A 72,089-nucleotide genomic window follows, 5' to 3' on the forward strand; every position below is an offset into this window, starting at 1 on the left:
TGCAAAAAATAAGTACCATAAGATGCCACCAGCACCAATATTAAAGACAAAATCAGTGTCACAGAAAGACTGTATCTGTGGCTGGCAGTGGCAGGGTGACAGTTGCAGTGAGTGGAGGATGATGGATCCACACTCTGACAGATCCCAGGCTGGAATTACCTAGGCAATGGGGGGAGATAAAACGCTGTGACAGCAGGCAGCTGAACTGAGCAATTCTGTTCAGTGACAGATCTGACACAACACACCAACATTAACACAGATCAGCAGGCACTAGAAGAGCAGGCTGTGGGATCATAATGATGTCATCACTCACAAACACATTGCACATGTGATGGATGTCTGGATGACCAGTTCACACTCACACAGACACGAGACATCAGAGTCAGCCGTCCTCCGCAGCTGCAGTTCTGCCTCAGCTGATGAATGGGAAGAGATGGGCAGCAACTCCACCGTGATGAGCAGCCACCAGCTGGCTTGCAGTAAGTGACTGAGTCTGAGAGGAACACTGGAAGGAGCGGCAGATCAGCTGCTACACTAGCCCCAGACACCCGGCATCTTCCTCTGTCCTTTCCTCCTCCCCTCTGCTGCCCCTTCTCTCAGCTGAAGGATCATTCATGATGTTGTGGCATCCCACACAGAAAGAGTGCCAGCCTGTGCTGCACCCAGGTGCCCCTAGGTGGCATTGGGCCATAGGCGACCACCTAGTTTGCCTAGTGGAAGCACCGACACTGGATGTTCCTTGATTTCCTCCTGCTCACCAATCCTGACATCAGTAATTGTGGGCTCCTAGGAGGTGTGGAAAAGCCTGGGACTGACAGAGGGAAAGGTCTGGCAGGGACATCCTGTGAGGCACGCAAAAGTGATCAGGGGGCTCTATTAATTCATTTTAAACAATCACTGATGTCACATGGGGTGGGGTCACAAGCGTGATGTTGGCCCCACCCAGTACATAGTCAAACCACCGGAGCAGGCAGAGGGCTGGAAGCCATTGTCGGGAACGGAATCTTTTGTTTTTGTTTTTTTTTCGGGTCGGCGTTGGCAGGCATCGTGATTGACATTGGATCTCCTGCGGGGGACATGTTTTTAGTTTTCCTTTTAATAAAGGATTTGACAAAGACCGTGTCCTGTCTTTTCTCACACTACACTTTTTGTTTTTTGTGAACCAGTAGCAGTACCACGTACCCTATACTCCTTCACATGGGGGGGCCGGGATCTGGGGGCCCCCTTGTTAAAGGGAGCTTCCAGATTCCGATAAGCCCCCTGCCCGCAGACAACCACCGGCCAGGGTTGTGGGGAAGAGGACCTCGTCTTCATCAATATGGGGACAAAGTGCTTTTGGGGGGGAGCCCCCCTGCCCCAAGACGCACCCCCATGTTGAGGGCATGTGGCCTGGTATGGTTCAGGAGAGGGGGCCACTTGCTTGTCCCTCCCCTTTCCTGACCTGATGGGCTGCATGCTCGGATAAGGGTCTGGTATGGATTTTGGGGGGAACCCCCACGCCATTTTGTTTTACATTTTGGTGTGGGAGTTCCCCTCAAAATCCATATCTGACCCGAAGTGCTTGGTATGGATAGGAGGGGGGACCCCACACCGTTTTTTATTATGGTGCTGGTTTTTAAATGTAATTACCACTTTTTTTTTCTTTACTTTAGCTCAGAGATTCAGCTGTCACTTTCCCCCCAGCTAAAAGACAGAAAGTTTTATTTTAGTTTATTTCCCCAAGTTTTATTTTAGTTAATTTCCTGTAACTCTGGGGCAAGTGACAGCTAATCTTGTGAGCTATAGTGAAGAAAAAAAAAAGCCGGTAATTGAATTTAAAAATCAGCACCGACATACACTTCATATTGTGAAAAAAATTTGTCAACCGAGGCATTATTTTCAATGGATTTTCATTCGTAAACCAAAAATTACGTTAACCGAGGCATACGTAAACTGAGATACCAATGTACTTTCTTCTGCCACAGCTGCTGAGCTTATAGACAACAAGAGTGAGTACACATTGCACATGTGTGGCCTGAAAAACAGGACAGCAGAGTAAAATCACCAAAAATGGTCCTAGTGTTCAGTTCTTCTACACTTTATACACCCCGCTATGTTTTTCTAATTCATTTTTTCACATATGATATCACTAAATGGAGGTGTATGCTGTACCTGTATCCAGCTTTGTATTGCCCTTCTGCGTAGTCTTCTGTATATGGAGCACCTCATCGCAGACGTTGGAGATCTTATGGATGATGGAGATTCTGTCAAATCAAGGTAAGAGGAGACACTAAAAATGTGTTCAAAAGATGCATTTTTGCTATAGGTTATAGAGGAAAAGATTAAAGTAGCAATAAAGCCAACAATTCCCCTTCTCTTAGTGTTCTGGGGACTGCTGTAAAAGTTTGGATTTCCTGTCACTTTCCTGTCCTGGTGTTGAAGCCACAATACAGTGGGTGAAACTCTATTCTGACCCCTGTCAGAGTTGTCTGCCTGTCCTTGTCCCTCTTACAGATTTATCCTCACTTCCTGTCTGGGGAAAACATTGTCACAGCGACATTAAGGACATAGACCAGTGGTTGGAAACTGGAAAAGAACTGTAAAAGTTGCATTTTTTAAGCCCTGTGTGCCTGAGGCCTATGCGTTCAACTGCTCTTAGTTATAATTTCTGTTTGAATTTTAGTTTGCTGTGTGGAGATCGCAGGTTTGTATATAGTTCTAGTACATGAAATGCATGCATTTAATCCTGCGACTGCCAAACAAATCACCTTGGAGAACAGGCTTCAGGAGACTGGTCACACAGATGGAGTCTGGCAAAAAGAGGAATAAGGGAAGCATTACACCTTATAGCTGTACCCCGAGACAGTGGTGTATTTTGGTGTTGTGCTGCCCTAGGCAAGAATAAAATCAGGCACCCCCCCCCGCATCTAAATTTGTCCCACATTTTCATATGCAAACTCCACCCCTTCCTCTTTAGGCTCCACCTCTTCATATTAGAGCTCCGCATACTGACAACGATGGGGTGCTATTCCTCCCACTGACACCAATGATGGGGCACTATTCCTCCCATTGACACCAGTGAAGGTGCCCCATCATTACTGTCAGTGTGTGAGGAATAGCGCCCCATCATTGTTTTCAGTGTGAGGAATAGTGCCCCATCATTGGTGTCAGTGGGAGGAATAGTGTCCCATCATTGGTATCAGTGGAAGGAATAGTGCCCCATCATTGGTATCAGTGGGAGGAAGTGCCCCATCATTAGTGTCAGTAGGAGGAATAGTGCCCCATCGTTGGTGTCAGTAGGAGGAATAGTGTCCCATCATTGGTATCAGTGGGAGGAAGTGCCCCATCATTAGTGTCAGTAGGAGGAATAGTGCCCCATCGTTGGTGTCAGTAGGAGGAATAGTGTCCCATCATTGGTATCAGTGGGAGGAATAGTGCCCTGTCATTGGTATCAGTGGGAGGAAGTGCCCCATCATTAGTGTCAGTAGGAGGAATAGTGCCCCATCATTGGTGTCAGTGGGAGGAATAGTGCCCCATCTTTGGTATCAGTGGGAGGAAGTGCCCCATCATTGGTATCAGTGGTGTATCTGGGCAGCGGGACAGGAGGAGCGCAAAGGGACAGGTGAGGGGCAGTAGGACAGGAGGAGCGCAGAGGGACAGGTGAGGGGCAGTGGGATAGGAGGAGCGCAGAGGGACAGGTGAGGGGCAGTGGGATAGGAGGAGCGCAGAGGGACAGGTGAGGGGCAGTGGGACAGGAGAAGCATAGAGGGACAAGTGGGGGGCAGCATGACAGGGGGCATGGGACAGGATCGGGGCAACTGAACAGGAGGAGCACAGTGGGACAGGTGAGGGGCAGTGGGACAGCAGGAGCGCATTGGAACAGGTGAGGGGCAGTGGGACAGAAGAAGGAGCACAGAGGGACAGGAGGAGCTCAGAGGGATAGGTGAGGGGCAGTGGGACAGGAGGAGCGCAGAGGGACAGGTAGGGGGCAGCGGGATGGGGAGCATGGGACAGGATCGGGGCAGCGGGACAGGAGAAGCGCAGTGGGACAGGAGAAGCGCAGGATAGGTGAGGGGCAGTGGGACAGGAGGAGCACAGAGGGACAGGTGGGGGGCAGCGTGACAGGGGGCATGGGACAGGTGAGGGGCAGCGGGACAGGAGGAGCGCAAAGGGACAGGTGAGGGGCAGTGGGACAGGAGGAGTGCAAAGGGACAGGTGAGGGGCAGTGGGACAGGAGGAGTGCAGAGGGACAGGTAGGGGGCAGCGTGACAGGGGGGCATGGGACAGGATCGGGGCAGCGGGACAGGAGAAGCGCAGTGGGAAAGGAGAAGCGCAGAAGAATAGGTGAGGGGCAGTGGGACAGGAGGAGCACAGAGGGACAGGTGGGGGGCAGCGTGACAGGGGGCATGGGACAGGATCGGGGCAGTGGGACAGGAGGAGCGCAAAGGAACAGAATCGGGGCAGTGGGACAGGAGAAGCGCAAAGGGACAGGTGAGGGGTAGTGGGACAGGAGGAGCACAGAGGGAGAGGATCGGGGCAGTGGGACAGGAGGAGCACAGAGGGACAGGTGAGGGGCAGTGGGACAGGAGGCGCATAGAGGGACAGATGGGGGGCAGCGTGACGGGGGGGGCATGGGACAGGATCGGGGCAGTGGGACAGGAGAAGCGCAGTGGGACAGGTGAGGGGCAGTGGGACAGGAGGGGGGCAGTGGGAAAGGTTAAGGAGCACAGAGGGACAGGTGAAGAAGCACAGAGGGAAAGGTGAGGGTTAGTGGGACAGGAGGGGGGCAGTGGGACAGGTGAGGGAGCACAGAGGGACAGGTGAAGAAGCACAGAGGGAAAGGTGAGGGGCAGTGGGACAGGAAGAGCGCAGAGGGATAGGTGGGGTGCAGCGTGACAAGGGGCATGGGACAGGATCAGGGCAGCTGGACAGGAGTAGTGCAGAGGGACAGGTGAGGGGCAGCTGGACAGGAGGAGTGCAGAGGGACAGCTGAGGGGCAGTGGGGACAGATGGGGGGTAGTGGGACAATGCGGGGGACAGGAGGGGGGAAGTGGAACAGGTGGGGGGCAGTGTAGCGGGGGACAGTGAGACAGGAGTGGGGAAGAACCAGTCCTCCAACCACTTTCCTGTCCAGCAGCAGCTCTTCCAGATGGCGTCAGCATCACTCCAGGACGGCTGCCTGTGTCCCTTCTCCCCCAGGATCTCCGGCGGCAAAAGAGGGGGCAGGCTCCTCCACCCTGACCTTGTCCTCTTCTGCTTCCTCCTTCACTGGCACCTTCCTGCACACTGACAGTGGGCCCCACCCCTCACACGATCCAAGCGCTCACCACTGATCCGCCCACCACTTTGCTCTCCTCTGCAGCCGGTTCCTTGGTGACCCTCCTTGCTGTACCCTCAGCCATGGCGGCCCTGTCCCTTTCCCATGGAAGTCTCGCTTCCCTGGGAAAGGGGGGGGTGGCACTGGCGCCGTGCCGCCCCCCTGAAAAGTGCTGCCCTAGGCAAATGCCTTGTTTGCCTCACGGCAAATACGCCCCTGTACCCTGAGACATAATGAGCATTTAATCCTTGCGGTGTTGGGACCCACTTTACAGGTAAACATCTTCCTACCTGGGGGTTGGCGCTCACAGGGACACCCCTAAACTACCTATAATACATTTTTAAGAAGCGTTTTTGAATCTCTTACAACGCCTCATTTAATTTTGTTTTGGGGGGGGGGGGGTATGAAATTAACCTTGCTGTAGAGCTCCACAATTGCACACAAAATGCCATCAAAAAGCTATTGCAGGGTCCCTATATTCACATGGATATAGGAATTTTCCAAGCTTTGCAAGTTGTCAACACCAGCCCAACATTGCCTGCAGGATAGAAATAAAACCATCGCAAATAAGCTCCCTGTCATACACTCAGCAGCATTCATCTTCCACTTCAACCAGAAATCCGGAACACAGAGCTATAAGAGGTGATGATAATTTGTCCCCGGCCTCCATTCCACTCCTGCCCTTCATTTGAGGTGGTCACCCTCTGGCTCTAATGTACCATATGAAGAATTGTGATGGGGAACAAAGAGATGATCTCTCCCTCTCACTTCAGGCCAGCTCTGGATCTCCTCATAAAAAATCCTTATATATGTTCTGTACATCCCCCTCTACACACAGGTGCTGCTATGACCCCCATCTCTGAGCCTCAATATGGTACCTGTACTATACACCCCTGAACTCCCAGAGTTCTCCCCTCACACAGGAATCTCTGAACTCTAATGGGGTCACACCCCTGTACCCCCAGATCTCTGAGCCCTAACAGGGTCACTTTACTGTATACCCCTGTACCCCCAGAGTTCATCACTCATACCCCAATCTCTGAGCCCTGACATGGTCACTGTACTTTACACCCCTGTACCCCTAAAGTTATGCCCCCACACCCTGATCTTTGAGCCCTGACAGGTCACTGTACCTCAGAGCCCTCCCCTCATACCCTAATCTCTGAGCCCTGACAGGTCACTGTACTGTACACCCCTGTACCCCAGAGCTCTCCCCTCATACCCTAATCTCTGAGCCCCGACAGGTCACTGTACTGTAAACCCCTGTACCCCTATAGTTCTGCCCCCACACCCTGATCTCTGAGCCATGACAGGTCACTGTACTGTACACCCCTGTACCCCAGATCTCTCCCCTCATACCCTAATCTCTGAGCCCCAACAGGTCACTGTACTGTACACCCCTGTACCCCTATAGTTCTGCCCCCACACCCTGATCTCTGAGCCCTGACAGGTCACTGTACTGTACACCCCTGTACCCCAGATCTCTTCCCTCATTCCCTAATCTCTGAGCCCCGACAGGTCACTGCACTGTACACCCCTGTACCCCTATAGTTCTGCCCCCACACCCTGATCTCTGAGCCCTGACAGGTCACTGTACTGTACACCCCTGTACCCCAGAGCTCTCCCCTCATACCCTAATCTCTGAGCCCTGACAGATCACTGTACTGTACACCCCTGTATCCCAGATCTCTCCCCTCATACCCAAATCTCTGAGCCCGACAGGTCACTGTACTGTACACCCCTGTACCCCTATAGTTCTGCCCCCACACCCTGATCTCTGAGCCCTGACAGGTCACTGTACTGTACACCCCTGTACCCCAGATCTCTCCCCTCATACCCTAATCTCTGAGCCCTGACATGGTCACTGTACTTTACACTCCTGTACCCCTATAGTTCTGCCCCCACACCCTGATCTCTGAGCCCTGACAGGTCACTGTACTGTACACCCCTTTACCCCCAAGCCCCCCTCTTATACACAGATCTCAGGCTACATCTGTTGCTAGGTTACTGGCCACCATTCCCTCACAGGCCCACTGCTTTCAAAATACATCCCCTAAGACCCCAATATGATAACTATATACATATGTACAGAGTGAAATCTATCATTGTATACATACTGTGACAGGAAGCCAGGAAGAACTGTGTCCAGGATAAAAGGTATATTTGTCCCAGATTCATGCTGTACACTGACGGTTTTTCTTTTTGTGCTGTGTAGTGAGCCTGCCTGGCTCACTGAGGGGTTAATGAGCTCAGCTGTAGCAGGTTAACCTCCCTAGTGGTCTGATTATGTCCATATTTCTGTGCTGAAAGCGGTAAATTTTTTTGTATGGAAATATGTATTTTTTTTATTGTAGGCCTGTAATTTTTAGGAATAACTCACTGAAATCTGTCCGAACAAGAGTCTAGTAAACATTCCGGGTAGGATAAAACTTGAAACACAAAATCATAAATTATAATTTAATAAATAATCATAAAAATAATAATATAATAATAATAAATTTAATTCAATAATATAATCAAACCAAAAACACTGAAATTTGAAATACAGAGCCAAGTTCGCACATTGCTGAGCAAAGTCGCAAAATCGTTTTCAGTGTCTGATGATGAATTTCCCCCACGAATCATTATCACTCAATTCTGCAAGTGGTTCTTATTTACTATCGCTGTTCTCTAGCTGGTCTAAAACCGCTTTTGACCTAAAGGGACGCTTTTTGGACGCCATGGACTTTTCTAAGTTTCCAGGCAGAAAGAACAGTCAAAATGCAGGCAGGGCACAGGACAAAGCAGTAGGGACAAAATGTATGTGAAATGCTTTGATACAGTAATGTAATACTATCTCCTAAATTGTAAGCTCAAAAGAGCAGGGCCCTCGTACCCCTCGTGTATTGTATTGTTTCTGTCTTGTCTCATGTTCTGTCCCCCTTGCTATTGTACAGCACTGAGCAAACCCTTTGGCGCTATATAAATACTGTATAATAATAATAATAATGTCAAATTCATTTATTAGAAAATGACAGTTCCTAAAAAATTTTAAATTTGGCGCCAGTTCCGGCCCCCGTACGTCCCGACGCTCGCAGGGACCGGAACACAGAAGCCGGATGCCGGTATCGACTGGAGGAGATGGCCGGGGAAGCTGCAGGGGACACATCGTGGGAGCGAAGGACAAGGTAAGCGCTGCAGGGAATCCCGGAGCAACGCCGCATGGTGAGCCCGAGTGTAGCTCATGGTTACCGCTTGTGGTACTGAAACTTTACCCTGAGCTACACTAGGGAATACCGCCAGGGAGGTTAAGGGCTCCGGACTCTATAAAACTCCCAGGCTGCTTAGTGAGAATCCTGGAACCAGCTTTCTGTGCAGGACAGACTGGGGAGCAACCATTTACTACTATGGTGAGATTATGTCTGTGAGGCTATGGACTTTGAAAAACTCTGTATAATTGCAAAGTGTAAACAAACAAGTAGTTAGGATCCTGTGTTTGCAGTTAGATGCCCAACATGGCAAGGCTTTAGTTTCTGTTTGTGTTTATTTTTCTTGGGGGGGTTTGCTGTTTTGGATATGTGGACTTTGTGATCACTAACCTTGTAAATAAAGCACAACTTGTTTCGCCAAGATCCTGCTGTCATGCTGTGCCTCTTTCACCATCTTTCTGACTCTTCCAGGGGATCAAACACAACCCACTAATGAGCTAATTCCTCACAATACATTAGAAGAATGTCACATAAATAATAAAGGGACAGGCTGATTACATTACACAGACATCTGGACAGTCTATGGTAAGCATGCCACACTCAGATAAAATAGTGGGCCCCAATAAGACAACATCTTCAAGGGGGTTACATTATGTCCGAAGGGGTTAGCTCAATAAAAAACAGTCAAGGGGCCCCAATAGTCAGAGCTGAAAAGTTTTTTTTTATCTACAGACACCCCTTTTCTGCATAGGTAGTTTTTTGATAAAGGTGAATTATGCCTTTATCCTCAAGGTTATACATCAAACCAGGATGTATAAGGTCCCTTTCACACGGGTTTTCCTTTTTTTTTTTTAATCAGTTCAGTCATGTTTTTTCCAAGAAAAAACGGATCACTTCACGTCAGGTTTTTCATTAGTTTACATCTGGTTTTTGTTTGTTTACATCCATTTCCGTTCATTAACATTTGTTTTATTGAACAGATGTAAACGGATGAAACATTTATGTAAACGGATGTGGACATTAATGAATGTAAATGGATGATCATCCGTTTACATCCACTAGTCCATAGAAATACACGGGTGTCCAATTTTCGGACATACGGAACGCCCGTGTAAAAGGGGCCTAACACAAGCCACTGCAAATACAAGCAATAAAGTGAATGTGAACTGACCGTCATAATGTCTCTTAAATCTACGTATGAAGGCTAAACAAAGACCCCCACTTAACCAAATGTCCTCTAAACCCTAACCTGGGTACTCTTACCGACCTTTATTCCCTCAGCTTCTTTTTACTGCATATAATGCAGGGCCCCTGAGTGAATTCTGTACTTCCTTCATAACATGCACTATCAGGGATCATTGTATACTAGAAAATACTGTAAACCATGGGGCTCATTCACATAGGCACTCAGCCCCATGTAAACTGAAGTAAAGTTTGTATATTTTTTCAACTAATGCTGAGCTATGTGCAAGCAGTCCATATAAAGGGAATGGACATGTGTTTGCTGTACGGACTTACCCGCACAGCCATGTTTGACAGGTGAAGAGACGCGGACGCACAGACTCTGCACCTGTCCCCTGGGCCCATTCACTTATATGGGGTGCCTGTAGACAGCTCTGCACTAGGCCAGAAAGATAAACAAATGGTTCTTCATGCTGTATGGGGCTGAGTGCCCATGTGAATGAGCCCATAAAGTAGAACTAATGACAAAACTTAATTTTTTTCACTCTGGATAGAGTAAGGGAAAGTTAGAACACCTGTCAGTTTTTTTGTGCCATTTGTGTCCCATGGCGGAGATTTCCCTTCACTTTCTGTCCCATAGCCAATACCAGAATTGAGAGTAAATCTCTCAAAGTAAGGGAATCCCAGGGTGTCACTAGACCTAGTGCCCCATGGGAAGATTTCTCCTCTCTTCCTGCTTTGGAGTCAACCCAAAATGTGGGATTTTCTTTAACTTTCAATGATAACGGTTAAAAATGACAGTTAGTAGAGGATGAATCTCCCTAATGGGGAAATCTTTTTCTACTCCACTCAAACCAAAAAAAATTGTATTTAGTTATAATTTAAGGCCACATTCACACCTGTGCTGAGCATATTTCAAGTGATTTGCCACTGTTTTTCCTGTGTGTTTTGTTGTGCATATACATGAGTTTTTGAAGCATTTTTCATGTGTTTTACAAGTGTTTTGTTAGGTTCCGGCGGAGGAGGAACCTAGTTGTTGGCCAGTGAAATGCTTGAAAAACGCACATATAACCGCGAATAAATGCTTGTGTTGCAAGTATTAAAATGCACCCACTGAATTCGATGAGGCTAAATATGCAGAAATCTACTTAAAAAGAAGCTCCTATATTTCATCCATCAACAGGTAACACACTAAAAGCGATAGTGTACTAATGTGAACAGGTGCAATTTAACCCCTTCCCGCCAGTGCCTCCCGGCCCTTTAAGAGTTTCAGACGCCGGGAGGCGGGGCGGGTGGGGCGTGGTTTAGGGATTATGTGACCGCCGTGACGCGTCGTCACAGCGGTCACATGATCAGGAAAGGTCCCAATCGAAAGAGCAGACCGGGACCTTTCCGTGAGTACCAGACATGTGTGCTGGGAGCGCGCACTCTCAGCACATGTTTTTTCTTACATGAACGCAAATGTGCGGCCGCTCGGCGTCTAGACCCGGACGCCGGAAGACCACACATTTGTGTGCGGCCGGCGTAAAGGGGTTAAATAAATAGATTTCTACTTGTTGAGAAATGTTGTGTGCAGGTATAAGCGTGACAAAATGCTCAGATATGAATGGAGTGTTAACAGAATACTTAAAAAAGAAAACAAACTATTTGTTGTTTAGACTCCTTGCTTAACATCTTCACGCCGGCCCCATGCAAGTGTGTGGCCTCCCGGTGTCTGCGCCTAGACGCTGAGCGGCCGCATTTTTGTGTGCAATTAAGAAAAAAATATGTGCTGAAAGCGCGCGCCCTGCACACATGTCCAGTACTCATGGAAAGGTCCCAATCTCCTTTTTCGATTGGGACCTTTCCCGATCATGTGACCGCCGTGACAGCGAATCACGGTGGTCACATGACCCTAAAACCCCACCCCGCCTCCTGACTTCTGAAACCCTTAAAGGGCTGGGAGGCTCCGGCGCTAAGGGGTTAAAGGATAACTTTAGAACAACCTCACTAATTGCACTTAACCTGGTAAATTTCCTTTATCCCAACTTCCATGATCCTCACTGATGGCCCTGAATGACTCTACACAGCCTTTGCAAGGAAAATGTCTCAGCCAGCTTTCTCATGTGCATGTACCCAGGGACCCTATTCATTACTACAGAGGATTCCTACTCCACTGGATGGCTGGCAGCCATAGGAGTGATTGGAGTTGTGACGTGTGTGCTCAGTTGGTAGAGAACTCAGGCAGGAGCTTTTCCTTGTGAACGTTATTAGTGACATTATGGCTAAAATAAAAAATGTTATATATGACACAGTCTGTCACTAGAACCAACGCAGGCGTTATGGGTTTTCAGAGTCCCCCATTCTTGCCTGTTGATCCTGCCAATAGATCATTTATTTTTCTACTTTCTATAAAGTGTCAAATCTGCAGTGAAATCATGCAGAAAAGTTTTCATCCTGTGGGACAGGATAGCCTGCAATGGACATGTAGTTCTGAACTGAATTAATGGGGCCCATTTACACCTCTGCTGTCAATACACATTAATACAAGTGCATAGGTTTATCACTGATTACACTTTGCCCTTCTCATCAACTCGTTACAAAGGACCAGCCAATCTTACACCGTGCTGTCACTTGCGTAACAATGCCACTCTCAGTTGCATCCTGCACAAAGAGGTTTTGAATATCTTTTATGAATATCACTGTTAAAAACAATCATTTTTACTAAATGAAACAGATTTAGTGTGTATTGTTGTGATTGGCCACAGCTAATTACATGGTACAGATGGGCTGTGATGGGCCCTGTCAGTATCAGGTGATCACTGAGACCAATCACAGCGAGCAAAACAATAGTACGCAATGAATGGAAGCCATCCATTGTGTACAATTGTCAGATGATCAGCTGTGATTGGTCACAGCAATCACATGGTACCGGCGGTGGCCCTGTAGTGACCCACCATCGGCTGTGTCAGGTGTATACAACAGGTAACAGATCGTGGCACAGCACTGCTCATGGGGCCCGTGCAAGATACATTCTGGGGAGGATATCATATGACCTCCACCTGGAACCGTGCATATCCTGCCCAGCCATCATTTGTCTATAGGCCAGACGGGAAAATAATTGCTAAGAGAATTCCTGGAAAAAGTCGCTTTCAAGTGACGGTCCATGCAATCGCCAAGGGTCGGATACAACTGAATGGATAGATACAGTCAGGTCCATAAATATTGGGACATCGACACAATTCTAACATTTTTGGCTCTATACATCACCACAATGGATTTGAAATGAAACAAACAAGATGTGCTTTAACTGCAGACTGTCAGCTTTAATTTGAGGGTATTTACATCCAAATCAGGTGAACGGTGTAGGAATTACAACAGTTTGCATATGTGCCTCCCACTTGTTAAGGGACCAAAAGTAATGGGACAGAATAATAATCATAAATCAAACTTTCACTTTTTAATACTTGGTTGCAAATCCTTTGCAGTCAATTACAGCCTGAAGTCTGGAACGCATAGACATCACCAGACGCTGGGTTTCATCCCTGGTGATGCTCTGCCAGGCCTCTACTGCAACTGTCTTCAGTTCCTGCTTGTTCTTGGGGCATTTTCCCTTCAGTTTTGTCTTCATCAAGTGAAATGCATGCTCCATCGGATTCAGGTCAGGTGATTGACTTGGCCATTGCATAACATTCCACTTCTTTCCCTTAAAAAACTCTTTGGTTGCTTTTGCAGTATGCTTTGGGTCATTGTCCATCTGCACTGTGAAGCGGCGTCCAATGAGTTCTGAAGCATTTGGCTGAATATGAGCAGATAATATTGCCCGAAACACTTCAGAATTCATCCTGCTGCTTTTGTCAGCAGTCACATCATCAATAAATACAAGGGAACCAGTTCCATTGGCAGCCATACATGCCCACTCCATGACACTACCACCACCATGCTTCACTGTTGAGGTGGTATGCTTAGGATCATGAGCAGCTCCTTTCCTTCTCCATACTCTTCTCTTCCCATCACTCTGGTACAAGTTGATCTTGGTCTCATCTGTCCATAGGATGTTGTTCCAGAACTGTGAAGGCTTTTTTAGATGTCGTTTGGCAAACTCTAATCTGGCCTTCCTGTTTTTGAGGCTCACCAATGGTTTACATCTTGTGGTGAACCCTCTGTATTCACTCTGGTGAAGTCTTCTCTTGATTGTTGACTTTGTCACACATACACCTACCTCCTGGAGAGTGTTCTTGATCTGGCCAACTGTTGTGAAGGGTGTTTTCTTCACCAGGGAAAGAATTCTTCGGTCATCCACCACAGTTGTTTTCCGTGGTCTTCCGGGTCTTTTGGTGTTGCTGAGCTCACCGGTGCGTTCCTTCTTTTTAAGAATGTTCCAAACAGTTGTTTTGGCAACACCTAATGTTTTTGCTGTCTCTCTGATGGGTTTTTGTTTTTTCAGCCTAATGATGGCTTGCTTCACTGATAGTGACAGCTCTTTGGATCTCATCTTGAGAGTTGACAGCAACAGATTCCAAATGCAAATAGCACACTTGAAATGAACTCTGGACCTTTTATCTGCTCTTAGTAATTGGGATAATGAGGGAATAACACACACCTGCCCATGGAACAGCTGAGAAGCCAATTGTCCCATTACTTTTGGTCCCTTAACAAGTGGGAGGCACATATGCAAACTGTTGTAATTCCTACACCGTTCATCTGATTTGGATGTAAATACCCTCAAATTAAAGCTTACAGTCTGCAGTTAAAGCACATGTTGTTCATTTCATTTCAAATCCATTGTGGTGGTGTATAGAGCCAAAAATGTTAGAATTGTGTCGATGTCCCAATATGTATGGACCGGACTGTAGATAGATGTGTCCATGCACACTACTTTAGGCTATTAACATTTTTTTAGTTTCAGAGTCTAGGAGCAGAAAAAAAAATGTTTTTATAGAGTTTTTTTGAGCGTTTTTCCTGCAGAAAAAGACACTAAAAGCTCCTAAGGCTTGGTTCAAGTCTCTGCAGGTGGTACTACTGCGGGACCCGCACAAATACCTGCAGCCACTTCACCTACACAGAGGAATGCAGGACCCATGGGCGGGTGCCATTAATTCTAATAGCATGCTGCCCGTACTGGAAATCATAACCGTACTGGGAGCCTCGGTTCCCGTGAGAGCTGCGATTCCCAATGAAGTGCAAGGACTTTTTCCCTGCATATCCCGGAGCACGGGAGTCTATTCAAATGAATGGGCTCTTGTGCCCACACAAATCGTGGCCCAGATGTGAACCTTGCCTAAATGCTGCTAATGCAGGCCATAGATGGGGAGAAAACCGGACGGTTTTTTAACAAAAAAATGAAAAATCGGTCGTTCAATAGGCGACGTTACCACCAACAGTGAAAAAAATCGGCCGATTTTCTTCCCGTCTACGGCCGGCATTTAATTACTTCTGTCCCTGCAGAGAGCCCCACTATTATATTTGACATTAAGAAGTATTGCGGTTGCAATATTGTATCTATTTGTATCCATTTCGGATACAGATGTTTTTCCGGATACAAATAGATACATTGTTGCAACCGCAATACTTTTTAATGTCAAATATAATAGCAGACTGGAATTCTTCTTCTTTCTCCTCTTCTTCTTTCTCTTCTTCTACATCTTTCTCTTCTTCTTCTTTCTCTTCCTCCTCTTTCTCTTCCTCTTCTTCTTCTTGCAGGTCACGGCTCAGGCGCAGATTTTTTATCGGTAAAAAGATTGGCCGATTTGCCCATCATAGCCGTGAAAATCGCCCGATCGGCAAAATCAACCGATTGTTTTCCAACTTTACTGATCAAAAAAATCTGACAAAATCCAGAAAAATGGCCGACCAATTAACCCATTAACGGTGCGAAAATCGGCCGATTTTTTTTTTCGGACGAAAAATTGGCCAATTTTCGACCCATCTATGGCCTGCACAAAACGCTCCCAACAGCTTTTTTCTTGATTTTTTTCCCTTTACATATACTATAACACTAACACTAACGCTCCTAAACGCTTCTGAACACTACTATACACGCTATACGGCTCCATGCACACTAGCGTGTTTTAAGCTCCAGAAGCTTCTATCAGCATGTTTTCTGCTCCTAGAAGCTAAATAATGTCTCCGCCACCCCCCGCTGCCAATCCCTCCACTGGCTTCCGATTGCCCAACGGATAAAATTCAAAACGCTAACATTGACGTACAAAGCTGTTCATAACACTGCCCCAAACTGCATCACCGACCTGATATCCAAATACCACCCAAAACGTACTCTCCACTCCTCACAAGACCTCCTACTCTCTAGTTCCCTGGTCTCCTCCTCCCATGCCCGTCTCCAGGACTTCTCCAGGGCTTCCCCCATCCTCTGGAACTCCCTACCCCAATCCATCAGACTATCACCTACTCTCCTCTCCTTTAGGCGCACCCTGAAAACCCAGCTCTTCAGGGAAGCCTACCCCACCCCCTGCTAATTGCCGATCTCCTCCACTCCTCCTACCACTCCATCCCCCACAGCTATCTCCTCCTGTACCACTCTCCCCTCCCTCCTAGATTGTAGGCTCCAAGGAGCAGGGCCCTCGATCCCCTCGTGTATTGAATTGTATTGTTATTGTACTGTCTCCCATTGTAATGTACAGTGCTGAACAAGCTGTTGGCGCTATAGAAATACTGTATAGTAATAATAATGTCCTCCTATGTGTCCATGCACACTACTTTAGGCTATTAGCATTTTTTGAGCTTCAGCGTCTAAGAGCAGAAAAAATATTGTTTTTGTAGAGTTTTTTTTTTGTAGTGTTTTCCCAGCAGCTCCTAAACGCCGTTATCACCGCTGGTGTGCACAGAGCATGACGAACATAAACACATAAGATCCATCTGTAATCCTTCCTATAACCTGCACAGTACAGCCCACACAGGAGCTCTCCTCCCATACACTGCTCTACAATCACACCACAGCATGCCGACAGGCAGCGGAACTGATGTTTTGCAGCAGTGACGGGATAAAGTGTCTGACCCGCCCTTCCCCCAAATACCCCGCCCCCATCAGCTGTGGCCGCCATTTTTCCGGAGTCCAGAGCTGTCTGTAGAATGGCGCTGTCCTATCTGCCCCGTGTGGAGCAGTTATCCTCTCGGGTGATCCGAGTGTTGGGGTGTAACCCGGGCTCCATGACCCTGCAGGGCACCAACACCTACCTGGTTGGCACTGGACAGAGGTAAACTGAGATGTGTGATGGAGAGCGCCCCTAGCGGACACATTGTGCAATACATGACTCAGTATAGGACAGGCAGCTGTGTGTGGGAATACAAGTCCCAGCATGGCTGGAGGAGAGGTCCTTGTAGCTGGAATGTGCATCCAAAATGTGAGAGCCAATGTAAGATCAGGGTATGTATATTGGCTCCACCACTGAGCTTGTTGTAAGAGGGTGTACATAAGGGGAGAGAGAAGTGTACTGTAGTTGTACAGGGCGGTGCATTCTACAAGAGTGTGCACTGTAGTGTATACAGGGGAAGTAGTGTATAGGAGGGAAGTAATGTACAGGGGGGTGCAGTGTATGGGGGGAGGGTACAAGAGAGTGCAGTGTACAGAGGGGCAGTAGGTTGGGGGGGGGGGTCTGCTGTGTATAGGAGAGTGCTGTGCATGGGGGGAGTAGTTTACAGGGAGGGAGGGGTGCAGTGTATAGGGGATAAGTAGTTTACAGGAGGGGGGGGGGGGTAGTGGTTAGGTGTGAAGTCTATAAGGGGAAGTAGTTTTGGGGGGGTGCAGTGTATAGGAGGGAAGTCATGTTCAGGGGGGAGGTAGTGTTCAGGGGGATGCAGTGTATAGGGGGGAAGTAGTATTTAGGGGTGTAGTTTAAGGGGGGAAGTAGTGTACAGGGGGTGCAGTGTATAGGGTGGAAGTAATGAACAGGGGGTGCAGTGTATAGGGTGGAAATAATGTATAGGGTGGAAGTAGTGTACAGGAGGGTGCAGTGTATAGGGGGGAAGTAATGTATAGGGTGGAAGTAGTGTACAGGAGGGTGCAGTGTATAGGGGGGAAGTAATGTATAGGGTGGAAGTAGTGTACAGGAGGGTGCAGTGTATAGGGGGGAAGTAATGTATAGGGTGGAAGTAGTGTACAGGAGGGTGCAGTGTATAGGGGGGAAGTAGTGTATAGGGGGGAAGTAGTGTACAGGGGAGTGCAGTGTATAGGGTGTAAGTAATGTACAGGGGGTGCAGTGTATAGGGTGTAAGTAATGTATAGGGTGGAAGTAGTGTACAGGAGGGTGCAGTGTATAGGGGGGAAGTAGTGTATAGGGGGGAAGTAGTGTACAGGGGAGTGCAGTGTATAGGGGGGAAGTAGTGTACAGAGGGGTGCATCGTATAGAGGGGAAGTAGTGTATAGGAGGAAGTAGTGTGCAGGGATGCAGTTTACATGGGGGTGCAATGTACTTTGCTGTCCAAATCAGTGTATGAAGCACTTCCCGTGGATGAACACTAGACTGAATCTTATGGAGCAGTGTAAACTACAAGCCTTTTGCTACTGATACGTGAAGCAATTTGAGACACTTGCAGCCAGCTTATGATGTGTACATTGACTGAACAGATCAGTGCAATGTACTGCCAACAGTTCTGATTGAAACTGAAAGAACTGAAACAGCTGGTCATAGATTGACTCCTCAATTTAGCAATTTTTGACAGCTGGTTGAATTAGTTACTGCATATCATCGCAGTGTACTACATTGCACAGAGCTGAATGAAATGTCATTTTGTTACATTTCAATAAAGTTATAAAAAAAAGTAAACAGTGCAATAAGTTGTAACAGCACATCTCACCCCAGGCAGCACACACAAGTGTGCATGAGTTAGAGTGTGTAGGCTGGTGTGAGCGCACATTCAATACCTTAACATACTGTGTATCTTTTTGTTTGTGTAGAAGAATACTTATAGATACAGGAGAGCCTGCTGTTCCAGAATATATCAGCAATTTGAAGCAAGTACTTAATAAATCCAGCATGGCAATCCAGGAAATAATCGTTACTCACTGGCATCATGACCATTCTGGTGGTATAACAGATATATGCCGAGATATCATAAATGGTAGGTACAAAGTCTTTCCCAGCCCAAAATATTTTGAGTGGTGAGGGGTTAGAACTTCTGGCAGGTCCTTATTGCTGTAAAACCATGAGTGGTCATCAGAAGAGGAAGTGAGGGGAAATCTACTAATGGAGGGCAGCTATCTAAGGCACATTACTTCCTAGTGTGTCTACAGAACAGGAAATTAGGAGAAGTCTCACTAATGGGTCATAGATGGCAAAAAAACCAGATTTTGAATTATTCTCTAATCTATCCAAATCTAAAAAAAAAAAAAGTGAAAGTTTGGCTTTAAAGTGATTGAAAAGGTAGATTTTTTAAAAATTAAAATAATAAGCACTGTATACTTATCTCTTCTGTGCAAGGGTTTTGCACAGAGCGGCCCTGAGCCCCCTCTTCTAGGGTCCCCCACCAATGCTCTTGGCTTCACCTTCTGAGTGCCCTCATAGCAAGCCTCTTCCTATGGGAGCATTTGTGCAGGCTCAATCCCAGGCTGGGCTGTGTGTGTTTATTGACACACACAGTGGGACTCGGTCCCGTCCCCCACTCCCTCCTTACTGGCAGTTATTGAAAGTAGTAGGTGCCAATGGCTATCATTGCTATCTTTGAGCCTGTGATAAGAGAGAGACCAGTTCTGAATCAAGATCAGGCTCAGGTAAGTAATTGGGGAGGGGGGGGGGTCTGAACATGGAAGGTTTTTTACCTTAATGCAGAGAATGCATTACCCCTTCTTAATGCTGCGTCCCGGCCCTTTAAGAGGTTTCGAAGGTTGGCAGTGGCAGCACTCACATGATCAGAAAGCTGCAGATCGCAAGTGGCCATTGTACCCACCTGTAACCGTGCTGGGCGCACGCTGTCCACACAGGAATGTTTACATTTGGGATTTAAATATGCGGCCTCATGGTGTTAAAGCCCACCCGAGAGGCCACATATATGCGTATGGCAAGCTTATGCCCATTTTGTTAATTAGGAGCAGCATCTGCCCCATTTTTTATGTTTAGAAGAGTGGTGCAAGACTGTACATGCACCACTCTATGTTAAATTCCCCTATAAGTCTTATCTGCTACCACGGCAAAGGGACTCGTAGATCTCAATGAAGCCTAAGTGTGGTGACAATGGTACACTGGTAGTCCATTGATTATTTCATCCATCCCAATAACCAAATGCCTGTTCCTCAGTACAGACCTTGGGCTGGAGGAGTTAATAAAGTAAATTTTCCTTTTTCAATATGGATGTATGTAATTATTTTTACAATAACGTGGAATGTGACTTTAAATGCAAGTAGTGTAATTTATCTAAATTTGAACTGATAACAGGCTCTTGCCACCCCATACAGCAGAGCTGAGACTGAGAGTGCAAGGAACAATAGACAGATGGAGCAGAAATTTGAGCTCATCGGTGTTCTACTTTTTACAATGTCCAGTCTGGGAGACGGATGAGATCTGTAATAATTATTTATCTGCAGCAGAGACAATTAAGGTTTCTTACCCTGCCAGACAAGGCTGTGCTATATGATAGACATGCGTAAATCTCAAGTCTGAATGGGCAGAAATACAAACCCTTATACATAAAACATAAAGACATTTTTTTTGTATATTTAGATGTTTGCCAGAGGTTCACAGCCTTAAGGCTTCATACCTTTAGGTGATCTAAGTGGTAATATATAATTATTAATAATAAAAAAAGTAACTTTCTCTAAAAATGGTAAAGCATATTTAACCACTACACAATCTGGTTTGTAACCCGATGTTAAAATTACTTTTGCTTCTAATTCATACTTGTCTGATGCTGTCAAAATTGTAAATGTCCATACTGTACAATTTAGCAATCTGGGTGTGTTTGCACTGGGAGAGTTCTGGTTGTCTAATTGGCGTTTTTTTATAACACATTACTAGTATATGCTCATAGAGAGTATCTTTAGTAATGATAAATGAAACTTTTGTCACTTATGCTTTCTATACATAGAATTATTTTAACAAAGTAGTTAAAATTTTTCTTTTGGTCATAGACTCTGGTCTTTGCATTAGTAAACTTCCAAGGAATCCTCATAAAGAAGAGGTCATCGGCACAGGAGAGCAAAAGTACAAATATCTAAAAGATGGAGATATGATAACTACTGAGGGAGCTACTCTTAAGTAAGTGAACTGACAGTTACAACATACGTATTAACTGTTTACGATGCAGAAAGAACAACTACTACTACTACAAGTTCAGAATCTACCTAACAGAAATTGGGGGGTGTACCGGGACAAGTTGGCACAGACAGCAAAAAAACATTGTTAGAAATTCTAAACCTTTTGTGTGTTATTCGTTCAGTCGTGCCTGACTCTTGGTGGGCCAAGTCTCTTCACCTTGCCCTATCTTTTACTGCTTCTATTGGTGGTTTCATGTTCTGGCTGGTGTCAGCTTTTATGGTGTCTAACCATTGTGTTCTACGGTAGCCTGGCTTCCTTTTGCCACTAGCCAATCCAAGCTTAATTTGCCTTCTGCAGGGAGTTCAGTCTCTTGACATGTCCAAAATAGGTGAGTCCAAATTTTGTAATCTTGCCATCCACTGAAAAATCTGATTATATGTGCTCCAATAATTGTTAATTATCTTTGGTCTCCCTAGAATGCTCAGTTGCCTTCTTCAGCACCATAGCTCAAACAGCTCAATTTTCCTTGTGTCTAAGTTTTCATGCTCCAGTTTTAACAACCATACAGTGAAGGAAATACGTATTTGATGCCCTGCTGATTTTGAATGTTTGCCCATTCACAAAGAAATTATCAGTTTAAAAATTGAATGGTAGGTGTATTGTAACACTGAGAGAGAATAGCAACAAAATAATCAAAAGAAATGCATGTCTAACAAATTATGCACTGATGTTCAAATCACTGACCTGCACTATGCAAAAGAAATGGCGAGATGTTTGTGTTCTAATACAAATAGCTTACATACTGTATATATGCACATCAGGTGCTAAAGGCATGTGATTTTCCTTTCCCACAGAGTCCTCTACACACCTGGACATACAGATGATCACATGGCACTGGTGTTATTGGAAGAAAATGCAATTTTCAGTGGGGACTGTATTCTTGGAGAAGGAACAGCGGTGTTTGAGGAGCTGTATGATTACATGAAGTCTTTAGAAAGGCTATTAGATGTCAAGGCTGACAAAATATACCCAGGTATAACATATAGTAGTATAAGTAGCATATCATTTTCTACAGTATAAGTTGGGATATTGATAACTGTGCAGAGTACATGCAGTAAGATTTTTTCATTTACCGAGAAACTTGAAGTTGGTAACTTACTGGATTCTGCGTGTAGCTACTTTCTACATTTTCATGTGGATGCAAAAATATTTCACTCTTGAGTGGAGAGCATTCTACACAAGCCTATATTCAATTATTAATGTATGTATATGTAAAGCCTTTTTCTTTAAATTTTGAGCGGGAAAGGGTTAGAATACATTTCGGGTTTTATATGCTGTCTGTGTTTGCACTGGGGAGGTTTACCCTTTTTGTGTGATGATCATTGTCATCAGGTCTGAAACTGATATGAAATCCAAAATTTGAACAAAAATGAGCTACAAGCAAGCATAGCATTTTATATTATCATGTAGTACACAGTTTACAAATTAGTTTAAGAGCAAACTCAGTAGTATAATCAATACATTAGGAAGTATTCACATAGTAAAACGTTTACAATTTGCAGGTATAATCATCAAGTGTGATAAAAAGAAAAGTAAGAACAGAGAAAAATGAAAAGCTAGGAAAGAAAGCAAGAAAATAGCATGAGTAAGGATAGATCCATCTCCGCAAGAGATGCCCAGAATTCACCCGCATGACCCACACGTCCAAAAGAGAAAAACAGCTATTCGCCCATCAGCCCTTTTATATCTTTCCAAAAATATAAAGCATACCAATTTGACCACAATTTGTGAAACCTGGGAATCATGTCATCAGTCATAGTCAGTGTGCGTTCCTGTTCCTGAATAAAATTAACCTCTCTTATCCAGTCTTGAATCGAGGGGGTATGAGTGGTCTTCCAATGTCTGGGAATTAGGACTTAGCCGCATTCAAAAGGTGCCACACCAAGGATCTCTTGTACGATTTCAACGAGCACTCAGAAATATGCAGGAGACAACATTCAGGAGTTAAGGGCAATGCAGTCTCCGTAATGGAGTAGATCAACTCTCGAACTTCATCCCAGAATGGCTTAAACCATGGACATTGCCACCAGACATGGAACAAGGAGCCCTCAGCTGACTCACAGCTGTCCTGCGTAGCGTACCAACACGTTAATTTGTAGGAGGTTTCTTAAGTCCTACTGCTGATGGAGCATTTGTGAGCAAAAATGCAGGCTTTTCTCCATTGGTAATCAGAGAACTCTGCCTGAAAGGCTGATTCCCAACCTAGCCAAAAATTGTCGTGGGTGACAGATTGTTTTGAAGCCATGAATAGGCCAAAGAGGTGGTTTTGTCAATGGGTTTCCCTTTCAGACATAGCATTTCTAGAGTCATAAGAGGTCTAGAGAAGGCTGCCTTCCGTCTGTGGTTAGTCAAGTAATTATGTATTTTAAAATAAGTCCAGTATGGGAGAGAAACCTGACCACAGGTTGAGACAATGAATTGCCAATAGAGATAGATCCGACTCGTGCACCAGATTCACTCCACATTCCAACCCAGGGGGAAACTCGGGATTATCAGCAATGGGGGTGAGGGGGCCTGGAGTGCTAGCAAAACCCTCAACCATCGCAAGGTCATGATACGCATCTAAAGTTGCACCAATTGAGGGATGAGCCATCAGACGCTTAGAGTAAGTACACTTTGGCAACCATGGTGAAAATCTTAAAGGAGCTGAAGAGTTGGAGCTTTCAAGGGAAACCCAGTGTTTATGTATGGAATGACAATTCCAGTCTATAATTCTGGTAATGTGAGTAGCATAAAAATACTTTTTAAAGTCTGGCAACCCCATAACACCGGAATGTTTAGTGCGTGTGATTAGTTGAAATCAAATCCGCGTTTTTTTTATTGGCGAGATTTTCCTAATGTTGGTTTTGTTAAATGTTGGTCTTGTTTCCTGTTATGTCTGTAGGAAATTAAGTGAAGGGCATTTTCACCAATGGGACAAAGACAGCAAAATAATAACTGACAGGGCTTTCAACCTTCCCCTACTCTTTATAAAAAATGAAAGAAAAGTTTTGGTTTTAGACATATGTCAACCTATTTAATGGTCTAGATAAAGGGTAATAGACAGACTGAAATACATAACCTTCCTGGTGGAAATGTTGCTCCTGACACCTGTTAGTGATGCTCCCATAGCCAAACGCTTAAAGCTTACCACAAACATTGCAATCTGGTTGTACAGTCTCCTTTAGATTTACCAACAAATACATGGCGCAAGTGCCAGTTTGGATACTAATAGATTGGATAGAGTAGGTCCTCATATTACATAGTTTTGGTAGTTCTAAAGTTGAGTGTACAGAGGTTACATAGTTAGATTGTAATGAGTTCAAATGATCTTCATTCTCAGCAAAGTATATACTGTGCATACAGTATGACTGATTGTCTAGGATTTTGATCTTTGAACCAGGACTGAATATGGAGCAGCATTTTCTCCAGGAAACATTAGTATTTTCTATTAGTATTAGACTATGTATATGATCTAACAATTTAGTGTTGATCGTCATTTGTCCCGCCTTTCTACCTTGTGCAATCCAAGAAAGGTTTGTATTCCTTCAGAAAATGCAAAGCATTCTCTGAATGGCTCCTGTCCCCTGCAGTCGATCTCCTTTGTTCAGAATGCAGCAGGGTGGCCACTCAGTGTGGTACCCGGAAGCAAGTGGAGATCACTGGAGAAGTGGAGTCTACCTCAGTGATTTCCAGCTTTCAGGGGCATTATCCAGGTATGGTATATGCATAGTTACATTGGTCCAGTCTGGACCAATATAAGGCCCCTTTCAAACTAGCGGTACGATATGGTCTGCCTGTCAGTCTTTCAGGGGAACTTTATTGGACCCTCCATTTACCTCTGTGGAGCAGTGGGTGTAAACAGACGTGTCTGTTTTACACCTGCCTATATCCAATCCAAACTGCTAAAAACATGAATAGGAATCCATTCCCCTCCTTCTAGGTGCATCAAATGGCAGGTGTAAATGGACATGAAGATTTTTTACATCTGCCAGCTCTTAGAGGAGAGGGGGCTGTGTCTGTGTCTGCTCTGCCTAAGCAGAGAGGACACAGACCAGCCATCCACTTGCTCAGCAGGGATCAGCAGACAGATCCCCTGCTGAGCAAGTGGACTCCTGACGGAGTCTGCCCTGTGAGAAAGGGTCCTATGTCTAAAATATCAATACCTGAAATTCTTCTTTAATGTTGTATGAATGAACATGGAAATGCATTTATTTGTGCCTTTTTTATGTTTGCCTAGCCCAGGGGTGGCGAACAAGTTAGACACAAAGAGCCAAAATTTTAAACTGTGAAAGTCAGAGAGCCACACCACGCAGTGACCTGCCAAAACAGACAAACACTCACACAAAAACACATAATTAAAACCATATTATTCACCATAACACTTTCTTCCCCTTACAAAACACAGGGATGACCAGAGACTGCGGACAGCACAGGGATGACCAGAGACTGCGGACAGCACAGGGATGACCAGAGACTGCGGACAGCACAGGGATGACCAGAGACTGCGGACAGTACAGATGACTGCTGACCTTTGGGGAGGTGGGGAGCGGGTACCTGAATTTGACAGGTACCCACTCTTCCGCAGAGTTTTTGTTTGATCTTACCTGTTCCTCGATCCAGCCGCGCGCTGTCTTCCCGGCTTCTGTAATGGCGCTCGGCATGACAGCCGGGTGCCCAGTGCGCATGAGCGAGAAGCACTTGCGCTTCGTGATTGGTCCGGCGGCTTCTGGGATCTGTTGTGTCCCAGGTACCGCCTTACCATTCACAAAAAGCACCGCTTCTTGCGCATACGCACTTGGCACCCGGCTGTCATGCCCAGTGCCCACACTACAGAAGCCGGAAGACAGCGCGCCGCTGGATGGAGGAACAGGTAAGATCAAAGAACAAAGAAGTAAGAGCGGGTACCTGTCAAATTCAGGTACCCGCTCCCCACCTCCCCAAAGGTCAGCAGTAAGAGGCAAAGAGCCGCATTCATTTTGGCCGGGAGCCGCACGCGGCTCGAGAGCCGTGTGTTCGCCACCCCTGGCCTAGCCCAAGAGTTCAGTTTTCATTCCGTTGCTTTTAAAAAATATATTCTATGCTACATATATACAGTGTAACACTTTACTTCTTATGTCGAATTAGACTTTGCAACATTATTGTTACATAATATTTGGATCACAGATAGACACCATGTTTCTTCACTTGCAGGTCATGGCCCTGTGATTCAAGAGGCAAGAGACAAAATTCGAGAGTATATTACTCACAGACAGGCTCGAGAACAGCAAATTTTGCAGGTTTTGCAAGAGAACTCTGAGAAATCACTGACTGCCACGGAACTTGTTAAAATTGTGTACAAGGTAAGATGACAAAGAACAGCTCTTCTACAGGAAGAAAGGGTTAAATGGTTGTATTAAATGGTATAATGAAAAGTCTAGGTGTGGTTGATTCATTGTACATCTTGCCATGCATGTTAAGTTTCCTCTTCTTCAGTCCCATGCACTAAAGGATAGAAACCAATAAATTTTTCCCATACATGCTAAACAGCATGGAGGAATCTCCCCTCTGCCAACTATTGTATTCTGACAGGTGCTGCTCCTGTGGCCAGAGTACCCGAACAGTGACTGCATCTGATTGGCTGCAGTCACTGTTTAGTCGCAAATTTCTCTCCAGCTCAGTCGATTTTCAGATATAAATAAATAACTAATAAACGTCAGCAGCTACAAATACTGTAGCTGGTGTCTTTTGATAAACATGCACTTACCAGTCTAGGGATCCAGTGCTGTCCTCACCCTGGATGGTTCTTTGCTGGTGTTCGGATCCCCTACATTCCATCTTGGATGTGGAATCCAGCTGGTGCTTCACAGCTGGTTTCTCACTGTGCATGTGCAAGTAGCACTGCACTTTCTCAATAAACTTACAGCCTCCTGAGCCCATGATGTTTCCCAAGAAGTTGCGGGTGTTCTTCGGCTCGGATAACCTCAATGATCCGAGGGAAGTGGGAACAGATACCTATCAAAACTATGTACCCACTCCCTGAAAAACCATTGAAACATCCAAAAGTGGGAGAGGGAGAAGGAGGAAAAGCGGAGATTCTCTTTTTAGGTGAAGTTCTGCTTTTCGAAATTATAAAACATGATAGTAACAGGAAAACCAGCATTTGTAAAATGAAAGGCAACATTGGCAGCAGCCATATTTCCTCAATAGCGGTTTGCTTTATCTCCCCAGTGCTTCTTAGTAATCTAAAAAAAAATAGCACCCTGCCCCTTCCCCACCCAGTCTCCTTTTTTTCAAGGAGCCAGGCTTTTTATCAGTAGATGTATGCACCAGCTCAGTGAAACCACTAGGGGGCACATTCTGCCTGTGTATGTACAAACAATCTGTCACAAAGCTATTCCTTGCTTGTCAAATATTTTAATATTTTATGTCCGTATGCTGGTCTGTACTTTTTATAAGAAAATGTATAACAAAGCTAACATGTTTCCTTCAGGATACTCCAGAATATTTACATGCAGCTGCAGAAGTCAACCTTACTCATCATCTACAGAAACTAAAGCGGGAAAAAAAGATAGGTGAGTTTAATATTTATTTATGTAGATATTTAGACTCTTTTAGCATAGGGGAATGCAAATTTAGTAGAAGGCTGTTGGTTTGTGCTGTAAAACAGCACAGAGTACAGATACTTCATAATCAGATGATATTGAAGGTGTATACCAGACATTGCTATTGATGTTGCTGCAATACTAATTATTATAATTTGGTCAAAGGAAACATTTTTTTTAATATTGCACATCAGTAATCTATCAGTTCATTTAAAGCCCAGACACAGAAATAGATACCAGAGTTTGATCGCATGTCCCAGTGTCCTTTTGTAATCTAACTGACCTGGTCAGGCACACCCACTCGTGCTCAGGTATTTACAAGGTATTTTAAGCAATTTTTGCTAGAGAATGACATGAATTAGTGGTGATATAACACAACATGTATCTCTGAAAGACTAAGTTTGGTGTATGGAAAGTCCGAAAAGATTGAGCACTTTCAGACACTGGAACAATTGAATTTTAACTTTGATTAGTAACAGGCTGGCCTGTCTCGTGGCAGTTTGGAGCAATTATCTACACATGCTCATGTAGTGAACCGTTAGGCCTCCTGCACACAGGGCATTTTTGCAGTCACTTTTAGGCTAAGTTTACACTATCTTTGTTAGCAGGCGTTAGACAGGCATTTGGGAAGCGTTTTTAATGCTCCTCAAACGCCTATAAATATTCTACACTTGGCAGCACACAGTGCTGTTCACACTGAAGTGTTAGGGTTGCGGCAAAATTGACGCCCCATGTCCAGTCTATGGTGAGGCTCCTCAAACACCTGGCAGCAGTTTGCGAGGCGTTTGCAGAGCGTTAATACCATTAAACTTCATTATAGGTGTTTGTGGTACAGTTTTAATGCTTGGAAAATGCCTCAAAAATGCGCACAGGGCGTTTTGGGGAGCATTAAAAATGCTTCCCTAATGCCTGTCAAATGTTATAGGGGCGTTTGGCAAGAGTTAGAAATTAGTCAAGTGTGAACGAGCCCTTAGGGGCATCTTGCTTCTTTTTTTTTTTTTTCTTTTACTGCTTCCAAATGCCCCTCCATGTTAAGCTTTTAGAGGGAGGGGTGTTTACAAGTATGAATACAAACTCAGGGCCAGTGCATCCAGGAGCGGCAGTGTTTTGGCCGAACAAAAACGCTTCCCGCATGTAAACACGTCTAAACGCATTTATCGTTTGACCGTTATTATTCTGACCAATTAAATGAATTAACACTCAAGTGTATGACTCCTGTAAATTTTTCATAGTTTTTTTTGTTAACATACTGACTGGTGTGGCGGTGATCAGGGATACTGGCTGGTGACAGTATATTTAAAAAATAATAATAATATTTTTTGTTTTACTTTTTTTTTATACAATATTTTTTTTTTTACATACTGTGACCAGAGCAGTGGAGTGTTAACATTATGACACTGTACTATGGGGAGGTAATCAGGAATTTTTCTTTTGTACAATATGATTGCTGTGCTGATCACTGTTATACACAATCATTTTTTATGAATGGCATCATTCAAATACAGACATTCATTGAGTAGTATTGTGATTAGCTCTGATTGGCCCTTTCTGTACCATATGATCACTGTGACCAATCACAGGGCTCATCACAAAAGTACACAATGAACGGCTATGAATGAAAGGCATGCATTGTATACAAATGTCATGAAACTTGTGACTGGCCACAGTGGTCATATGGTACCTGGACCTGCCTAGTACATGGTACATCGCAATAATCAAACACACACGTGTAATACAAAAGTAAAGAAGATATCCAGAACTGTCTCATAAGTTATGCTGTGGTCCTTACCAATACCCTGGGATCTACCAAGGAAGGTCAGAAAGGGGAGTGACAAGTACCTCCTCGGGCAGGGGTAGGTAATGGAAGGGGGGGGGGTATAGGAAAGTTAAAAAAATGTGGGAGTGGAGAGGGCGGAGGGATAAAATCAACATAATCTCTGAGCACCAGGGAAATGGTAGCAGCAAAATATTAAAGAGAGCTACAGACTAGGGGACACCTACACAACATCCATTATAAGTAGGGAAGCTCCATACTAAACGAACTGTCTACTTCAATGTCCAAGGCTGCCAGAGCTTATCGTTCTTCCATGGACAGCCATGGTTAATTTATGTCAGCTTGTACAGGGGCAGGGCAGCATCAATCATGGCTTCCCAAGACAGTACAGCAGGGAGAGCAGTGAAGGCCAATTTACAGAAAATTTCCTTCTTAGGATAGAATAAAACATAGGATTTCAAAATGTGTGGTGAGGACGTTGAGCATCTTTAGGGATCACAAACAATGCCCACTCTGGAGATTTGGGGATTGTCAATTGAAATCTAAGATTAATCAAATCAGACACTTCAGACCAGAAAACAAAGACCTTAGGACACTCCCAGAATATATGATAATGGGTGCCCAGGTGTAACTAACAACGAGGGTAGTGGGGGTCTTGGGCAGGATAGATTCTATGCAGTCTCTCTAGTATAGTATATTTGATGAAGACATTTAGTCTGAAAAAGCTTATCCCTAGAGGAAACTACAAATTTGAGGCATTGCTCAAGACAGTCCACCCAGTCTTTCTTGTCCAGAAAGGGGATGTCACCTTTCCAAAGATCCCACAACCGCTCAAGTTTGGGAGAATCAGTTATGATAAAAAATATTAAGTTAACCAACCCACTCTGATTCTCTGGTATGAAAGGGCTAAAGCGCTAGATTTCAGGTATGCATTGTCACAGATTTTAATGGACTTCTAGTTCCTAAAGTCTGCAATGCTTTTCTTGCCTTCAATGGTCTGACATCCCTCGCTGACATCTTCTACCTGGCTTTGTCTGAGTGCTTCGCTGTGGCTGTGCTCATTGGCTGGCATGAGATGACATCACTCTCTCTCTCTGTTGGGGTCCCCCAAGGCTCTGTCCTCGGGCCCCTTCTCTTCTCCATCTACACCTCCTCCCTTGGTCAACTGATACACTCTCACGGCTTCAACTACAATCTCTATGCCGATGACACTCATCTATCTCTCTACCCCTCGCCTCACCCTTCAGTCTTTGCCAGAATCGCTAGCCTTCTGAACGACATATTGGATTGGATGTCACTCCACTTCCTCAAATTAAGCCTTGCCAAAACCGAGCTCCTAGTTTTCCACCCCCGCCCGTGCCCCCCCCCCCCCCGACCTCTCCATCACAACCAACAACGCCACCATCAGCCCCACCCCGCAAGCCAGAGTACTAGGTGTCATTCTAGACTTCAATCTGTCTTTCCAGCCCCAGATCCAATCACTGACAAATTCATGCAGACTCCACCTCCGCAACATCTCCAAAATACGCACGTTCCTATCCCCAGAAACTATAAGCAACTCATTCACTCCCTTATCATCTCCCGACTTGACTACTGTAACTCCCTCCTCACCAGCCTACCCCAACACAGGCTATCCACGCTTCAGTCTATCCTGAATTCTGTGGCCAGACTCATCCACCTTACCAACCACTCTGTATCCACCACCCCCCTCTGCCAATTTCTCCACTGGCTTCCGATTGCCCAATGCGTAAAATTCAAAATATTAACATTGACATACAAAGCTGTTCATAACACTGCCCTAAACTACATCACCGACCTGATATCCATCTACCACCCAAAACGCCCTCTCCAGTTCTCACAAAACCTCCTACTCTCCAGTTCCCTGGTCTCCTCCTTCCATGCCCGTGTCCAGGGCTTCCCCCATCCTCTGGAACTCACTACCCCAATCCATCAGACTGTCGCCTTCCCTCCTCACCTTTAGGCGCACCCTGAAAATCCATCTCTTCAGAGAAGCCTACCCCGCCCTCACCTAATTGCTGATCTCCTCCGCTCTTCCCACCACTCCATCACCCACAGCTATTTCCTCCTGTACCACTCTCCCATCCCTCCTAGATTGTAAGCTCCAAGGAACAGGGCCCTCGAACCCCTCGTGTATTGTATTGTTACTGTACTGTCTCGTGTACTGTCTCCCATTATAATGTACAGCGCTGAGCAAACCGTTAGAGCTATATAAATACTGTATAATAATAACAATAATCACTCCTGCGCATACGCATGTCTTTTCTGCAATAAAGAGCTTGCCTGCTCACAGCCTTTAAAAATACTGCTGGTTCTGCTGTAACCAGTTACCGACTGACTGTAGCCAAAAGACGCATGGCACGCATCAGGCACTCTCTATGATCGCTGTGTCCTTTGGACACAGCTTATCACAGATTAAGGTAAAGGGCTAATCACAGTGACCCTTTACCATGTGATCAGCTGTGTTCAATCTCAGCTGATTACATGTAAACAAATGCCTGTTATCAGCATTTCTTTTCCTCACTGCTCTTACTGTGTGAAGAAAGAGCCGATAGGCTCGATCCTGTCACAGAGCATAACAGGGCTATGATACGCTGATATTCATCAGTGAATCCCATCACTGCCCATCGGTGCAGCTTATTAGTGTCCATCTGTGCAGCCTCATCAGTGCCTCCTCATCAGTGCAGCTTATTAGTGCCCATCAGTGCTGCCTCATCAGTGCAGAAAAACTACTTATTTGCAAAATTTTATAAGAAAAACGTTTTGGTATTTTTTCAAAATTTTTGCTCTGTTTTTCACCAAAAGAAAGCTTTATCTTACTCAAAACATGATTAACAATTTCAAATGGGTACAGTGTAGCATGACCACGCAATTTGTCATTTAAAGTGCAACAGCGCTGAAAGCTGAAAATTAGTTTGGACAGGAAGGGTGTCAATGTGCCCAGTAGACAAGTTGTTAACAGGGCTATGACCTGCTTTTGACATATGTAAAGGCCTGTGATCTAAATAGCGGCATTCATCCTTTTGCTGCGAAACATATGAGATATGAAATCTTGCTTGAAAAATCCTTCCAATTTATAAGAAATCCTCTTTATCTCTACTTAATGCTCTCAATCCTTCAACCCAATCAGTAATAGCAAGAAAGGTCTGCCCGTATATTGCCAGTAACATGCTGGTGACAGTCATACAATGGTAACAGGAGCTGTAATATACAAATAGACATCCTGTGTTTGCCCAGTGTCTAAGCAATGCAATGAAATGCTACACTACACTTGCCTGGCATACACATAAAGTTAGTGCTCATTAACCTCCATGTAAAAACAAAGAAGTGGCAGATACAGTGGACCAGCTTTATAACTTCACACTCATTTCCACAGATGAAGTTACCTATGGAGTGTATCTGCAACCTCTCTGTTCTTACATGCTGTTAGAAGTAAACAAAGTTAATTTTTGGACGCAGCATTTCTTGAGACATTCTGAGCATTGATTCAGCATCTCCACTATGGATTCTTAGCAAAAGTGATTTTCGTTTTTGTGTAACTTGGGTAGTCATACAATCATTTCTGGCAGGGAAACAAAGGGTGAAACATCTAGATATATAGACTAAATTAAAAAAGGTTGTTTAATCCAGTGCCACTTTCATGTTGATATTTTGTTTCATATAGTCTAGCATAGAAATAAATCCTTTCCCACACATTAAAAAAATAGTTTTGGCTACACTTTAAACACTATCAGATTATTCTAATTTAGATACTTTGCGGATTAGACTGTATTTTGCAGATTTCTGATAAATGGCCATATGTGTTTAATTGCAGTACAAGAACAGGGTCCTACTCTACGGTGGAAAAGTCGCTTGTGATTGTGAACCAAGGAAACTTTTTGTTGAATCTGAATGAGGAATACACTGCATGGGAGGATCAAGGATCACTGAATTAAATGCCTCTCAGCAGAACTATTGATCTTTGCTCCAAATCATTACACTTGCTGATCACTGTCACTTTTTCTCTTGGCGGATTGCAGTCTGAAGTCGGTCCAGTCAAGTGTTCCTCAGGGCTCAATCCTGGGTTCCCTACTTTTTAGCATTTACATGTTAACACTTCGCTAACTGCTTAGATCACATACACTCAGATATACAGTGGGGCAAAAAAGTATTTGGTCAGCCACCAATTGTGCAAGTACTCCCACTTAAAAAGATGAGAGAGGCCTGTAATTGGCATCATAGGTAGACCTCAACTATAAGAGACAAAATGAGAAAAAAAAATCCAGACAATCACATTGGCTGATTTGGAAAGAATTTATTTGCAAATTATGGTGGAAAATAAGTATTTGGTCAATATCAAAAGTTCATCTCAATACTTTGTTATATATCCTTTGTTGGCAATGACAGAGGTCAAACGTTTCCTGTAAGTCTTCACAATGTTGGCACACACTGTTGCTGGTATGTTGGCCCATTCCTCCATGCAGATCTCCTCTAGAGCAGTGATGTTTTGGGGCTGTCGCTGGGCAGCACGGACTTTCAACTCCCTCCAAAGGTTTTCTATGGGGTTGAGATCTGGAGACTGACTAGGCCACACCAGGACCTTGAAATGCTTCTTACAAAGCCACGCCTTCGTTGCCCGGGTGGTATGTTTGGGATCATTGTCATGTTGGAAGACCCAGCCACGTTTCATCTTCAATGCCCTTGCTGACGGAAGGAGGTTTGCACTCAAAATCTCACGATACATGGCCCCATTCATTCTGTCCTGTACATGGATCAGTCCTCCTGGTCCCTTTGCGGAGAAACAGCCCCAAAACATGATGTTGCCACCCCCATGCTTCACAGTAGGTATGGTGTTCTTTGGATGCAACTCAGCATTCTCTCTCCTCCAAACACGACGAGTTGTGTTTCTACCAAACAGTTCTATTTTGGTTTCATCTGACCATATGACATTCTCCCAATCCTCTTCTGGATCATCCAAACGCTCTCTAGCAAACTTCAGACGGGCCCGGACATTTACTGGCTTAAGCAGGGGGACACGTCTGGCACTGCAGGATCTGAGTCCCAGGCGGCGTAGTGTGTTACTGATGGTAGCCTTTGTTACGTTGGTCCCAGCTCTCTGCAGGTCATTCACTAGGTCCCCCCGTGTGGTCCTGGGATTTTTGCTTACCGTTCTTGTGATCATTTTGACCCCACGGGGTGAGATCTTGCGTGGAGCCCCAGATCAAGGGAGATTATCAGTGGTCTTGTATGTCTTCCATTTTCCAATTATTGCTCCCACCGTTGATTTGTTCACACCAAGCTGCTTGCATATTGCAGATTCAGTCTTCCCAGCCTGGTGCAGGTCTACAATTTTGTTTCTGGTGTCCTTCGACAGCTCTTTGGTATTCCTCACAGTGGAGTTTGGATTGTGACTGTTTGAGGTTGTGGACAGGTGTCTTTTATACTGATAACAAGTTCAAACAGGTGCCATTGATACAGGTAATGAGTGCAGGACAGAGGAGCCTGTTAAAGAAGAAGGTACAGGTCTGTGAGAGCCAGAAATCTTGCTTGTTTGTAGGTGACTAAATACTTATTTTCCACCATAATTTGCAAATAAATTCTTTCGAAATCAGCCAATGTGATTGTCTGGATTTTTTTTTTCTCATTTTGTCTCTCATAATTGAGGTCTACCTATGATACCAATTACAGGCCTCTCTCATCTTTTGAAGTGGGAGAACTTGCACAATTGGTGGCTGACTAAATACTTTTTTGCCCCAGTGTACATCCACACTTAACCAGATTACACTTTGGCTTCTTCTCTCCTATCTGTATTTGTAATATAAAAACTTAGATGGCCAACCATTTCCTTCAATTAAACTCTGACAAAACTGAAGTCATGCTTATTGGTACTTCCCATCAATTATGTAAGGTCAATCCTGATAGCCTATCTGTCAATAACAGTGTACTTGAGCTTCAGTCTAAATTGAAAAATGTAGGAGTGATATTTGATGCTAGTTTAAACTTTTAGCCACATGTACAAAATGTTGTCTTTTTTCCACTTGACAAACATTGCTCAGCTGCATCATATGCTCTCATACACTGTAGCTAAAAAGCTGTCCATACATTTGTGTTCTCCCGACTTGACTACTGCAATGCTCTACTCGCTGGTGTACCTAAACCCACTATTAATTGACTACAATATGTACAAAATTCTGCAGCCAGAATCCTTACTACGTCTGGTACAAAGGACCCTATACTCCTATCCTGGAGTCCTTGCACTGGCTACTCATCAGGTTTCGCATTGACTTTAAGATCCTCTTGCTTGCCCATAAGGCTCTTCATGGTTTGGCACCCCATTATCTGTCTGAACGTTTATCAACTTACTCCCCCTCCGTGATCTCTGTTTCTCAAATTCTGGTCTTCTGTGTGTCATCCCTACTCTCCTTTACTCGATGGGAGACAGAGCCTTCTCCTGCTATTCTCCAAAACTGGAATTCACTTTCAAAGAACATCAGAGTCATCTTCTCTAAACTCATTCATATCAAATCTAAAAACATTTTTCTTTAAACAAGCTTTCATGTAATTGTCCCTTACTTTTCCTTTGTTTTTTTTGTGTGTATTTCTTGTGTTTTCCTTGTTAAGCTCTTTTAAGAAGCTACCTTTTAAAGGAGCTATATAAAATATAGTTTATTGTTAATATTTGCAGCTGTGTAATTTTATCAATGGTATTTTTTAAATTTGGGTCTCTTTTTAATACTAATATACTGTAAGCATATTTTTGTGGAATTACAAAAAAAATTAAAACATTCATGCAGAGTTATTTATCCTGGAATTTCCTACCTGACGTAACATCGCCCCTGTTTTTCTCTCTTTATTGGTTTCCAAACCTAGCCATCAGTTGGGATGTCCTATTTAAAAGTACTGATCAAATTAAGCATTTTAATCTGGCACTGTGTTAATCCTGTACTGACACAGTGTAGTAAGTTATGGGGTATTGGCATAATTGGTAGGTTTTCAGATACATTTAGGGAGTACATAAGAGTATACATTGTAAATAGTGGCAAGTATTTATGTAGCTGATGTGCAAACAACTCAGTGACATGGTAAATAACTCTTTATGTGATAAAATTCCTGACCAGTTGGGCCTGTGATACGGCAAGTTTGTAAAGCATTGCCTGGCTCTATACAATGGAAATTGCTGTAGAGAATTGTCTTAAAAAACAAACCTGTTTAGTTATGATAGAGAATGTACACATTTGTTACATTTAATTCATCCAACATCACAGCAATCATCGGATCAGCCAATCAGAACCTCTCCAGTGGTAGGCACTGGTATTAACCTGTATATCAAGGGGAAGATCGGACTGCTAGGGATAAGAGGATGGTGGGAGAAAAGACCTGGTGTAGAAAGCACGGGAATGCATGCACATACATGAAATATAACTATTTTACAGACTGTGACACAGAGAAGAAATGCTGAGTATAAAATTAGAACAATATATACTCCTGGCTGCTGCTATTCATGATGTAACAATCATCAATTAAAGCTGACAAATAATGAAACAGTTCTGACCTACTCTAAGGTTAGGTGCACACCTATGCAGTTTGCGTTTGATCCATTTCTTCAGTGCATTTTGCGTTGCGTTTTGCATTTTTGCACGTGCGCTTTGCGGAGGAGGGGGTTCTTGTTGTTAGGCAGATTTAAAACACAAAATGCACTACATGCTTTTCTGCAGTGTTTCCATTGAAGTCTATAGATCCAAAAACACAACTTCTTGTGTTCAAAAAAGTCCCTGACCCTTTTCAAAAAATGCACTGGGTGAAAACGCAGAGATGTGAACATGTCCCATAGGAAATCATGTTAAATGGACTGTAGTGCGTTTCTGCAAAACGCTGTGGAAAATGCTTAGGTGTGAACCTAGGGTAAGATAGTGACTAAAAAATGTGCAAACCTATCAATACCCTCCCACTGACTCTGTGATCTACTCCAAAACTCCCTAGAAATTAATATTAATATAAAGTGCACTACAATTAACTCCATAATTCAATATTGTGCAAAACAAAACTTTAATACCATCTACCAACCCCAGTTCTACCATATATAAATTAAAAGTGCAATTGCAATAAAAGTGCTGCATAACATAGAAGCCAAAATATTGATGTCATATAACATTCCTTTACATTGTGCAAATAGTGTCCAAATAAAGCACTAAATAATCTGGAATTCTATCATGTCCATTTCATATATTAGACAGTCCACCCGTGCAAAATAAACTTCATAGAGCTTCTTCACACCACCAAACTGTGGTGTTTCACCACCTAATGAATTGAATGAACTCGCCAGAGTGATATGCTGGTCAGATCATAAACCAGCTAAAACACATGTTGCACTGGGAGTAATGCTCTGCAGTGCCCTGATCCTGTTATCTCATACTTCCCCGGATAATAATATCTCTCATTCACTCAAAATGAAAGAATAGGGGAGCTTCTACAGCATAAAATCATCAAATACTTTATTAAATAAAAGCATGTAGAAAAACTCACATTTGCAAGTGTCGACACTGACACAAGTATAAAAGCATAGCCGTGTATCGGTGTGTCCGAGGAACGCAGCGCACCACCACTCGGCACGCGCCTTTGGGGGTGCGCATGCGTGGCTATATGATGTCCTCCCAGAACAAGAGAGCTCCCGCCCGTCTGTCATTTCCCCATATAGCGGGCCGGAGGCAATTAAGGAGGAGCAGGAAGATTTCCATTATGATGCAAGAAGTGGGCAACCAAAAACACAATGAATGGATGCAAATGTGGGTGCAAACTATCATATGAGAATGATGGCAGAAGACTAGCGTGCCTGATTCTAATGGAGGCTTTGGGAATGAGAAAGATTTTCTGCAAAGATGGTGGCTTGAATCTTGACAGAAGATCAGAAAGAATGTTGTCTTCAAATTTCACTGAATTCCTTGAAGGATGCAGAGGTGTTTGATAGGGTTATTACCAGTCCATTCCAGGAAGTAAATTGTCACACTTTGTATATACTGTAGAAGGGGCATACAGTATGATGGATATGTGGCATGTCCATATCCTTTCTAAAAATATTGATAGAAGAACTGGATATACTGAAAGGGACTCTGAAGGTTTCTAATTATTGTATTATTTTGTATATACTCTGTGAGACCTGTCATCTGTTGCTGAGATACAGTAAACGCTACACTCTGTGTAAAAGAATCAACGATGACTGAAATTTGTTTGGATAAGGTTGTGTTCTACCCCTGTGCATTCCTGCTTCAATAGTAATAATAATTTATTATTTATTAATGTTATTAACAAAACACACAAGAAATTTTATGTTGAGAACTGTGCCTTGCAGTGCTGAAATCCTGTGTTTGTGTCCAGCCAGGGATGTTTGTAGGTTCTTTATGTCACTAGTCTCAACAGGTCCTTGTACAAGGAGTATGTGTTGTTAGTGTCTTTATGGAGTGTCCAGATTTCAAGATACTAACCACCATTAAAAGGTACTGTATGTACAAACAAGTTGCTGACACCAACATGAGACCACAAGTATCCACAACGTACTATCTTGCTAGCATGAAAACAGAAAATTGAATGACAGATACTAACCGTAATTTTCCTTTTCTGACCAGCTACATGTCAGCACAGCTTGGCATCGGCCCCGCCCCCCATGATTCCAGGACCTAACTTATAAATTTAAGCCCACCTGCAGCCTTGGAGCTTTGTAACTAGTCCTACCAAGCTGGATAAGACTTGTGCTGACATGGAGCTCTTCAGGAAATGAAAATTACGGTATCTGTCATTCTATTTTTCGTTTTTTGATGGCTCCATGTCAGCGCAGCTTGGAACTATCTAGTCACACAGGGGAGGGATAATGCTACACACTCCTTAACTCTGGCTAAAAGCAGCAGCCAGGATGCCTCTGCCAAACTCAACTGTCATTAAGGCTGCTTCTCTACAATAATGAGCCATGAACGTATATATAGACGCGCATGTAGCTGCCTTGCAGATAGTCTCTGGGAGCATTCGGCCTACTGCCACTCACAAGGTCGAGACACTTCTAGTGGAGAGTGCCATGATCCCCCAGGCACAGCCAACCCTTTCAACTTGTAGGCCAAGGAGGTGAGCTTCACCAACCTTAAGGCGATAATCTTGTTGGAAGCTGTGAAATCATTGCGCGCTCCAACCAGAATGACAAATAGATGCTCTCACTTCCAGATGCTTTGATGTAACATTTTAAAGCTTGGCCCACATCCGATGGGCTAACTTCTTGGGTACTCCCCAAGAGGAAAGTTGGAAGGACAACTTCCCGTGTGATATGGACTGTGAAGGCCACTTTAGGCAATTCCCCAATGCTGCTAATACCAATACTCTTGTGGCTGATGTAATTGCCATCAGGAAAGCAGTTTTCAGCGAAAGGTACCACGGGGGCCACTTTGATTGAAGGCATCTGATGCAAAATACGTCCAACACCAATGGTGGGAGATCCCACTTTGGGGACAACAATCCATTTGGGGGGGGTTTCAACAAAATTGCAGCTTGAAGAATAGTATAACTAAGTGTTGGATGCCCACTGTATGCCAGTGAAGGCAGATATAGATCAAATGTGGGCCTATACAGCCTATTACGCATAGACTTAAATCAAGCCCCTCCTGTAAAACCATCAGAACTTGACAGACTTGTGAAGCAAGCAGTGTAGAAACCTTGATCAGCAGCAATCCTGTGAATTTATGTCATATTCTTCTACAGGCACTGTTAGTGCTGTTCTTTCTTGCTTTCATAAAAATATTCATAACCTTTACAGGAGCAAAGGGTACCCTTGGCCCCCTTGGTCAATCTGGGATCACCACCAGAACTGTCATTTTTCCCTGCCACAGTCTCAGCAGGAAGCTGAGAATCAGAGGGAGCGGAAGAAAGGCATAAGCTGTTTTGGAGATCCACTCTGAGATCAGCACCTCTAACTCGATTGCCTGCAGATGTTGGACCCGGGGAGTACAACTTTGGCAACTTTGACTGGGGATGTGAACAGGTCTGCCTCTGGAAGATATTACTAAGCTCCATTGGTTCTCAAAATACTTGCGTGAGTCTGGACCAGTGATTGTCGTCCAGGATTGTCCTGGACAAATAGTGCACCTGAAGATTCTTCTGACCTGGCACAAAGGCCACAGATAGCTGCAGAAAAGTGACTTCTCTGATTCTAGAATCGGAGAAACCTCCTTCGGTAGGGAGAGATTGACTGTCTGAAGAAGGAGCCTATTGAGCATGCTCCGAAATGCATTACCGCCCCCTTCACCTGCTACATCTGACTCTGCTCTCCAAGCTTCATTTTTGATGCACAGGCACATCCTGGTCTCTACGTCCTGATCCTATAGGCATAGTTTGCTGCTGGACGGCTGGATGTCCCACCTGGATCTAATTACCACACGATGAGCCTTTTTAACCGTTTATCTTGTAAGTGCAAATTTTCCATTGTTTACTGAATAAATTGTCAATACTACACTTAGAGGCACCTTCCTCTCTTTTTCTTGTTACTGCATTAGAGCCTTGCTTCCACTCTAAGAAGAGCTGCCTAAGTGTTACTGCTCCCATCCATCCCTGATATCCACCTGGCACCTTTATCTTACAGCTACAGAGGTTGGGCTCCAACAAGCACGCCCTATACAATATACATTTTCTGGTTGTTTTGCCTGGGAAGGCTATGAAACTGAAACTGCTCATTGCCAGAACATACAATTCTTTTACAGGGTGAGTGTAAACAATGCCTTTCAAGTGTATTGGCCACTTGTTTAAAGGAATGTGACAACCTGTTAGGTGTCATCATCTTCATCTCTGGATGATTGAACAAGGCAAGCTTCAACAGTCATGCTCATGCTCGAACAAACCAGCTCAAAAAATAATTTAAAGGATAAGTTCACCCTTGGGAATCAAGACACAATGAGTATAACAGCACACTTTCACAGTTAGAACACTTTAGGACACATTTAACCCCTTGATCACCCCCCCCCCCCCCCCCCCCCCGTTAACCCCTTCGCTGCCCTGTGACCAGTGTCATTGGTACAGTGTACAGATTTTTCGATGATCACTGTATTAGTGTCGCCGGCAACTTCAGATATCGTTATCGTCAGTTAGCGCCCCTCCCAGATAGCGTCAGATTGCCCGTTAGTAAATAAGTAATCACATTTAACCCCTTGATTGCAAGCAACGCGCTCACATACACAATAAACATCCATTGCTAGTATAGTGTCTGAAAGGATCAATATCTTTGATCAGATCAGCACTATACCAGCGTTCACATTAGTATAGTGTCCCCAGAAATGCAGCATTAGCAGGATAATCCCCAGCACCTGCCAGCACCTGCATTTAGCCCCTACGCTTACCCCCCATTCTCCCCCAGCAAGTGCAGTGTCAGTAGGTCACTGTCACGTACCTGATGGGAGACTGGATTGACGAGGTCGGCCTCACTTGTGTCACTAATCCTGAGCCCGCTGAGGTTGGAACAGAGGTTGTCTAAGGACCAGGGGGACAAGAGCGCCAGGGTTTTGCTTGCGGCTCTTGCAGATGATGACCTTGATAAGCAGGATATCCTCTGATTTGGGTACTGTGGCGATAGACCAGGCAGGTACAGTGGATTGCCAGATGCACAGCAGAGCCAGGTATGTAGCCAGGACACAGGACTGGAATGGAGTCGTAGGATAGCCAGGGCCATAACAGTCGGGCAACGCGGTACAGGATCAGGAGGAAATGCCAGAGTCAGGAACAGAGCCGAAGTCAGGAACCGGGGGGCAGGAGAGTACTGAGAATTGGGTCAGGAACAAGCCGGGTCAGAACCAAAGGAAATCGCACAGGAAAAAAGCAGGACACGGGGAGCTGAAGACCAGTCAGCACTGAATGAGCACTGTGGTGCTCTTTAAATAGCCTGCCAAGTGCCAACAGGCGTGCCTGGGTCCTAGTGCCTGCCGGTGCCGTCATTGGTGACAGGCGCGCCTGGGTCCTAGTGCCCGCCTGCCTGTATGCCTTGTCAGGATCCTGCACATCTGCAGATTCATGTGCTGCGGCGATCTTCTTGTTCCCTGACTGTCACTGTCACTTGATACATTGCACACAAAACCGCAGTGTTCGCAGAATCAGGTCTGATCTCTGTTAGCACTTGCCGGTAATTTTTTTTGTAGCTGTTCAAGCAGTCCCTGACAGCCAGGTGCTCTTTTTCCCTTGAGTCCAACTAGGTACCTATAAATGTCGATGGAAAGGTACACTAGTGAAGAGGCCTACAGGATTCTGAGCATGTCAGATGAGAGCGAAGGGGAAGACTCCCTGACACAATCATCCTCAAAATACGAACCTGTAGACAGCAGCGGCACCCTGACCGTTAGCTAAGACGATGGATGCTAAGATCAGGCGTACCCGACCCCGTTCCCAGGTTGCTGAGATGTTACAAATGCATGATGACTCTCATATGCAGCAGAATGCCAGTACTAGTGCCGCTCTACTATTTGGTGAACTGGCGAGCACCAGCGGCCTAGGACATCTTGGTCTTTCACATACCAGCACTGCAGTATCACTTGGTGACATGATGAGTCCCATAAGTGCAGTACAAGCTGGTGCGGTGGCAAGCACAAGTAGTGTTCCGCAGCCACCAAGAATTCAAACACAGGCAGGTAGAACCCCTAGTATCCTTCCGGATGTGCTTGCAAATCCCGATTGGTAACGCACAAATTCTGCAGCACCCGTACTTCCCCCATTTACTGCCCAACCCAGAATTCAGCTGGAAACAGCAAATTTAAATACCCCCTTGATTGTAGCTTTGTTTCACAGAAGATCTGTAGGCATGGATTGTGGATCAAAGCAATCCAATCCAACAGTTTATCGTTGCCAACCCAAATTCAAACCTTTCAAGACCATTAGCATGAAAACCCATTACGGTTTCCGAATTTAAAGTTTTTTGGGGCCTAACCCTCAACATGGGCATTACTAAAAAAAAATGAATTGTAGTTGTATTGGTCCACAGACCCGATTCATCATATGTCCGTGTTCTCTGCTGCCATGGCCAGGCATAAATATGAGAGTATAATGTGTTTTATGCATTTCAATGACAACACACTCTGTCGTCCTCAGGGTAACCCTGAACCACAAAATTCGGCCCCTCGTAAATCATCTTAACCAAAAATTTGCAGATATATGCTGACCATGCCTCTTTTTAAATTCCTTTGGGTGTCTACTTTCCAAAAAGAGGTCATTTGGGAGGGTTTGGTGCTATCCTGGCATTTCAGGCCTTCCGAAACTGTGATAGGTAGTGAGGAAGTGAAATGAGGAAGTTACGCCCCTTCAGGCTTTCAAAGTGGTCATTAGATTTCAGGCTCCTGTATGTGGCAAGGCTCCCAAAAAGTCTCACACATGTGGTATCCCCATACTCGGTAGAAGTAGCAGAATGTATTTTGGTTTGTAGTTCCACATATACCCATGGCTTGTGTGAGCAATATATCATTAAATTAAAAAAAAAAAAAGTGTTTTCGTAATTTTCCAAAAAACGTGTGGAAAAAATAAACCTTCCATGGACTCAATATGCCGCTCAGCAGATAGTTTAGGACGTCTGCTTTTCGAAAGAGGGTTATTTGGGGGTGTTTGTACAGTCCTGGTATTTTAGCACCTAAAAAATGTGATAAGCAGTCAGAAAGTAAAAGCTTTATACCAGTGGTTCTCAACATGTGGGTCACGACCCCTTTCGGGGGTCGAACGACCCTTTCACAGGGGTCCCCTAAGACCATCAGAAAACACATATTTCCGATGTGTAAAGAGCAGCTACTGTGTAGAAAGCAGCTGCTCTGTTGAAAGCAGCTACTGTGTTGAAAGCAGCTACTCTGTTAAAAGCAGCTACTGTGTTGAAAGCAGCAGTATTGGAGGTAAAACGACACTCATGAATTATAATTACTGGGTAAATAATTTTATGGTTGGGGGTCACCACAACACGAGGAACTGTATTAAAGGGTCACGGCATTAGGAAGGTTGAGAACCACTGCTCTATACCGTAGTTTGTAGATGCTATAACTTTCATATAAAGCAATCAATATACATTATTGGGGTTTTTTACCAAAAATATGTAGAATACATTTTGGCCTAAATTTATGATGAAATTTGAGTTTTTTGGATATTTCTTATGACAGAAATGAGAAAATATTGGAGGTTTTTTTCAAAATGTTTGATCTTTTTTTTGTTTATAGCTCTTAAAATAAAAAGTGTACAGGTGATCAAATACCACCAAAAAAAGCTCTATTTGTGTGAAAAAAAGGACATAAATTTCATTCATGTAATATTGCATCACCCTGCAATTGTCAGTTAAACTAGTGCAGCGCTGTATAGCAAACAATGGCGTAAATTGCAGTATCTGTACCATAGCTTGTAAAGGCTATAACATTCACACAAAGCAAGCAATATATACTTATTGGGATTTTTTTTACCAAAAACATGTAGCAGAATACATTTTGGCCTAAATTTATGACTAACGTTGAGTTTACTATATATTTTTTATAGCTGAAAGTAAAAAATTTTGTTTTTCTTCAAAATTTTCGGTCTTTTTTGGTTTATAACATGAAAAATAAAAAGTGCACAGGTGATCAAATACCACCAAAAGAAAGTTCTATTTGTATGAAAAAGGACATAAATTTCATTTATGTACAGCATTGCATGACCGCGCACTTTTCAGTTAAACTAGTGCAGCGCTGTATTGCAAAAAATGACGTAAATTGCAGTATCTATACCATAGTTTGTAGACGCTATAACGTTCACACAAAGCTATCAATATACACTTATTGGGATTTTTTACCAAAAACATGTAGCAGAATACATATGGCCTAAATTTATGACTAACGTTGAGTTTACTATATATTTTTTATAGCCGAAAGTAAAAAATATCACACATCTCAAACCATGTGTAACACATAGATAAATTGCAGAAGTAAACATGGCACAGATGTAGAAAAGATAAAGAAGGACCGTTGCTTCTATGGACTTGTATGTGTATCCAGCAAGATTTCTCTTGCTCAGCCCACAGATTCCCCCATAAATACAAAACAAAGGAAGAGTAGATGAAGGAATCTCCCCTGCCAGCTGTTGTTTGCTGACAGTCGCTGCTCTCATGGCTGTCAGAATACCAGAACAGTGACTCCATCTGATTGGCTGCAGTTACTTTTTAGCTAAGACTTTTCCACCCAGCTCCTTCAATTTTTAGATTAAATTGCTGTCAGGACCACCCATGGCTTGAATTTTGGCGGGCGGAAATAATTCTATTAAAGCAGAGAGGCTGTGAAAACTGGAGGTACTGTAAAAAAAAATCAGCTTTCTTACCCTCACAACTTGAATTGGTAAAATCAAAATTTTAAATCCTCCCTAATTTTATAGAGCAATCTATTCAATGAGTGTTTAAGGTGAGAATTTCTGCTGTAGTTGGTTATGCCATCGACTATCGATTGACTTCTGTTCAACCAGCCTGTTGGAAATTTTCTGTACAATCACTACTAGAGATGAGCGAATTATTCAAAAATTCGATTCGGCCGATTCGCCGAATTTGCGGGAGAAATTCAATTCGATGCGAATTTATTCGCCGCGAATTTAACTTATTTAAAGGGTTTCTAGGCTTCAGAGAGCCTTTATATTAGTGCAGAACACTGTACCTTTAATTTAAATGCCCTTGGAGTCTGCTGGGGAAGAGAAATAATACTGTCAGTCAGTATGACATGCAGATGAGTGCCGTCGATCTTAGAATCACCGCACACTTCACTCATTTGGGCAGTCACGGGGCACAACGAAGAAGAAGAAGAATGAAAAGAAGAATGAAAAGAAGAAGAAGAAGAATGAAAAGAAGAAGAAGAAGAATGAAAAGAAGAAGAAGAAGAAGAATGAAAAGAAGAAGAAGAAGAATGAAAAGAAGAATGAAAAGAAGAAGAATGAAAAGAAGAATGACAAGAAGAAGAAGAATGACAAGAAGAAGAAGAAGAATGAAAAGAAGAAGAAGAAGAATGAAAAGAAGAATGAAAAGAAGAATGAAAAGAAGAATGAGAAGAAGAATGAAAAGAAGAAGAAGAAGAATGAAAAGAAGAGAAGAAGAATGAGAAGAAGAATGAGAAGAAGAATGAAAAGAAGAATGAGAAGAATGAAAAGAAGAATGAAAAGAAGAAGAATGAAAAGAAGAATGAAAAGAAGAATGAAAAGAAGAATGAAAAGAAGAAGAAGAATGAAAAGAAGAAGAAGAATGAGAAGAAGAATGAGAAGAAGAATGAAAAGAAGAATGAGAAGAATGAAAAGAAAAATGAAAAGAAGAAGAATGAAAAGAAGAAGAAGAAGAATGAAAAGAAGAATGAAAAGAAGAAGAAGAATGAAAAGAAGAAGAAGAATGAAAAGAAGATGAGGAAGAATGAAAAGAAGAAATAGAAGAATGAAAAGAAGAAGAAGAGGAATGAAAAGAAGAATGAAAAGAAGAATGAAAAGAAGAAGAAGAAGAATGAAAAGAAGAAGAAGAAGAATGAAAAGAAGAATGAAAAGAAGAAGAATGAAAAGAAGAAGAAGAAGAATGAGAAGAAGAATGAGAAGAATGAAAAGAAGAATGAGAAGAAGAATGAAAAGAAGAATGAGAAGAAGAATGAGAAGAAGAATGAGAAGAAGAATGAAAAGAAGAATGAGAAGAAGAATGAAAAGAAGAATGAAAAGAAGAATGAGAAGAAGAATGAAAAGAAGAATGAAAAGAAGAATGAAAAGAAGAATGAAAAGAAGAAGAAGAAGAATGAAAAGAAGAAGAAGAAGAATGAAAAGAAGAATGAAAAGAAGAATGAAAAGAAGAATGAAAAGAAGAAGAAGAAGAAGAATGAAAAGAAGAAGAAGAAGAAGAATGAAAAGAAGAAGAAGAAGAAGAATGAAAAGAAGAATGAAAAGAAGAATGAAAAGAAGAGGAAGAAGAATGAAAAGAAGAAGAAGAATGAAAAGAAGAAGAAGAAGAATGAAAAGAAGAATGAAAAGAAGAAGAAGAAGAATGAAAAGAAGAAGAAGAAGAATGAAAAGAAGAAGAAGAAGAATGAAAAGAAGAAGAAGAAGTAGAAGAAGAATGAAAAGAAGAAGAAGAATGAAAAGAAGAAGTATTCCAGTACAGCAAAAAGTGTATCTGCAGAGAGCTCCGCTATTTCTGACAGTTCTCTGACAGTTCCTTCACATTTACAGCGGTTGAAACATTGTATCTATTTATTTCCGAATAAAAACATCTGTATCCTAAATGGAAACAAATAGATACAATGTTTCAACCGCTGTAAATGAACTGTCAGAACTGTCAGAAATAGCGGAGCTCTCTGCAGTGACACTTTTGCCGGCTGATCGGGAAAAATTCGATTCGTGCACCCGAAGTTTGCTAAAATTCGGATTCGATGCGAATCGAATTTTTCCTGAAATTCGAAACGAATTCCACTTCGCCAGGTTCGATTCGCTCATCTCTAATCACTACCGCCGGCTATAGTCGTCAGCACTGATCAGTGTATTTTGATGGTGGGGAAGTAACCCCACTCTCAGAACACAATAGCTCAGTGGGAGTGATTGCCCCATCCACCTCGAATGTGGGACAGAGGAATCAGGTTGTTTTTTGAGCGAGTTGAACAAACATAAATGACTTTTGTATGGGCTGCTTTACAGTGTTACTAAATCCACAACAGTAAAATCAGTCTGTATATGCAGTAAAGCATGCTTGTTATACTCACTGTGGAACCTAAGGGGTTAATCCTCTGCATTGTGTAAAAAGGCTATTTGATCCTGTCTTCTCTGGTCCTCCGCTTATTCTACTGTCTCCAATCCATCTACTGATAGTACAGAGCTCTAGGAGGTACTCTACACATGCTCAGTTTAGTGTGTATAGCTAGAGAGTTTTTTTTCCTTTTGGGAGGGTGCATGTGATCAGCACAGGGCCAATCCGTGCTGTCCAGACAGAGGGTCAGGAATCAAGCAGCCTTAGAGGACAGTCAGAGGAGAATGAAAACTCCTCCTACAAAATTAACCAGTCCTCGGCTGGACGCTGATAGAAGTCACAAGACTGCTATATACTGCTGATGAGAAAAGGTATTTAGGAGTTTATATTTACTAAAATAATTGAAATTCTATGTTCTGTGTACTATTGGAGATCAGATATAGTGAAGGCAGGGTCCTGGGTTTAGTAGCACTTTAAAGTGATTCTAAAGGTTTAAATTAGAAAGAAAAAATAACAAACAGGTTTATACTTACCTGCTGTGTGCAGTGGTTTTGCACAGATCAGCCTGGATCCTCCTCTTCTTGGGTCCCCCGCCGGTGCTCCTGGCTTATCTCTCCTGTTGGTTGCCCCCACAGCAAGCACCCATGCATGTGCACTCCCCAGCTGCTGCCCTGTGTGTCAATTCACACATGGAGCCCTGGCTCGGCCCCACTTACTTCTCATTGGCCCACTGGCTGTCATTGACAGCCAAGGAGGAGAGGGAGTCCTGGGATAGCCAAGACTCCAGTGCACATCACTGGATCGAGAGGGGGCTTAGGTGATTATTAGGGGGACCTAGGGGGGATACTGCACAGTGAAGGTAAAAAACCTTGACCCTTAACAACCACTTTAAGCCTAGTACAAACGATGAGAAAATTGGACGGAAAATACCACTTTTGTAGTGATCGTCCAATAATCTGAACGTAAGTATACAGCTTTCGAGTGACCAAGACCGCAAATGCTCAGAAATGAAAGAATACATTAAAATACTATATATTACATCATTTCCGAGGTTGTATTCTGTAGTACGATAATTTTACTTTAGTAACCTAAGGACTAGCACGCCAAAAAAACCAGATGATCGTTTGTCTGACATTCTCATTGTGTGTACAAGGCTTTACTGTGTTATTGGTGATACCATCAGCATTGTGGTATATATGATAATGCTGTCTTATACTGCATGCTGTAGGATAATTGCTGCTCTTGTAGCTCCTTTTGTTAGTAATGTGTTATCATTTGCTTTACTGCCAGTTATATTGTGACAGGGCTTCATATTTATGCCACACATCATGAAGTTATCAGCGTCACAAGCCGTTGTGATATAACCAATCCACATGACACAATTGGCTTGATAGGGTCACTGTCACAGTAGCAGATACATCTGAGACTAGTCTTCCTATCAGCACATGCAGCAGTTTCCCTTCATACAGCAATTTTTACAAAACTTGACATGTTGCAAAACAAGCGCTGAAAACCAATAGCTGTCTGGTTTCAAAAGCAATATGCAGTTTCTTTGCTTTGGTACTGCAACCTTTGGTGGGCAAATATATTAAAGTGAGAGTCCAGTTTACACTTTTGGATGGCATTAGGTTTGGAAAAGGCTACAATGGTTTTACAGAAAGAAAAAGAAATGCTGGTTGGGATTCTATCCTTCTATTTATTTCTTTGAATATTTTGATTGGATTTTCCATCAAGAAGGTTGAACATAGTAAGGTCTTGGTATGAATATTGAAACAATAAATTACATAAACTAATAACAAAGTTGGGATCTTACAGTTCCAAATTATACGTAAAGCATATAAACGATTTTTCAAGACCTTATGTTAAGAAGGATAGTGTTATGGACCATCTGGCACCAGTGGTGTATTTAGGTTTTGTGCTGCCCTAGACATTGACCAACAACACCCCTGCCCCCCACCCAAGGGAGCCTTCCACTAACACACATCCCCCCCAGAGAGAGAGAGACGCACCTTCACATCTCTGGACATCCCTGGGAACGAGAGTCGGGCTCTGCATACACCATCAAGCAGCTCGCAGCCTCTCTCAGATCTTACCTGGTCCCTATGCCGCATGTGGCCCTTCTTCTGTTCTTTTTTCCTGGGGGAAGCAGTTCTGCACCCCTGAAAAATGCCACCCTAGGCAAATGCCTTGTTTGCCTTGTGGTAAATACGCTCCTGCCAGGCACCCCGTACTGAATGTCTCCGTCAAACAACACATCCTGCCCTACCAACTCTTCCATCAGACCGATAGCTAATACCAGCCCTTTACCCCAAGCATCACACACAGACAAGATGTTGAGGTAAAATCAAAGGAATAATTTTATTGAACAGAAATACGGGCTTTTATACACTTCAAAAATAGGGACAGTCCCCACATGAAAAAAAAATATATGACACATCAGGGTAAACATCCCAAGATGTTTAGGCAATGAAGTAAAGTTGACAAAAGACTAATCACATCCTGTAGGAATCTCCAGGAGAATTAGCAAACAGACAGAAACAATAGGTTACTCAATTAACAATGGGAATTCACACCTAGGAGGCAGACAATGGGGAAATTGCACAATGGGAGTGGCACTTCACACTTCTACAGAATAGGCAAACAAGGGGGCATATTATAACAGTAAACACATAACACCTTAATAAACAGGTTATACATAACAGCAGGAGATCTCACCACCAGGTTGTTTTGAGCCAATTCTAATCTCCTGCTTTGGGTCAATGCTGGTTTGGGCTGGTTCTATACCCCAACAAAACACAGAGGCCCCAAATCTATATCTGGCTCCTCCAGTTCTCCGAGTTTGTGTGTTTCGGGGAGACATGTCTTGAATCCAAAGTAAAACTACTCCAAATGTCCCCCATGCACACACCTCCCAAAGAATAGAGCCCAAGCAGTGGATGCAAGAGCTGTCAACATAAGGCTGGTATTACACAGGAGATTCATGAGAGTGTTATTATAGTGTTATTATAATCACTCCAAAGATTTCAAATCCTCTTGAAATCACTGCTGTTTATCTTTAAAGTGGAACTTCACTCTCTCAATCAGCATTGACTATTTTTAATCCTTATTTTGCTAGCATTAGTAAATAGATAGATAGAAAAGTAAATCATATTTGTTTAAAACTTTTTTTACATTTCTTCAGTTACTAACTGGTTTCCATGCCTAGGCAAATGATGTCATACATCCAAGAGTATTCTCAGGGTTCTCAGGTCAGCCAATGCACAAGCTAAGGGCAGATGGATTCCAAGAAGTAAATGCTACATGAATCATCTGCCCTTGCTTAAGATGGCTACTGTCAGAAATGCCAGGGGGCGTTTTTTAGAAATTATTTCTCAGCAAAATAAAGCATGGAGACATGGATGGATGGGGGAGTTTACTTTGAATATTAACAATTAATTAAATAACATTTTTTGTTTGTGGTGCTCAGATGAAGTGCAGTTCCACTTTAATGATGCCAGCTAGTTTTCATGCATAATCCATTCAATTTTTGTTTTAGTTAATGCAATGAATGCCAGCTGATTTTTTTCTTGCTCTTATGATCAGTGATTTTGGCTGCTAGGAGTATATAAAATGGCAATGATGGAGAGTGGCTTGGAATTTTTCAGATCAACTTGTTAAGCAGTGTATGTAGGGGATGATTGGGAACTTGTATTCCTATAACTATCTGTAATATGAGATTTGAGATCCTATTCCAGTAGTTCCTGATTCTGGGACATTCCCACTCAATATGAATCATTGTTCCTTGAATTTCACAGCCTCTATAGCAAAAAAGAGAAGTAAAGTACCCAGATACATTTTTTGCTAGTCTAATGGGAACTAAATACCATTTTGACACGCCTTTAAAAATAGCTATACTAAGGAAAACATTCATGATACCACAATGAACTCTAGAGCATTGGGTGAATCAGGCATTCACAGAACTCATCACTCTAAACTACCACCTTCTCTATCTTATGTTTGATGTCAGAAGCATACAACACTCACTTAACGGGCACTCCCTTTTAATTACCAGGAGCTTTCAGTTATAACATAGAAAATCTGGTGGGGAAAGTTTACATCCCATAATAGTGTTACTGGGCATATCCCTCATTACAAAAGAATGTTGTTCTAGCTGTGAAGGATCAGGTGTCTTTGGCTAACTGGGTACCATAAAAATGTATAGTTTTAGGTATGTACATTTTCCCCTGAGGACAGGGTTCATATATTGATAATTACTGTAAAAAAGTAAGACGTGGCAAAATGGCAAAGACCCCAAGGACTGGTAAATTATCAAATTGAAAACACTCCCTGGCTAAAAATCCTTTTTTGTAACTTCTACAGTAAACTCTAAAAAGCCATTATGTAGCAGATACCCCAATGCCCTTGGTAAAACTAGCCAACACCTTTCCCATCAGCCAATACAGGATTACAGGATGTTTCTTAGTAGTCTTCAGGAGACACCACTGCTATTGAACAAGATATAATTAAAAAACAAGTTGTGCAGGTCATGCTTGTGCTATAGGATACCAGAAGCAAGGTGAGAGGCAATTGTAGAGCAGAATAAACATTTTTTGAATTAACTGTAACTGAAGAATATCATAGGAAATGGTTCAATGCATGCTACGTATTACAAAACCAAAAATAGACCTCATCAGTTCTGCGATATTCACAAGCTCATTTCTGTTCCATATTTGAGTCTTATCCTACACCAAAAGTGAACATGTTTATTGACCACTAAGCATCTAATGCTTGATTTACCAATGGGTTTTAGCACATACCTTCTGCAACGAAGGCTGAACAAGAGAACTTTTGCTACAGTAAACCATTCACCTTACTATGCAATTCATACTTGCTATGCTTCACGTGCATCCTTGTACCTTTAAGGAGGGGTGGGCTCCCTCCAGGCACACCTGCCCTTAATCTATCCCCTGATAAATGTGCTGCTACTTAGGTGACTGAAAATTATAGAGTTAGAACTGCAGTATACAGAGGAGCCTTGATGTGGGCACTGTGGCTTACACATACACTGTATTTGCAAATGTGTACAAATAAAACCTTCTGTTTTTAATATACATTAATAGGGTCAATTTAATTGTTTGGTAGGCTGGCTGGTAATAGTGCTGGGAAATCTTTTGTTTGCTTGTGATGTGTTTTGCCCTTCTATGTGCACTTTACTGCAAAGGCTAGTTATAGGTTGGGGTGGTTGCCACTTTTTTGTACAACTGATTGCATTAGGTGCGGGGATGCACTGGATGCCTTTGCTGCCATTGTGCTCTTATTGGGCATCACGTCCATCCCTGTGCTTTTAAGGAGGGATGGGCTCCCTCCAGGCACACCTGATCTTTATCTATCTACTGCTATATGTGCTCCTACTTAGGAGACTGAACATTATAGTTAAGACTGCAGTATACAGAGAAGCCTTGATGTGGACACTGCAGCTTATGCATATATTTTTCAAATATATTGTTAGACAGGGTCAATTTGGTTGTTTTGCAGATGGGCTGGTAAGTGTAGTGGGAAATATTTTGTTTATTTGTGCTGTAATATTCACAAGCCCATTTATGTTTCCATATTTGAGCCTTATCCTTCACCAGAAGCAAACATGTTCATTGAACAGTAAGCGTCTAATACTTAATTTACCAATGGGTTCTGGCAAATACCTTATGCAAAGAAGGCTGAATAAAACAGCATTTGCTATAGTAAACCATTCACCCTACTAGGCAATCCATACTCTGCTGGCTAAGAACCCATTTAGATTTGGAAAGCTGCACAAATTAGACTGCAATAACACTGTGTCATTGAAATAGGTTTCCAGTGAGTGTTATTTTTGGCAGGTTATTAAACAACTTGATGGTTGACTGGGTTAAATATTACCTGATGTTCTTCAGCTTATTCATGGAGTGTAATTGTATTGTTAGGCTCCGTGCTCCATAATAATATGAAGTAAAACTGTCTTAATAAAGCGAACCTGTCATAAATCCAGGGCTGAATTTACTATGCACAGTAAGCAGTAGGCGACAGAACCAAATAAGCAACTTTTTCTTGTATAGTCATCAGCTATGCAAATTTGTTGTCATCGTCAGTAGAAGTACAGTCATCTTATAAAAAATTGATTAGGGATGCTCAGTTATCAGTAATGGTATCATTGATGATACCGAGTATTTTTAGGAGTACTTGAATTCATGACAATGCTCATGATAGTGGAAACTGATACTTTGCAATGTGCTTTGTGTCAATACAACACGCAAATTGCACCACAAAGAATAGCATGCAATTTAAACAGGAATGCTATTCAAATCGCATATGGTTTCCCCACTGCTCCTGTATGAACCCAGGCTTGTCATAGGCTGTGTTCATGCAGGAGTGGTGCTGGAAACCTCCCTGCATCGATCCCATGCTGAGCAACGAGTGGGAGAGAAGGGTGTGTGGAGATGTATACCTTGGTGGCAGATGGATGCAGATGCTCCAGATTATCAGCTATAGGATACAAAGGCGCGGGATTTCAAATCCCCTCAGCTTTCTCCCCTCTCTTTGTAGGGATGACAGTTCAGACTAGAGGGCATTTGCTTGGTCAGCACCATCACATGGGCAGTACTGACCAATCAGAAGCCGTCTAGCCATGTACTGTCATCCCTGCAAGGAAAGGATAGAAAGCTGCGGGGATTTCAAATCACCAGACCTATGAAGCAGCTTTCTCTCCTCTCCTTGCAGGGATGAGAGTAGGGGCTAGACGGCTCCTGACTGGTCAGCACTGTCCATGTGACAGTGCTGACCAATTAGAATCCATCTAGCCTGAACTATCATCCCTGCAAGGAGAGGAGAGAAAGCTGCAAAGTTTTCAAATTCCTGCAGCTTTCTATCCTCTCCTACAGCTGAGAATCCAGGGCATCTGCCTCCATCTGCCACCAAGGTATATATTCCCACATGCCCTTATCTCCCACTCTCCGCTCAGCATGGGATTGGTGCAGAAAGGTTTCCTGCACCACTCCTGTGTAAACTCAGGGTATGACAAATCAGGTAATCGCCGATCAAAAAAGGATATTGGTGCATTCCTATTGATTATATGTTGTCACAATATTGTAAGCCAGATTAGGACCATCAAATCAAGAAAATGTTCTGTGTAAAACAGCAGCCCCTATCAGAGAGTGGGTTTTGTGGGCATCAAAGGCTGCATATCCACAGGATCCATCTTTCTAGATCTAACCCTGCACAATACACAGCAATTTAACTAAACACAGCCTTTAAAAATATATATTGAGAGGCTACCTACAGTAAAATTGCATGTCAAAATGATCAGTAGATCCAAAAATATGCCCAGCTGAAATTATATGTACGTTCCAACTTTTCCCAATAAAAGCTATGCCTTCTTCCACCTGCCAATACTATGGGTGGTCTCATTGACCAATAGGTAAATATTATGAATTGTATTCATATATCATACTATGACAAAACATTTGGAAGACTTGAGATCTCACCACACAAATGAGTTTCAGTTGCCAATCCTACTGTAGAAAATTTTAATTTCAGTCCATAACATTAGAGTGAGCCTTACACTTACTTAAAAGGCTAAATCTTAGTAGTAAAGGCTGTGATAAGGTTCCATACTGTTTTTCACATTATTTATTCCATGTGATCACTTAGATGTTCTTTTATGATGCTGCCATATGTTGGTTTACCTTGAGTGCTTACTGGCTCAATATCTTTCATTATTTGTATTTCCATGTGATTACTCAGAATATTGCAATATAATATATTTTCTCTATTTTTGCATGTCGAGTTTAAAGTGTATATAAACCCAAAACCAAATATGTAAATATATTGCTGATTGCTACCCCTTGGTGTGATGGCTACATTTGTTTTTCTTTTTTAAATGTATTTATTTTCACCTGGTAGTCTTGCATTTAACACACTTCCTTCCCAGGGTGGCTATGTCACTCCTCCACTGTATCTCTGGATGGAGCCAGGTTTCTCAAACTAAGCTGCTCCTGATATGGACTCCAAACTTATCCATATCTCTTCAACCCCATTACAAGGGTGGAAGGGCAATAGGTAGTTCACAAAACACAGATAGGAAGGAAGATATTCATTGGTCGGACACAAGTGGGTGCCAATCTCAGTGTAGAGGGTTAAAGATTTATTGATAACAAGAGGTTTAAAAACTACTCACAAATGTAAGAAGTATAATAGCAGGTCTGAAGAAGAAGCAAGTGCTTCGAAATGCATCACCTGACCCTGTTCCTGCCCTGCCATTGGTTGCCTGCCGAGGTCCTGACTTCCTTGCTGCCATGCTGGTTTCGGCGCCATTTTTAAAAAACTCTCTGCATTGCTGAACACTGACGGCTGCATCTCTGCTCATCCTGCACAACCAGGATCCATCTTCACATCACTGGCAGACTGAGGGCTTACCAAAGGCATTCCTTTACCATGCTATTATACTTCTTACCTTTGTGAGTAGTTTTTAAACCTCTTGTTACCAATAAATCTTTAACCTTCTGCACTGAGATTGGCGCCCCCTTGTGTCCAATATATTTTTTACAGCGTTCTGCTTCACTCTATGGGGAGCTGCCTTCCTCATCCACCCACCACCTAGGACCCTTTGACTATGAACTTCCCCATCTCCATTTGTCGCTTCATCGCCACCCCAGTTTGAACTCATTACTATTGTACGCTTATTCCCCTGTTTGTATTTCTCCTGCTGTATCCGTCATTTGTCACTAACCTACAGTTGCAAGAAAAATTATGTGAACCCCTTGGGATTACGTGGAGTTTTGCATGAATTGGTCATAAAATGTGCTCTGAACACCATCTAAGTCACAACAATAGAAGAATACAGTCTGCTGAACATAATACTACACAAACATTAGATGTTGTCATGGTTTAATAACATGTAAACATTCACAGTGCAGGGAGGAAAAAGCATGTGAGGCCGTAGCTTAATGACTTCTCCCAGAGCTAATTGGAGCCAGGAGTGAGCCAACCTTGACTCCAATCAGTGTGATGATATTGGATGTGTTGCTGACAGCTGTCCTGCCCTTAAAAAACACACACCTGTTTTGGGTTTACTGGTTTCAAGAAGCACTGTCTGATGTGAACCATGCCTCGCAGAAAACAGCTCTCAGAAGACCTATGATCAAGAATTGTTGACTTGCATGAAGCTGGAAAGGGATACAAAAGTATCTCCAAAAGCCTTGATGTTCATGTGTCCACGGTAAGACAGACTGTCTACAAATGGAGAAAGTTTAGCACTGTTGATATTCTCCCCATGCGTGGTTGTCCTGTAAAAATGACTGCAAGAGCACAGCGCAGAATGCTGCATGAGGTAAAGAAGAATCCCAGAGTGTCAGCTAAAGACTTACAGAAATCTCTGGCACATGCTAACATTTTTGTTGACACATCTACAATAAGGAAAACATTAAACAAGAATGGAGTACATGGGAGGACACCACAGAGGAAGCCATTGCTGTCCAAAAAGAATATTGCAGCACGTTTGAAGTTTGCAAAAGAGCACCTGGATGTTCCACAGCACTACTGGCAAAATATACTGTGGAAAGATGAAACCAAGATTGAGTTGTTTGGGAAGAACACACAACACTATGTGTGGAGAAAAAAAGGCACAGCACACCAACATCAAAACCTCATCCCCACTGTAAAACATGGCGGAGGGAGCATCATGGTTTGGGGCTGCTTTGCTGCCTCAGGGCCTGCACGGATTGTTGTCATTGATGGGAAAATGAATTCCAGAGTTTATCAAGACATTTTGCAGGAAAACGTACGACCATCTGTCCGCCAACTGAAGCTCCGCAGAGGATGGGTGATGCAACAGGACAATGACCCAAAGCATACAAGTAATTCAACATAACAATGGCTGCAACAGCACAGAATACTCCTTCTGGAGTGGCCCAGTCAGAGTCCTGACCTCAACGCGATTGAAATGCTGTGGCATGACCTTAAGAGAGCGATTCACACCAGACATCCCAAGAATATTGCTACACTGAAACAGTTTTGTGAAGAGGAGTGGTCCAAAATTACTCCAGATCGTTGTGCAGGTCTGATCTGCAACTACAGGAAACGTTTGGTTGAGGTTATTGCTGCCAAAGGAGGGTCAACCAGTTATTAAGTCCAAAGGTTCACATACTTTTTCCTCCCTGCACTGTGAATGTTTACATGTTATGTGCAATTAAACCATGTCAACATCTAATGTTTGTGTAGTATTATGTTCAGCAGACTGTGTTCTTCTATTGTTGTGACTTAGATGACGTTCAGAGCACATTTTATGCCCAATTCATGCAAAACTCCACGTAATCCCAAGGGGTTCACATACTTTTTCTTGCAACTGTATCTAGACTCTTCATGTGTGGTCCTCTCCCAGCACCATTTTGTTTTTCGTTTGTACCTATAAGATATTCTTTGGTGAAGCTCACAGGACATGACAAGGACACTGCACTTCTGGCAAGATCAGCAGGTTTATTCTGTAATTGCTTAAAATATTCTTAGCTTGAAAAAAAGAAAACTAATGCATCTCCTAGATTGTAAGCTCCAAGGAGCAGGGCCCTCGAACCCCTCGTGTATTGTATTGTTACTGTATTGTCTCATGTACTGTCTCCCACTATAACGTTCAGCACTGAGCAAACATTTTGGCGCTATATAAATACTGTATAATAATAATAATAATCCACCACATCTAAAGTCTGTAATATGCAACATGTTACATATTTAACAATAATAATAAGCAAACGTAAATAAATAAACAAAAATATAAATGTAAAGTCCCATACACCTAAAGTCCAAAATAGAGTCCAAAATATCCAAAAAAATTCTTGCAAGTGATTTCCCAATAGATCTTTCTTCCCGAATCAAATTAGTGGTATGCTCCAGAGAATCTTCAAATACCTCAAAGAAAAAGATCTCAACATAGTATATTACCCCAAATATTAAAATAAAGTGCCACACATGTCACATGCAAATAAACAAAAAGTGCCACAGCAATCGTGAGATCTCAGGACTCTAATAATTCAATTAGTAACTCCACTGCACACAATATAAAGAGTGCATAAGTACCCCAACATAGATAAAATCAGCATAGGATCCATAGTATAGATGAGAATGCCTCCAAACATTGTTCTCCCATCTTCTCCAACCATTTCCCATAGACCTCATAAACAGACCAGGGATCAGTACGCGTTTCGATCCCTGTTGAAAAAGTCTGGATGTGACGAAACGCGTCCGGGGCACGTGACGTGGTGATGTATTGACGTTTTTCCGGAAGTGCCGTGGTGGCCATTTTGGATTTTGGAACACGCGGCTGTTCCAACCCTGGAGACTTCCATTTTTGCCTGGCTCTCCTTCAGAGTGGTATGGTGATTTAAAAAGAGTTACCGCTAAGGAGTGGGGTCTTTTTGGACTATCTCACTATATGGAAGCTGTTTTCATCAAATTTCAATGTAAGTTGCTACAATAAAATATGTTTATCTGTTAATATACATACTGATCCCTGGTCTGTTTATGAGGTCTATGGGAAATGGTTGGAGAAGATGGGAGAACAATGTTTGGAGGTAATCTCATCTATACTATGGATCCTATGCTGATTTTATCTATGTTGAGGTAATTATGCACTCTTTATATTGTGTGCAGTGGTGTTACTAATTGAATTATTAGAGTCCTGAGATCTCACGATTGCTGTGGCACTTTTTGTGTATTTGCATGTGACACGTGTGGCACTTTATTTTAATATTTGGGGTAATATACTATGTTGAGATCTTTTTCTTTGAGGTATTTTAAGATTCTCCGGAGCATACCACTAATTTGATTCGGGAAGAAAGATCTATTGGGAAATCACTTGCAAGAATTTTTTTGGATATTTTGGACTCTATTTTGGACTTTAGGTGTATGGGACTTTACATTTATATTTTTGTTTATTTATTTAAGTTTGCTTATTATTATTATTATTTTTGTACTTCGGGGAAGGAATGCTAAGTAACTTATTGGGGTTTTGGTAGAGGAATTGAGTGCTAATTTTTGTATATGTTACATATTTGTTCTTGGATTTAGTTATCCTCCAGACTCCATTCACACTTGTGCGACTCCGAAGTCGCATGATTTCCAGTGCGACTTTGGAGCTCAACATTGATGCAACTTTGATGTGAATTTACACTCTCTGTATCAAGTCACATCAAAAGTCACATCAAAGTAGTGCAGGCACCTTTTCAAAGTTCCTCTGATTTGAACAGCTGCCACTGAAAAGAATGGGCTGCGACTTGTTGTTGTTTCTTCTTTTGCCATTGTAGTTGTTTATTTTATGACCCCTAATGCTGTTTCCATCACATATTTCCATGTGTGAGGCTGTACAGTTGTACACCAATTCCTGGAGTTGGGCAATAACCAGTCCTGGATAATAGTCTTGATGCAACCAGGTACATAAGGATGTGACAGTTTCCATTTAAAGTAGCCATAGATGAAAAATTATTTTCTTCATAGATATAATAAAAGATCCTCTGCACAGCCCCAAAGCTAGGTGTGGTGATCTGTTGCCTCCAATGTGTTTTTTAAGTTTAAAGTATATATTTTATTATTTATAATTGTAATCTTTTGGTTTTCACTGCATAACTTGAATGAATGATATTTACACTGAAGAGATCACTGTGATGACTTGTAATTGTTGACAAACCAACCACATATATCACAGCAAGTTCACACTGATATGACAAACATAATAGATCAACAAGGATGCATTTAACAACTTGCCCTCCAGAGGATTTACCCCCCTTCCTTACCAGGCCATTTTTTGCGATACGGCGCTGTGTTATTTTAACTGACAATTGCGTGGTCATGCAACACTGCACCCAAATGAAATGTATTTCCTTTTTTTACCCCACAAATGGAGCTTTATTTTGATGGTATTTGATTGCCTCTCCATTTTTTATTTTTTGTGCTATAAACAAAAAAAGACTGACAATTTTGAACAAGAAACAATATTTATGACTTTTTGCTATAAAACATATTCAGTAAAAAAAGTTTAAAAAATCAAATTTCGTCATAAATTTAGGCCAAAATGTATTCTGCTACATGTTTTTGCTACAAAAAAAATGTCAATACGTTTAAATTAATTGGTTTATGTGAAAGTTATCCACAAATTGCGGTGTATATATAATGGAATTTTTTTCTATACTAGTAATGGCGGCAATCAGCGACTTATATCAGGACCGCAGCAGGCATTCTGACACTGGGGGGGGGGGGACACTAACTGCCATTGACATCCCCAGTGACACTAATACAGTGATTAGCGCTAATACAAAGCACTGACACTGTACTAATGACACTGGGCAGGAAGGGGTTAACATCTGGGGCGATCAAAAGATTAATTGTGTGCTGTGTGCTGTTTTACTAACTGTGCTGTGTATGTTTTAGGTTCAGTTCACACTAGAGTTGAAAGCAGGCGTTTGAGGTGCGTTTTTAACACTCCTTAAATGCCTATGAAAATGATACACATGGCAGCACACAGTGCTGTTCACACTGAAGCGCTAGCGTCGTGTCAAAATTGACTCCTTATGTTCAGTCAGGAGGAGTTGAAGCCTTTCAATGCTTCCCACTCAAGTCTTTGGTGACACTCCTCAAATGCCTGGCAGGTGTTTGCGGGGTGTTCATACTATTAAGTTCATTATAGACGTTTGTGGTGCGGTTTTAACGCTTGTAAAATGACTATAAAACGCCTTAAAACCGCGCATAGGGCGTTTGGGGAGCATTTTTAACATTTGTAAAATGCCTGTCTAACGCTTGTCTAATGCTATAGGGGCATTTGGGAAGAAGTCAAGTGTGAACAAGCCCTTACTGTGTAAGCATGTTGCTTTGTATTGCTCTGCTATGTAGTGCAATACAAAGCAGCATGCTGGTGCTGACAGGGGAGAGATCTCTATTGTTTACATACAGACCTCTCCCCTGTCAGTGTTCCTCAGCGATCGCAAATGCTGGCGGGGAATTTCCGGACAGGATCCGGTGATCGATAGCTGTAGCTGTACCCAGAAATGCAAAATCACAAATATATATGTGCTTTTGCTCTGCCCTGCCGCCCTATAGCAGTACTTCTGCTATAAGGCGGTTGGGAAGCGGTCAAATGGTGCAGTTAAATGCACCAAAAGACTGTATACTATGTTGTCAAAGGTGCATATGGCTTTGTGAAGATAGCCAATGATGGAGATCTACTAAAGCCAGTGCCATCTGGTGCAGCTGCGCATGGTAGCCAGTCAGCTTGTAACTTCAGCTTGTTAAATTAAATTTTGATAATAAAACCTGGAAGCTGATTGGTTTATATGCAGAGCTGCACCAGATTTTGCACCATGCAGTTTTACTACATAACTCCCAGTATGCCTCTCAAAGGCAATGCATCTGTTCAGTTCATGTATCTACTTGCCCACCGGTGCAGGTGTTGAGGAAAACCATTTTAGGGGCCACAAATAGGGCTATAATAATAGCAAGAGCAGTGAAATCATGAGGGGAAAAAAATTTAAATATCCCAAAATACATGTCTGAGGGTCACCCACTAGGTTTGTACCACAGACTCCATTGAGAGTCGAAATCACACCCTCACAATACCTGCGAAGCTTGAAACAGGCCACCATGTTGAGGTGCCATGCAGATGATTGCATCTGTTACAGCAGGAATCACTATGAAAGCCAATTCTAGGGGTATGGTAGACTAAGTAAAATAAATAATTCAGTCAGCCTAGGGAGAATTTTTTTTTAGATTGTAGAATTGTTTCCCAGATATCATTAGGAATAGGTCCCACATCCTTCTCCCAATTTTGTTTGCAAAAACAGGGGAACTTATCCAAACATGAGATCAGTAGAAAAAAGTTTATCGGAGAAATAAAGACAGTGCAGAGACGGGCAACCAAACTGATGAGAAGCATGTAAGGTTCTGCACTTGGGGGCTAAGAATATGCATACATCATACATACTAGGGGGGTACAACTGGGGGAATCAATGGTGGAGAAGGATCTGGGAGTTCTGGTGGATCACAAGCTTAATAATGGCATGCAATGCCAAGCTGCGGGTTCTAAAGCGAGCAAAATCCTCTCTTGTATTAGGAGAGGTATAGACTCCAAAGAGAGAGATATCATATTACCCCTGTACAAATCATTAGTAAGACCTCATCTGGAATATGCTGTTCAGTTTTGGGCACCAATTCACAAAAAGAACATTGGGGAACTGGAGAAAGTACAGAGAAGGGCAACTAAACTGATAAGAGGCATGGAGGAGCTATGAGGAAAGATTAGAGGAACTGAATTTATTCTCTCTTGAGAAGAGGAGAATGAGGGGGAATATGATCACCAGATATAAAACATAGGTGGTTCATATAGTTATTCACTTTTAGGTCATTAGAGAGGACAAGCGGCACTCTTATGTCTGAAGGAAAAGAAAAGAGATTTAACCCCCACATATTATAAAGGCTTCTTCACAGTAAGAGCTGTGAAAATGTGAATTAGGCTCCCTAAAGAACTAGTTCTGGCCAGCTCAGTAGATTCTTTTAAAAAATATTTGAATACATTCCTAAATGCACAAAATATAACTAGATATTAACATCTATATGTAATAGCACCAAAGATTGTTGATCCAGGGAATATCCAATTTCCTCCTAAGGAAGGAATTTTCCCCTTCTTGAGCAAATTGGACCAGGCTTCATAAGGTTTTTTGCCTTCCTCTGGATTAACTGTGGGTATAGGGTTCTGTATATGGAGGTTTTCTATTTATTTACTGCTATTAGTTGAACTAGATGGACTTGTGTCTTCAACCGGACTAACTGTGACTATGCAACTTTTTTACGACTCAGAAAAGATTCCAACCTAGCTTCAAGACTAAGACAGTCTGCTCTTCATCTTTGGTGGTGAAGTGAATACTGAGGTGCTCTCCCACACAGAGCTGATTTCGACCACAGCCAAGGGTGGCAGGACTGGCAGACGTGGCTCCCAGCCACCAGTACATGTTGCTATTATTAATACTTTTTTGTCTATAATAAAAGGTTAGAGACTGTTTGCCTGCCCCCTAATGCGGTCTGATTGGGGTAGATTTACTAAACCGGGAGCACTCAGAACCTGTGCATGGTAGCCAATCAGCTTCTAACTTCAGCTTGTTCAATTAGGCTTTGACAATAGATTTTGCATGCTTCAGTTTTAGTAAATAATCCACATTGTGTCGTCTGTGTTGCTGTCTCTACACAGTTTGTGTATTTTACCTGGTGGAATAGTGTGTTGTGTACCTATATTTCACTTGTTCCAGATCCATACCCCTAGAAGTGGACTTTTGACAGAGTAAGATGACAGTTGTTGTTTTCAGTCATCAGCTCTAGGTGTACACACACAGACTGGGCCAACTGTTTCTGATTCAGTTTCCCTGCCCCCAGCCTTGTGTGCCTTATGAGATCTAATCTATTAATGTGATACAAATAATGGATAGAAGCAGGGCACAATAAGACAGTTGGCAGTTGAGGGGCAGGAGGTTTAATCCCATATGCATTTCTCTCCTATTGTTCTTGGGGAAATTTCTACTGATCTTTCACCAGCCCAAAGCTAAGGCTATTACTCAAGGGGCACCATTCTGGGTAGGTGAGACATATTGACAACATAATCATGCCTTTGCTGGATATGTTTTTGAAATAGGAACCAGCTTAGCATAACGTTGGTGTCTTTTAATGCCACCTAGTGAAGTGGACCTGCAGATCCTTGAAATGTTGGTGAATTTTCTGTTTCTGCACATGAGACCTCAGTAAACTTCTGAAATTGATGTCCCATGTGATGCAAATGATGGGTCGGGGCAGGCCACCAAAAGACAGTTGGCGTACGGGTGTAGAAAGTATGAGGGGTTTTCAAAAAGTTTCTGCACTTTTTAAAACTCTATTTTATATATATATAAATAAGTGCAGAAACTTTTTTAAGACCCCTTGTATAACTCTAGCTCCTACTCCCATACTCCTACATGCACTCCTTTCCTGTTGTTCTTGGCAAAACTTCTGCCCGTCTTTCACCAATTTAAAACTAAAGCTATTATAACTTGCAAAGAGGATATCTAACTCTTTGTTGGCAAGTGTTTCATATTCAGTGGTTTGATTTCTACAGGCTCTTGTCAAATAGGTTTTACATCTCTTGCTAACTAGCAATTAAAATTGCGTATGTAACATCCATTTTTAATCGAACCTATCAGTAGCGGTACAATTCTACATGAAAACTCTCCTGGCATTACACAATATACAGCAACAGTAAAAAAAAAAAGGAATGCTGTAAGTTAGTCATCCCTCCCATTGTCATCACTCACTCTGCCAGTACATTGTAACTTTTTGGCAGCTCTCAAGGTGAGAGGAAGCCTCAGGGGGCTAATTTGTGTGAGACAACACACAGCCACAAATATAAAGATCATTATTCTGCCACAAGGATTTAAATGATTCTGTTATCTAGGGGCCAGCATTTTAATCCCAAAAGTACATGCTGTCTGTGGATAATGCCTGATCAAAGATAGCACTGTCCTTGGGAGAAAGCAACATGTAAGCACTCTCGTGGGAGTACTGTGATCTCTGTGCGGTGTCATAAATACCTGGAAGAGTTACACTTTCGTAGCATGCATGCACATGAAAAAATATATATGATATTAGGTCCGCTTTAAGAATTTCAGACTGCTGATTCTAGCCTGTCAGGAGAAAAAAAGAACAGGAACAGCAGCAACCTATTTGCAGCCCAATTGTGTTAAAATACAAAGTAAAGCAAACGTAAAAAAAATGGGAAGATTCATTCAAGCTGCTTTTCAGTTTTCTGCTACTCAGTTGTATAAATCTCCACTACAGTTAAAATATTACAGCAGTTTTATGGCATACTGCATTTGGCTCCTTTCCTGAATAAGCAGAAGGAAAAGAGTGAAATATGTTGTGTTGCAAAGGGAACTTTGGAGGGAGGGGGAGCTATAATTGAGGCAGATTTGCATAGCGTATTAATAGGACATTAAAAAAGAACTGTAGTCTTTTTAAAGGTGAACTGCCATCAGATATACTGTACATGTGAAAGAAACCAACTTACTGTAAACCCGCCTTTCTCAACCAGGGTGCCTTAAGGTTTCTTCAGGGATGCCTTGGCAAAATGTCTAAAAATTGCCCAAAACTTGTATACAAGCCAGCAGGTGGAAAAGCCTGCCTTTTAGTTGCACAAAGCCACAGGTTTTCATTGTGCACCATTAGGACCTTCTAGCTGCCAGCATCCTGACAACCAATGACATCATCAGTTGATAAGGAGGATGTTATTTGCCTGCATAGCATCCTTGTTTGACCCTCCCCTGCCCCTCTCCATCAGTGCTGGGGTCAAGTTAGCTCAGTGATAGAGAAAAACTGAGGGAGAAGAGAAACACTGGAATACTAGTCAGTACCAGTGTACAAAAGTGTATTTGCTTTGGAAGAATAAATCCCCTCCAACGTTGGGTGTCCTCTGTGTGTGGATGTTGCTGTGTTATATAAAAACTATTGGAATAGTTTTCCACATTTTAGAATGGGGTGCCCTTTTAAAATTATGGACAGTCTAGAGCAGTGGTTCTCAAGCTTTCTAATGCCGCGACCCCTTAATACAGTTCCTCATGTTGTGGTGACCCCCAACCATAAAATTATTTTCGTTGCTACTTCATAACTGTAATTTTGCAGTGGGAGGACTAGCGCCCCATCACTGATGTCAGTGGGATGAATAGTGTCCCATTGTTGGTATCAGTGGGAGGAATAGTGCCCCATCATTGGTGTCAGTGGGAGGAATAGTGTCCCATCATTGGTGTCAGTGGGAGGAATAGTGTCCCATCATTGGTGTCAGTGGGAGGAATAGTGTCCCATCATTGGTGTCAGTGGGAGGAATAGTGCCCCATCATTGGTATCAGTGGGAGGAATTGTGCCCCATCATTGGTATCAGTGGGAGGAATAGTGCCCCATCATTGGTATCAGTGGGAGGAATAGTGCCCCATCATTGGTATCAGTGGGAGGAATAGTGCCCCATCATTGGTATCAGTGGGAGGAATAGTGCCCCATCATTGGTATCAGTGGAAGGAATAGTGCCCCATCATTGGTATCAGTGGGAGGAATAGTGCCCCATCATTGGTATCAGTGGGAGGAATAGTGCCCCATCATTGGTATCAGTGGGAGGAATAGTACCCCATCATTGGTATCAGTGGGAGGAATAGTGCCCCATCATTGGTATCAGTGGAAGGAATAGTGCCCCATCATTGGTATCAGTGGGAGGAATAGTGCCCCATCATTGGTATCAGTGGGATGAATAGTGCCCCATCATTGGTATCAGTGGGAGGAATAGTGCCCCATCATTGGTATCAGTGGGAGGAATAGTGCCCCATCATTGGTGTCAGTGGGAGGAATAGTGCCCCATCATTGGTATCAGTGGGAGGAATAGTGCCCCATCATTGGCGTCAGTGGGAGGAATAGTGCCCCATCATTGGCGTCAGTGGGAGGAATAGTGCCCCATCATTGGCGTCAGTGGGAGGAATAGTGTCCCATCATTGGCGTCAGTGGGAGGAATAGTGTCCCATCATTGGTGTCAGTGGGAGGAATAGTGCCCCATCATTGGTATCAGTGGGAGGAATAGTGCTCCATCATTGGTGTCAGTGGGAGGAATAGTGCTCCATCATTGGTATCAGTGGGAGGAATAGTGTACAATCATTGGCATCAGTGGGAGGAATAGTGCCCCATCATTGGCGTCAGTGGGAGGAATAGTGTACAATCATTGGCATCAGTGGGAGGAATAGTGCCCAATCATTGGCGTCAGTGGGAGGAATAGTGCCCCATTGTGGGTGCCAGTGGGAGGAATAGTGCCCCATTGTGGGTGTTGGGGGGAGGAATAGTGCCCCATCGTTGGTGTCAGTGGGGGGAGGAATAGTGCCCCATCGTTGGTGTCAGTGGGGGGAAGAATATTGCCCCATCGTTGGTGTCAGTGGGGGGAGGAATAGTGCCCCATCGTTGGTGTCAGTGGGGGGAGGAATGGTGCCCCATCGTTGGTGTCAGTGGGGGGAGGAATGGTGCCCCATCGTTGGTGTCAGTGGGGGGAGGAATGGTGCCCCATCGTTGGTGTCAGTGGGGGGAGGAATGGTGCCCCATCGTTGGTGTCAGTGGGGGGAGGAATGGTGCCCCATCGTTGGTGTCAGTGGGGGGAGGAATGGTGCCCCATCATTGGTGTCAGTGGGGGGAGGAATAATGCCCCATCGTTGGTGTCAGTGGGGGGAGGAATAGTGCCCCATCGTTGGTGTCAGTGGGGGGAGGAATAGTGCCCCATCGTTGGTGTCAGTGGGGGGAGGAATAGTGCCCCATCGTTGGTGTCAGTGGGGGGAGGAATAGTGCCCCATCGTTGGTGTCAGTGAGGGGAGGAATAGTGCCCCATCGTTGGTGTCAGTGGGGGGAGGAATAGTGTCTCATCGTTGGTGTCAGTGGGGGGAGGAATAGTGCCCCATCGTTGGTATTAGTGACACAAATGATGGGGCACTATCCCTCCCACTGACACCAATGATACTTACCTTGCTGACTCCTGCTCCAGCCTGGGCTCGCTCTCTCCCTCTCACATCTACAGCCTGCATACCTGGCTGCAGCAGCAAATTTGCACTTACCTGTCAGCTGTCTTCCTTCTCTGGCCTCTCTCTTCACTCGCTCCTGCAGCTCCCTCGATCTTCTTAGATCTACGCGCGCTGCCGCTCGGCTCCTCCTCTCCAAGCTCCACCTCCTCGCCGGTGATTGGCCGCCTGTGTGCCTCTCCTGAGCTACAGTTCCGGTGGCCAATCAGCGGCGAGGAGGCGGTGACAGGGGCAGCATATCATCCCGCCCACACATCGCCGGAGACAGGACCGGTGTCTCGGTTCCTAAGACCATCGGATATATGTGTTTTCCGATGGTCTTAGGCGACCCCTGTGAAATGGTCTTTCGACCCCCAAAGGGCTCGCGACCCCCAGGTTGAGAACCGCTGGTCTAGAGGCACCTAATTTTAGATTGGGTGCCTCAAGACTTTCTATAATTTTAAAGGGTGCCTCAGGACTGTCTATAATTTCAAAGGGTGCCTTGACTGAAAAAAGGTTGAGAAACGCTGCTGTAAACATTTTTATCAGTGTGAGTTTTTATATTAAAACCTAGTTTTTGTGTATAGTTTGTAATTATAGATGTACAATGTGGCATCCATCTTTGCTTTTTTCTTGTTCAAAACTTTTTATTAAGTTTAGAGAAGTAGGCATTGTGTACAGGAGTAAGTCACCTTAGAGATGGACAAGTACATGTGTTGCCTAGTAAGGAAGGTTCTGCTGAAAGCCCACATGTGAGTACATGGTACAGAAGGATACAACAGGAACGGTAATGCAGTAACATTATAAATCAAGGTAGCATACGTATATAGCATAGAATAATAATATATGAAAAGAGGTAGGTTATTGGGACTATAATTATACACCCTATTGATTTAGGGTGAATAGGGTAATCAGTGGTTAAGCTTTGAGACCCCAAAAATGGGTGAGAACAAAGGAAGTCCGATCAGCTGCACTCCAAACAATCCACTTTATTGAACCAAGATAAAACAGTACAGACAGTGGAAATACAGTGGGGGACTGGCAGGTAAATGCGTTTCATTGGGGTAATGAAAAAGCGCTGTCTTTAGCGTAAAATGCGTTTACCTGCCAGTCTCCCATTATATTGTAAAGCGCTGAGCAAACTGTTGGCGCCATATAAATCCTATATAATAAGAATAATAACGCAGATAAGGAACTAAGTGATTTTATTACCACCTTAATCAGCCACAGAACCTGTGTAATTAATATATGTTCGGTTTTAAAGGGATGATGGGGCAATCCTAGTGTGTGTGGGTGAGTATGCACTGCCACCCAAGGTGACCATTTTTGCCAAAGTGGAGGTTAAAAAATGGCTGTCTGATCCCGCCACATTTCTGGCTTCTCATGTAGGATCTCCCTATCTCACTGCAAGCCTATCAAACAAGGTATGTCTGTCTGAGACGTTAAGAACTGCCAGTTTGTTTACACATAGCTAAAAGAGAGAGGTTTTTACCCAAAATATTTAATGTGATTTTGTAACACTTACATTCACCATGTTGATTTAAATATGAACATTTAATGAGGATCAGCTACAACAGGCATTTTGATACTATTTTTAAGGACCCTGGGGTTGATTTACTAAAACTGGAGTGCAAAATCTGGTGTAGCTCTGCACAGAAACCAAACAGCTTCCAGGTTTTATTGTCAAAACGTATTTGAACAAGCTGATTGGCTGCCATGCACAGTTGCACCAGATTTTGCACTCTCCAGTTTTAGTAAATCAGCCCCACTGTGTCCAGTATACATTTAAAAAACATTTCAAATGAACTACAAACTCATCTGTATCCTCCAAAACAACAAGACCAAATTAAAGATTTGCCGGTGCTGTCAACTTTCTTCTTGCTCTTTCCTTTTCTACCTTTCCCTTTAGGCTCCCCCTTATTTCAATTAACACAGTGAGGTCTTCATAATTTGAGATTTTATGACTATATGCAATTGCTTGTGACCTTCTTATATGGATGCATGTAATCTACTAACGTTGCCTATGCATCATATATTGTAATTTGTTTTTTTTTTCTTTGTTACTATTAAAAATATGTCCCCTTGAACCTGGGGGAATTTATGCCTAGGGGGTTGATTTGACCACCATGTTCAATATGTTAGTATGTAGACCAAGAGTGCTTTTGAAATGTATCTTCCCTCTATGCTTTCAGTAGATGGTTTACATACATTTATGTAAGAGAGATCCTGTTCTGTACTTGACTTGGGTTTATTTTCAAAGAAAATTCAATACAAATATTGAAAGATAAAACATTTCAAAATATTTTAAAGTCCATTCCAGCCAGAATATTTAATGTTATGTTGGACAGAGTAGAGAACAGTTAGAGCTTCTGTGAAGTTTGATATAGCTGTCGTTGTCAATACTGGGGAACTTTCCTCTCACTTTTTTCTGGACGAAAAAGTGATGGGAAATTTCTCCAACTATGACAAGAACAAAAACACATTTGAGTTTTATAAAGAACTTTTGACAATTTATTTTTTGCTAACCGGGCCTTCCTATCCCAGTGACAACTACATCACCTTGTACATGCATCATAAGGACAGGAAGGAAGGGAAATGTCCTCAATAATCACAGACAGATATAAAAAAAACTTTCATATATATTTTCTCATTCTGTCACCTGGCAAAATGGACCTGCAGATTTCAGAAACAGTAAATCTCTGAAACGGATCTCTTAGTGTGCTGGACATTTTCTACATTTTAAAAATAAAGGTATGAGAGGAATTAAGACAATTTTCCACTCTGTCAAAAGGTAAAAATAGTAAAACTTTTGGCTGGAATTTAGCTTTCTTCATACCTGCCTACTACACTGTACACCCGTTCAAGGGCAGAGTTTGCACACAGGGATGCACAGGTGGTCCATGCATCCCCGTGCAAGCAGTCCTAATTATGTCAATTGGGACGCAGTGGCTGTATGGACATAGTAACTGCTCCCAATTTGATAGCTGTGTGGGTGCAAGGCCCAAAATGCACACTGTCTGTGTTTGGGGCCATGCACCTGTACCCACACTGTGTTAGAGCTGACATGAATGAGACTGCCTGCAAACGATGTACAGTAAACCTGTGCACCCTCGTGCAGGAAAATACAGCCATTGCACAAGAGTATGCTGTAGTAGGCTGGTGTGAACAAGGCCTTAAAGCAGATTTCCACCTGGAAAAAAAAATAAAAGTCAGCAGCTACAAAAACTGTAGCTGCTGACTTTTAAAATACAGCCACTTACCTGTCCCTCAGTCCAGCGGTGTCCTCACCACCACTGGTTTCAACAGCTGTCTTCTCTCCCTAGCGCCGGCATCTTCAGTTTGGGCACCTGGCTGTGGCAAATTTGAGGCTTCACAGCCGGGTGCCCACTGCACATGCGTGAGAAGCGCTGTGCTTTGTGAATGGTACTCTAGTCTCCTGGAACCTGTCACGTGTCCCAGAAGATTACGGGGAAGGATGGTAGGAAGACAACTTCCGCTTCTGATCGCCTAGGCGATTGCAGCGGACATGGGAGCGGGTACCTGACAAATTCGGGTACCTGCTCCCTC

At 43.1% G+C, this 72,089-nt stretch overlaps 1 protein-coding gene across 1 annotated transcript; it reads left to right on the forward strand.

Moving 5' to 3' along the window:
* Positions 1-16,695: 16,695 nt before the first annotated feature.
* Positions 16,696-36,045, forward strand: LACTB2 (lactamase beta 2). Its single transcript, XM_089661053.1, has 7 exons — positions 16,696-16,859; positions 18,560-18,723; positions 20,726-20,852; positions 21,707-21,885; positions 26,085-26,233; positions 27,364-27,445; positions 33,082-36,045. Exons 1-7 carry the CDS (start codon positions 16,735-16,737, stop codon positions 33,123-33,125), a joined length of 870 nt encoding a protein of 289 aa, XP_089517179.1. The 5' UTR covers positions 16,696-16,734; the 3' UTR covers positions 33,126-36,045.
* The last annotated feature ends 36,044 nt before the right edge of the window (positions 36,046-72,089 follow it).

Source organism: Staurois parvus, unplaced genomic scaffold (genome assembly GCF_062004578.1).
Source record: "Staurois parvus isolate SC_StPar_1 unplaced genomic scaffold, SC_StPar_1.0 ptg001302l, whole genome shotgun sequence".
Taxonomy (NCBI): Eukaryota; Metazoa; Chordata; class Amphibia; order Anura; family Ranidae; genus Staurois; species Staurois parvus.

Bases quoted from the DNA above. Each gene is read 5' to 3' on its own strand.
- LACTB2 (XM_089661053.1), top strand. From the start codon at position 16,735: ATGGCGCTGTCCTATCTGCCCCGTGTGGAGCAGTTATCCTCTCGGGTG. The intron at 26,234-27,363 runs GTAAGATGACAA...TGTTTCCTTCAG, and splicing joins TTGTTAAAATTGTGTACAAG to GATACTCCAGAATATTTACA. The intron at 27,446-33,081 runs GTGAGTTTAATA...GTTTAATTGCAG, and splicing joins AAAGCGGGAAAAAAAGATAG to TACAAGAACAGGGTCCTACT.